This window comes from Gossypium hirsutum, chromosome A01 (genome assembly GCF_007990345.1).
Source record: "Gossypium hirsutum isolate 1008001.06 chromosome A01, Gossypium_hirsutum_v2.1, whole genome shotgun sequence".
Lineage (NCBI taxonomy): Eukaryota > Viridiplantae > Streptophyta > Magnoliopsida > Malvales > Malvaceae > Gossypium > Gossypium hirsutum.
In genome coordinates this window covers 43,770,958-43,843,046 of record NC_053424.1, presented here as the reverse complement: position 1 = coordinate 43,843,046, position 72,089 = coordinate 43,770,958, and the positions used below count along the sequence as shown (strand labels likewise).

At 35.2% G+C, this 72,089-nt stretch overlaps 2 protein-coding genes across 3 annotated transcripts; one reads left to right on the top strand and one right to left on the bottom strand.

Annotated features, from left to right (window-relative positions):
* The first annotated feature begins 29,822 nt into the window (after positions 1-29,822).
* LOC121213054 (uncharacterized) lies at positions 29,823-31,864 on the top strand. Its single transcript, XM_041086222.1, has 4 exons — positions 29,823-30,130; positions 30,188-31,319; positions 31,416-31,572; positions 31,665-31,864. The coding sequence occupies exons 1-4, from the start codon at positions 29,823-29,825 to the stop codon at positions 31,862-31,864; spliced, it is 1,797 nt and encodes a 598-aa protein (XP_040942156.1).
* A 10,516-nt stretch (positions 31,865-42,380) lies between these two features.
* Positions 42,381-44,295, bottom strand: LOC107961535 (uncharacterized). 2 transcript variants are annotated; one of them, XM_041111217.1, is made up of 2 exons: positions 43,878-44,295; positions 42,381-43,216 (listed from the first exon to the last, which is right to left on the bottom strand). In XM_041111217.1, the coding sequence occupies exons 1-2, from the start codon at positions 43,983-43,985 to the stop codon at positions 42,401-42,403; spliced, it is 924 nt and encodes a 307-aa protein (XP_040967151.1). In that variant the 5' UTR covers positions 43,986-44,295; the 3' UTR covers positions 42,381-42,400. The 2 variants fall into 2 exon arrangements, with proteins under 2 accessions (XP_040967151.1, XP_016753135.1); XM_016897646.2 differs by having other exon boundaries at positions 42,384-43,200; positions 43,878-44,288.
* Positions 44,296-72,089: the final 27,794 nt, after the last annotated feature.

Here is a 72,089-nt window from a genome sequence, read left to right as displayed (position 1 = left end):
AAAGGGCCAAAACATGGTCGGTGTCACAAGACGGCACCTTCGTGTAGCAACACTGAGGCCAAACTCGAAAGATTTCAAAAATCCAGTCAATGTTCCGACACGAATACCCCTATGTCACAAAATTGAAGATAATATCCCTGAAATCCCAAGATTTCAAGGTGTGTTGCGACATCAGGACACTGCGAGGGATGTCACGACATTGTTGCAATTTTCTACAGGGTCAACCTGACCCATTACGCAACCCATCAGTCAAAGTCATAACTTTACCCAATTTTTTATTACATAAAATCACAGTCCTATTTAAAATAAACCACTAATTCTAACATTTGTTTAAATCTAAAACATCTCACCTCTCTTTTCACTTTTTCTTTTCTTTGTATTTTTGGCTACAAATTTTCATTCTCCTCTTTTTTTCTTATTTTGTGTAGGGACAAAACTCCACAGTGGCGAGGAATTTGTAATGAACTTACGTAATGAGCAAAAAACATTTGATATACTAAGGTTATGAGTTCCTTTCCAAGTTCTGCTATTACATTACATTATTTTGGGAAATATATTGCTTGATTTTTTTAGGTCACCTAGTCGAATATATTTGACAATGCCTCTTAAGAAAACTAGAAGAACCAATGAACAAGAGACACCAGTGCTCACAAACCCCTCAAAATTTTAATTCCAGAATGTTGAATACTACTTTTTAGAACTACAAGGGAAGACATTCATCCAAGAAAAGAGTTTCGAACCATCTATGATTCTTTGTAAAGAAATTTGGGCACTAGTTCGATATCATAGGTGGGAGCATTTTTGCGTTACCCCCAAATAACTCGCTTTTATCCCAGTAGTCCAAGATTCTATGAATTCTTTAGGGATCAAGAATCTAGGATATCATTTAGTGATGAAATTTGGGAGGATATAAAAGTGAGGGGAAAGAAACTGCACGTCAGCCCTTGAGAAATTTGCAAATTTTACAATGTTCCATACTATGAAACTAATTTTTTTGGTAACACTAATTTAATAAATTTTAATGACATAGAAATGGATAACCTTGTAAACTATCCAATTGAGAGGAAGGGTGAATGGAAACACCGACTGGATACGGAACTACCAACCAATTTTAGTCAAGCGATAATGTTTCCTATTGCAAAAATGTGGATACAATTTTTATGCACCCAAATTTCTCCTGCTTTAAATGATTCTAATGTAAAAACTTTCTGAGCGATTTTGTTATATGTTGTTTTGCAGAAAAAAAGAGGTATGTATCGGGATGCAGATCTAGCACTACATGAAGAGGTGCATCAGTGGCTAGAAAGTTGAGGTTTTCTTCCCCCATTTAGTGACAGTCTTGTACAAAAAGGTCGAAGTTCCAATGACCACCACAAAATAGTTCATAAAGCTGTCCAAGAGTCTCATCCGAGATTCATTATACAAGCAATATATGGAGCTTCAAAGAAAGCAAATATGGGATTGGTACAAACGACAAAAGGAGAAGATGGATGTCTTAGCTTCACTAAAACAAAAAACAAAAAAAATCAACATCTTGGAGAGAGTAGAGGGAAGCAGCATTACGTACATAGAATAAATTATATGGTGGATTCAGGAGATGGGCCCGACAGAAAAAGGTTTGCATAACAAAATGGTATTTAAATACCAAATTTTCCACTGAACGAATATGGCCCCATACACTCCCACCATAGATCTGAGGAGCAAGAAAGTGAAGAAGAGGAAGGAAGTGATAACGAGGAAGTTGAGAAGGAGGAGGATATGGATCGAGACTCTCAAGAGTAGAAGTATGAATATGAGGTGGTGTTTTAGCCATAATAATTTACATAGAAAGGGCCAGACATTCGTAAACCAACTTGGCATGCACATTTGTTAGGTGGAGGCTCCTCTCGAGGCCATACCTCAGGGAGAGGGAAAACTCTGATGGAGAGGAGGCAATCACCCCATTTTGATGATTAAAATATGATTTCTAATTTTTGGATTTGTAAAACCTATTAAATAGGATGATTTTTTTTCTTGTTTTAGATTATGAGCAAGAGTAATGGTAGTTTATATATATGTTTTGTTCTAAAATTTCTATGTAGGAACCCTGTACGATGAAAGAACTATAATTACGAGTGTAAACAAATAAGGAAGGAGGCACTCACTACAAGACTACAACAATGTCATAATCAATCGAGTAATTTTATTTCTTGTCTACTTAGAGGTTGCACATTAGAGAAAATGTGTTATCTAAAGTGTGGGGGATAGCAGAGGAATTTTAATTTTTATATTTTTATGTTGTTTCTTTTATTTTTCTTGTCCAAAGTGTGCTTGAGCTTGTAGAAATACAAGTGATTGATTAGGAATATTTATATAGGTTGATTGTATTTACTGTAAATTTATCATGATAGTGATTGATTTTAAATTTTCAATTATTAGACTACTAAACTCTATATATTACACTGTAAATAGGCATTAAGTAATTAAATATACTAGATGATAGAGAGAACATAGAGAAAAGAGCATGCTAGTATGAATGATAAATTATTAGAATTGTAATTGTTTGATCAATTAAATATGTGAATATTGAGATAAACAGGGATAACCTAAGGCATTGTTTGGTATGACCTAAAGCCAAAAAGCCAACCATATTCATCAATCTCTAGTACACATATTTGAGCTAGAAAACTCTTCTTGATGGACCTTCATACAAAACCTGAAACTGAAATGCAAATTTGTACTTACCCTTTTTATTTGGTCTCTGGATTGCATGAACTTAGACATCGAGCCATACGTATTGAGGGATAGGTATAGACATAACAGTGGTTTTGTAAAATCAGAGTGAAATAGGAAAAATCAGTGTGATATAATGATCATAGGACTAGCTAAAATGTGCAAAACAAATGGAAAATTCAAAAAAAGAAAGTCAAAACTAGTAGAAAAAGTACTTGAATAACTAAAAAAGAATTGTGAGTGAGACATGTTGAAAAATTCAAAAGTGACTCAAAAACAAAGTTACAAAAATTAGAAAACTCAATTATTAGTGCACAAAAACTTGTAAGCTGATCGTTTATCATGTTGTCACTTCCTACATGGAGAAATAAAGAAGCTGAGAGAAGGAGAAATAAGGCGGTGAGTGGGAAAGGGTCACTAAGGGGAGAATATGAGATAATACGATATGTCAAACTAATTTTGTCCTTGAAACTATTTTGATGCTCTTTGTTCTTGAATGTCATACCAACCTTAAGCCTTAGAACATTACAATCTGAAAAGTCCTATGTAACCTAGGTAAATCTATTTGTGAATGGACATTGTACTGAGTGATTGCAATAATAATTGTTTGAATTTTGCTAGGATAATCAAATTAAATGTATAATTTATCGATGGATCAATATATTTGAGGACCTTGTTGTTTATATACTCTGTAATATACTGAACTTAGATGTTTGAAATTGAGAATGGTAAGTCATGCACATATCATGTAACACACTAAACCCAACCTAGACGTTATGGTCAAATTTGGAAAGTTATATAAATAAAATGATGTTTTGACAGTTATTTTTCAAAATGGATCTAATTTTGAAATAAAAAATTGAAGACTTTATAAAAACTCATTACTACTTACTGGTAGGAGAAATCTAACATTCATAAAAGTTTTTTGTGAAATCTTAAATTGTTTTCTTATGAAACTTGATTTTTACAAAATGGTCTCAAACTTAATTTTAACCACTTGCCTTGTAAAACACATGATCTTATTTAAATCCTTACAGTGGAAAACTTTTATATTTGTTTAATTTTGTAAAAATGCTCGCTTAATTCAAATTATCATAAAACCATGTCAATTTTAAATATCTAATTAAAAATATTTAGCAAAACCCAAATACCAATGTTAAATTTCAAAAACAGTCCAACAGTCCATAAAATCCATAACAAAGTTTCCGTAAAATTTAATTTAGTGATCGAACCGAGCTACCAAGTGCCATCAAATCCTAAGTCTGAGGATCACCTGAAACTTATAAAAACAAAGGAATGAGCTAGAAGCCCAGTGTGTGACTTGGCCCACATACAGAATTTTTTTATCATGCACAAACGCAAATATCAAAACTGAGTTTTACTTATAATGTACATATATGAGAATATCATATTAGAATGTCATATATCAAGAAACATATATCAGATCAGAAAAACTCAACACTAGTTCGCGTATAAAATCTACTAATCCGAAACTTTTTCTTTTCCTCGATCTAACCTCGAATTTGTGGTCCGGATCTATATAAATAATTTTAATCATCAATTTCACACATTTCATATTCATTTGAACCCAATTTACGTCCTAGGCAAAATTATCATTTTTCCCCTAACTTTTCTATAAATTCCAATTTCGTCTCTAGGCTTGGAAAATGAAATTTATGCAATTCACTCCCTATTCCAAGCCTAACCGAAATTTCAACATAAAATTTATAGCACATACTTTCTATAAATTTCATAATTTTTCATCAATTTTCACAACTTTACATTTTAGTCCCTAAATCATGTTTTCATCAAAAATCACTTTGTAAAAGTTGTTTATCTATCAACAACCTTTCATTTTCTACCGTAAATTTTAAATTTTTAGCATATGCATCCATGACCTAATTTTCATACCTTGACAACTTTTCAATTTGATCCTCCAAATAGATAGATTAAGCTATCCCAGTTTTAAAAATATCAAAATTACTAAAAACGGGACAAGGAAACTTACCCAATTAAGTCATGAAAGTTTCTTCTCTCTCTCCTAGGGTTTCCATGTATTTTTTTTGGGGGGGGGAAGAAGATGAGTAAATAAGATGATATTTTATTTTTCATCTTTTAATTAATTAAATTATTTCAAATTTCAATTTAGTCATTGCCCTTTTTCTAAATTTCCATGGATGAGTCACCAAAATATCTACATATTTTTCTTTAATGGTCTAATTACCGTATAAGGACCTCAAGTTTTTAATTTCATAACTATTTAATCATTCTAGCTAATAGAATTCAACTTTTGCATTTTATGTGATATAGTCATTTCCCTAATTAAGCAAATAATTGATAAAATTTTATTATCAGAATTTTCACATGACATTTCTAGCAGATTACGAACCATGTAATAAAATTAAAATAAATTTTATTTTTGAATCGGATTTGTGGTCCCAAAACCACTATTCTGATTTCACTAAAAAAATGGGCTATTACAATTAGATCGTTGTAGGACCATCGAATGACTCTCTATCTTCCCCTAACAGCACATTAAACAATTAAACTAAACACCAGAAACCACTTGTAAAGATCACCCCCTAAGCATATATAAAAATTAATAACTAAAGATCACCGCAATAACCACTGAAACAAAAATCATTCACTTACCTGACAGAAAAAGAATTCGAATGATGGAAATACACCACACAATTTAATAATAAAGTAGCATTTTACCCCTGCTTATGCAAGGCCTTTCAAATATATTTTTGTAATTTATTCTATATTAAATTTTATGAAATAATAATTTTTTTTGTTAATAAAAAATTTTAAATTTATGATATTTAGGATTAGGTATATAGATTTCAAGTTGGCTTGTAAGTCAACACGAATCATTTTAAAATTAAAAGAAAATAACTTTTTTCATTATCAAATCTTTTATGTACATTTAAAATTAGGCAAAACAAAATTTTGCAAAGGATTAAGACGAATTGTAAATCAAGTTGCGAATAAATGTACAATTATTTAAAAACAAATCTTATTGGTTTAGGGTTTTAATTTCTTTAAAAAAAAATCTCATTGGTTTGTTAAAGATTATTTAAATTATTTTACTTTATTTTTTCCAATTTAGAGAAAAGTTAAGAAATCCCAAAATTTTGCTCATGTTCCTCTATTTGCTCTTCCTCTCTTTCTTGTCAATCACCCTCTCTCTTTTCCAATTCTAAATTTGTGTTTCTTTTTTGCCATTAATTTTTCTTCCTGATTCTTAATTTTGTTGTTTTTTCTTTGGTTGCTACTGTTCACTTGCTGCAAGGGTTTTATTATTTTTTTAGTTGTTCCTTTTGTTACAAGAATTTTTGTCGATTTCTGCTTCTTAATACTTTGTTTGTGTTCTTGTTTCGTTCAATCAGGATCTTTACAGGTAAGTAATGTTGTTTAGGTTTCTATCAATTGTGTTTGGAATATTCTATTATGTTGCAAATGAAAACTTCCTTGGTTTTTGCGTACTTGTGTAAATTGTGTTTTTAGTTCAGTTTGGTGGTGACAAATAAGTTGATTCTTGGTGTTAGGAATAGCACATTTTAGGTGTGTTTCTCAAACATTAGTTATTAGGGATGAGTTTTGTGGTCCTGTTCAATTTTTGCAGTTTTCACCCTTTGTTCAGAAATTGACTCGTTTGGGTCCCCAAGAAATTCGTTGCTCGTCTAAACCTATTTGAAAATATTGCTGCAAATGAAATAAAATCTGAAAATTTAGGAGAATCATCTACTCAACCAGTTCGACACAGAATAGATGATCTAAACAAAAGAAATGTTGCTCAAAGAGGAATATATTTAGATCTAACTAATATTCCTATAGCAGACAAAACCATAGATGATTGGGTACAATCTATGACAATAGTTGTAAATAATAACATATGGTCAAAAGAAAAAATTGTAAACTTTTTTGTTGGAACATTTCAAGGAGATGTTCTACAATTCCTAAAAAGATGGGGAGAATCAGAAAAAGGAAGAGAGCAAAAAGGGTAGTTAATCAACCAGATTGGAACTCCCAAATATTTATTAAAAGGGAACTCCCAAATATTTATTAAAAGGGTTAATTTTTATTCTAAAAATAGAATTTTGTGGATATACTGATAAAAAAGATCAGGATTGTTTGTCTAGTTATGTATTGTCAAAAATAAAATTATGTGATATAAGATACCTAGAAGAATTTTCTAAAAAATTTCTTCATAAATATCAAAAACTAAAAAATGAAAATATAAATTTTTGGAAAAACCAATATTTTCATAAATTACCACCACCATAGGATGAGATTTATATAAAAAAAATACAATTCTTATTTAGAAAAGCATAATAAAATAGCTGGTGTAGAACTAGAAAATATAGATTCTATAGGAAATAGAATTAATTTTGAAGTAATATCTATTAAACTATTAAAACTATTAAAATTGTAAACTATTTTGTTGGAACATTTCAAGGAGATGTTCTACAATTCCTAAGAAGATAGGAAGAATCAGAAAAAGGAAGAGAACAAAAATGGCAGTTAATCAACCAGATTGGAACTCCCAAATATTTATTAAAAGGGAACTCCCAAATATTTATTAAAAGGGTTAATTTTTATTCTAAAAACAGAATTTTGTGGATATATTGATAAAAAAGATCAGGATTGTTTGTCTAGTTATGTATTGTCAAAAATAAAATTATGTGATATAAGATACCTAGAAGAATTTTCTAAAACATTTCTTCATAAATATCAAAAACTAAAAAATGAAAATATAAATTTTTGGAAAAACTAATATTTTCATAAATTACCACCATCATTGGATGAGATTTGTATAAAAAAATACAATTCTTATTTAGAAAAGCATAATAAAATAGCTAGTGTAGAACTAGAAAATATAGATTCTATAGGAAATAGAATTTAATTTTGAAGTAATATCTATTAAACTATTAAAACTCCTACTGAGAGCTGATAAGATTTTGTCTTTTCAGCTATCCCAATAAGACTGCTAATTTCAAGGTAAAAATAATAATAATAATCATCTTCATATATCATTCGTAATAGTATAGTTTTAATAAATGCAGAAAAATCTTTTAGTAAATGAAAAGAAAATTTTTGAATTGTTATTTATTTAACAAAACCCCAGTCAATACTGCTTATATCAAATGGTTCATGATCAAGTCTAAACTTTATAGTAGGAAAATTTTTATTTAAATCAATTGTAAAAACATAAGCTTGTAGAAAGTATCCTGAAAAAAATTTTTGAAATTAAACTTGCTGGTTGCAAACAGCTCCATTTATTTTTGTAAATATTTCTACGAGTAAAATATTCCTAGCCTTATTATATAAACATAATCTAAACATTTTATTTATAATCAGGCTATTTGTTCCCTTATTAATAAAATACTGAAATATATCAAGAAGATTGTTTATCTCCTTAATACCTAAGTAACTAATTTCTAATTCTTCCTAATCTCGATATAAAATGGATTTTAATAAATCATGAGCTTCTTGTTCTTTAGTTGTTTTTTCAACTAAGAATTGTGAAAGCTTAGTAAGAGCTCTCCTGAATTTGGCTCTTTGTTTAGAAATAAGGGGACTTCGTTAAGTTATATCGTATATGTGTGTGTGTTGCACTTAAGTCATATCATGCTACCATTCCTGTAATAACCCTACCTGTATTCATTGCCAGAATAGGGTACGAGGCATTACCGGAGTTTACGAATTAAATTTTTTTTTATATTCAATATAGCCCCTTTATAAATATCTAACCTTCCCTGCAATATTAAATCGAGACCAGTCCACATCAACCAAATCAATTCAACATATTTTCAAGATAAATTCGTGCATATTTATAAGATAACGTCATCACATATCTAAAACCAGGTTTGTTAACCATACTAATGGCTAACTTTACATTCATTTCACGTTAACATTTACTTTGTTAGCTTATACATGCCATTGATTTCCAAAATAAAGTTTTTTTATATACCGAAATCCTGAGGTTGACAGTGTGATGTGTCTCCGACCAAATCCGACCTCCGAGCTCTTAACACTACAAAACAGGGAAAAAGGAAACGGGGTAAGCACTTTGTGCTTAGTAAGCTCATGTAACAAGAATTATACTTACCTAATATTTTCAATACAATATAATAAACATTCATATATCCATTCAATGCATTATTACCCTAACATGCACAAACTCAACATTCAAGTTAGTACAATAATTTCCATTTATCAATAATATATATATACCATGATTGATGAGCTCGTCAATACCATGATTTCCATTTCCTTGTTATTTTTCCATATTTATCCCGTTGAATTTATCGGAATTTCGATGGATTTTTAGAGGTACACATTTATTGTAAAATTCTGGGTCTGTCAATTCATATTCATGTGCGCACATATCCATTTTAGAGAGCACACTCCCGCGAACCTCAACCTTGCAGCGGGATTACCAGTCCAGGCTAAATCCCCTGCAATATAAACTCATAGAGTATTGTCGGGATTACCAGTCCAGGCTAAATCCCCTGCAACGACAATTACTCTAATGAGCTTGGATCTGAATTACCAGTCCAGGCTAAATTCAGACCCTAATTCGGATTACCCGTCTGGGCTAAATCCATTTTACACATATTCTTCGGGAGGGCTATATCAGGATAGGATCACCCGTTCGGGCTAGATCCTTTTTACCGTCAATTCCTTTTCAGAGATCTATCGACTTTTCCTTTCATTCAAACGGGATTTCTTCCCATTTTATCAAATATATCAATGTTTCATAAATTTCCATATAATGAACATTCAAATCACATTCATATAAAAACATGCATTTCAAGCATTTAAGAATATAATTCAAGTTACACGAACTTACCTTGATACTTGTTTGTAAACAATAAAGATCTACTAATCCCGAACTTTTTCCTTTCCTCGATCTAGCTTCGTATTTGAATCTTCCGGATCTAAATAAATAAATTTAATTATCAATTTAATACATTTCATGTTCATATGCAACATTTTCTATAATTCAACTATTATTTATAGTTCATTCAAAGCTGTCTACTTGAGTCATAGTCACTAAATTATTTATAACTTGAGCTACGGAACTCCAAATTAATATCCGTTAATTTTCCCTGAAACTAGACTCATATATCTTTTTACCATAAAATTTTAAGAATTTTTGGTTTAGCCAATAAGTACATTTTATTCTTTAAAGTCACCCCTGTTCTGCTATCGACAGTTCTGACCCTTCTTCACTAAAAATTAATTATCTCTTCATACAGAATTCAAATAATGTTCTCGTTTGTTTCTATTAAAAATAGACTCATTAAGAATTCTAGAAATATAAATTTAAGCCCATAATTTTTTTTCTTAAATTTTTTATGATTTTTCAAAGTCAGAACAGGGGAACCCGAATTCATTCTGACCTTGTCCCACAAAATTCATTATATCTCACAATTTACAAATCCATTGCTTACACTATTTCTTCTATGAGAAACTAGACTCAATAATATTTAATTCCATATTGTTTTTCATCTTCTAATTCGATTTCTACAATTTATGGTGATTTTTCAAAGTTAGTCTACTGCTGCTGTCCAAACTGTTTCTGTGTAAGCTGTTTATTACCATTTTTCCCCTAAGCTTTTAATAAATGATAATTTCGTCCCTACTCAATTAGCCTCTCAATTGAGTTGATTTTTCTCAATTAACATTTTATTCTATCACCTTAAACTAGTTTACAACCTTTAGGAATCATAATTTCAGCAATAGACTTTAATTCCAAGCATTTTCACAATTAGGTCCTAAAAATCAATTTCTATTGAAATTACCTAATAAAATCATCTCATAAATAAATTAAAGCTTTAATTTAATTCTATTTCATAATAAACTTACAGCACTCAACCATGGTGACTTTAAATTTCATCCATGAAATCAAAAACTAATGAATTTAATAGTAGGACCTAGTTGTAAAAGTCTTAAAAACACAAAAATTGCAAGAAAAAGGAAAGGATTAACTCATTTGGTGCAAAAATTATGAAATGTAAGCTTAGAGAACCCTCCTATGGCGTTTTTAGCTGTTGGAATTGAAGAGAAATGAAGAGAAATCTAGATATTTCCTATTTAGTCCTAGCTTTATTTATTTAATTTTGCAATATTCTAATTTTACCCTTAATTTATCAATTTTTCTGCTGATTTCATACTCTTGCCGTCCAGACCAAATAACTTTTGGGTCTAATTGCCTTTTAAATCCTTTCTCATTAGACTCTTAAGCTGTTTAATCACTCTAGCAACTTTTACACCTATTACAATTTAGTCCTTTTCATTTAATTGACTACCCAAACATTAAAATTTCCTAACGAAATTTTAATACCACATTAATAACATTTCATAAATATTTATAAAATTATTGTTGACTCAGTTTTACGAGATAGAGGTCTCGATACCTTGTTTTTACCCAATTTCTTCAATAATTTCTTTTTCTATCTAAGCACTAAATTGATAAAATTTTTCTATCAATATTTTCATACGATTTTCCTATCATATCAATTTTCAAGCAAAAATATTAAAATAAATTTCTCTTTAAATCGGATCTATGGTTACGAAACTATTGTTCCAATAACCTTGAATTTAGGCCATTACAACTCTCCCCCTCTTTAAGGATTTTCATCCTCGAAAATCTTACCAGTAAAGAGGTTTGGGTATTGTTTCCTCATTGCCTCCTCTGGTTCCCATGTCGCTTCCTCAATCCCATGCTTTTGCCACAATACTTTCACCAAATTTATCTGTAACACCCCAAACCCGGCCCAGAAGTTATGGCCGGATCCGGCATGCCACATCAAAAACGTTAAAAAAAATTTCATTCTAAGTCCAGAAAATCGTACTTGATGTTCAAAAGATTAATTCATTAAGGGTTAAAGTGAATGGAAGCTGTGCACCAGGTAGGAAACCAGAAAAGAGGTGGTGAGTCCATCGGACTGCTTAAGTACCAAGCTCCCTTCAGATCCAATCCTAGACATGCATACCGACATTGCCACACCTTAACGTCATGGATATTTCTAGGAAACCGGTTCGATTAAGTCATTTTTAGGAAAAGTGATTAATTTTGGAAAATACTTTTATTACGGAAGCTTTGCTTGTTGTCGTGTTATTTTGAAAATCAACTGTTGTTTTTGAAAACGCGTCCTAAAACTATCCAATTTCAACAGTTAAAATAAGTATTACCTATCTTAGTAATACATATTAAAAACCATCAAAAATAAATAAGTGGCCTTATTACATTTAAAAGCCTAAAACCTCAAACGTAATTAAAAGGATGTCCAGTTTACCAGAAGAAAATCAAACTTTCAAAACGGGTGGCCACTCCGAATTCCCTCATAGCTCCAAGCCCACTATGGTTGGGAATTTCCTGCGTGGATGAAAATAAAAGGGGTGAGTTTGGGGAAACTCAGTGTGTAAATTAACCCAACCATAGCCTATATCAGCTTAAACCACAGAAATAGAATAAGTTGGCCTTAGCCCAGAACAGAATTCAAAATAAAGCCCATAGGCCCATAACAGAACAAAACAGATATTACATGTTTATGCAGAAACCCAACCATATCCAACCGTATACACCCCCGTACCAACCTTACACCGTGTGGGGAGACAACTCGACCCACCCAACCGCTACACACCACAAAATTTGCAGCATGGCTGCCAGAACAGATAATGTGACAGAGTCACCAGATACAGATAATCGTGGCAGAGCCACCAGAACAGATATATGTGGCAGAGCCACCAGATCAGATATTTGTGGCATAGCCACCAGAACGCTTCCTCCATAATATAACCCATGTCCCCATGCAACAAATATATAATCATGGCATCCATCATACAGAATCAGATCGCTATGCTTTTCAGTCAAAATTAACCCACGGGTATAACGGTAATTTTGCACCTAGGGGTATAACAGTAATTTTCCATACATAGGGGTATTATAGTAATTTAGCTACTTTCAGGGTTTTCATGCATATCCTAACTATTTACGTACTATCAGAACACTTACCGCACATACTTACCGAATTGGGCCCGTTGGCCCATAAACCCGATCTTTGGCCCATTAAGCCCAAATTATCAAAATGTACGAAATCGCGCGTACTGCAGTTTATTACTTTATATTACCAAATATACAAACCAAACTATTTACGAGCATTCGCACACTCGAAAATTCCCAAAATACCGACTTTTCGGCATTTTGGCTTTTCGGCTTTTGCCAATCTAGTCTATGAGAGGGTGTCAGTTACACACCTGTTTGCGACGATATGCTGACGAGATCCACACACGAACCGCCTACAATTGGATTACTAACACGTTAATCTAACTATTCAAATACAAACTACGTATTAACCCCTTACAATATTCGGCCAACCACACCTACAGATCATAGTAAGCTTATAAGAAATCAATAAGCAACTCATTAACAAATTTTTGTCAATGTTTACCACATAATCATAATTTCACTGCAAGCTGTCTTCCTGAGCAATAGTCACTAAGTTATTTATAACTGGAGCTAGGAAACTCCAAATCAAGTGCCACTAATTTTCCTTGAAAATAGACTCATATATCTTCTATCCATAAAATTTTCAGAATTTTTGGTTTAGCCAATCAATACTAGATTTTTCTCAAAGTTTCCCATGTTTCACTGTTTGACTAATCTGACCACTCTTCATTACGAATCAAATTTCTCATTCTACAAAATTCAAAATATGTTCTAGTTTATTCCATTTGAAATTAGACTCATTAAGATTTAATTACATAATTTATTCAGCTTCTAACTCATCTTCCACAATTTATGGTGATTTTCCAAAGTCACGTTACTACTGCTGTCCCAAGCAGATTTATTACCAAATCACTCTTTCACACCTAACTTGCATGCTTGTTATTTAAACATGTATATCACCAATCAATCATCACATATCTATGATTTTACTTAAGTATAATCTCCATTTCATCATTTTAAAGCACAACATGTTAGCTGATTTTTCCCTTTAACATCTAAGGCATATGCATGCTCATTTGTTTGGCTCAACTTCACCTATCTTCCATTTTTTCATCAAAAGAACATGAAACAACAACCATTTCCTTCATTTTAATTCATGACTAAATGCTCACAACACAACTAAAAATCAAAATATACTTCAAGAGTTAAGGTAGAATCAAGAAGAACTCATGAACCTCAAAATAGAAGCAAGGTACCAAGAACTTACCTTCAATTTTCCTCCTCTTAATGACCAAATACTCAAGAGCTTTCTCCTCTCCTTTCTCTTCTCTAACTTTCAGCTATGATGAACAAAAATGGACAAAACTTTGTTCTTTTCACCCCTTTTTCTTTTAATAAAACCTCATATTTCATCCATTTAATTCTTTAATACAAAAGACATGAAATTCTTATCATGAAACATTTACCTAACCCATTATCATGAAATATTTACCTAACCCATTATCATGGAACATTTACCTAACCTATTATCATTGAACATTACCTAACCTATTATCAATTTGTATCAATTTGTACCATAAATTATGGATATCAAGTGTACATTTTGTCTACAACAACATGATGGCTGGCCACTTCATGTAAAATGGGAGGTTTGTCATGCAAATCCTCCTATTTTGCACTCCTATTTATTTGGCCACTTCAATTTATCCTATAGCATTTTCAAACATTTTCACATAGGTCCTATTTCATAATTTCACCCTTTTTTTCTTATGGAACAAAAATTAACTAAAATTGCCGGGTTCTATCTTCAGCTTGGGCTTTCTAGAGGCCCACTAACATAATTAAACCTATGCCAACATTCACAGGATTCCCGAAAATTGGGGCGTTACGTTATCTTTTTATTTCTAAGCTTTTTTGTCACCCGTGCCAATATCTTGACCGGTTCTTCACTGTAAGTCATATCCGATTGAATCTCTACTTCTATAGGAGAAATAACATGTGAAGGATCTGATCGATATCGTCGTAACATAGATACATGAAAAACATTATGGATTCTATCAAGTTCTGGTGGTAATGCCAATCGATAAGCGACCGGTCCAATTCTTTCTATGATTTCATAAGGCCCGATAAATCTTAGACTCAGTTCACCCTTTCGACCGAATCGAAGGACTTTCTTCCAAGGAGACACTTTTCAGAAATACCTTGTCACCGACTTGAAATTCAATCTCTTTTCGTTTAAGGTCGGCATATGATTTTTGACGATCGGAAGCTGCTTTTAGACTATCCCGAATAACCTTTACTTTTTCTTTTGTTTCCAGGATCAAATCAACCTCATGTATCTTCCTTTCACTAAGCTCTGTCCAATATAACGGTGTTCTACATTTTCTACCATACAAAGCTTCATACGGAGCCATTTTATTACTAGACTGATAACTGTTATTGTAAGCAAATTCAATCAAAGGTAGATACCTCTCCCAATTACCTTCAAACTCTAGTATACAACATCGGAGCATATCTTCCAATACTTGAATTACACGCTCAGATTGACCATCTGTCTGAGGATGAAATGCAGTGCTGAAATACAACTGAGTACCCAAGGCTTCTTGCAATTTTTCCCAGAAACGAGACGTAAATCGGGGATCTCTATCTGATATAATGGAGACAGGCACTCCATGTAGCCTGGCAATCTCAGATATGTACAGTTCAGCTAGTTTATCTAAAGAATAATCCATACGTACCGGAACAAAGTGAGCTGACTTTGTTAATCGGTCAACAATCACCCAAATAGCATTTTTTTTCCTCAGAGACAAAGGTAGCCCTGATACAAAATCCATAGTGATTCTTTCCCATTTTCATTCTGGTATAGTAATTGGCTGAAGTAACCCCAAAGGTACCTGATGTTCAGCTTTAACTTGTTGACATATTAAACACCTTGATACAAACTCAGAGATATCACGTTTCATTCCCGACCACAAGTACATCTTTTCAGATCATTATACATTTTATTACTCCCTGGATGTACAGACATAATACCGCTGTGAGCCTCGCGTAGAATCTTCTGTATGAGCTTTGAGTTCTGAGGTACACATACCCTACCTCTGAATAATAAACAACCATCAGAACCAATCTGAAATTCAGAATCATTACGTGACTCACACTGTGACCGTTTAACTTATAACTTCTCATCATTCTTCTGAGCTTCACATATTTGCTGTAAAAATGTCGGTTTAGCTCTTAATTCTGCTAGGATTGAACCATCATCAGTCAATGATAACCGGGTATTCATAGCTCATAAAGCAAACAGAGATTTCCGGCTCAAAGCATCAGCTACAACATTAGCCTTACCCGGATGGTAATCAATAATCAAATCATAGTCCTTTATCAGTTCAAGCCACCTGCGCTGTCTCAAATTCAAATCTTTCTGTGTCATCAAATATTTCAAGCTTTTATGATCAGTATAAATATGACATTTCTCACCGTACAACTAATGCCACCATATCTTCAGCGCAAATACAATAGCAGATAATTCAAGATCATGTACTGGGAAATTTATTTCATGTGGTTTAAGTTGTCTTGAAGCATAGGCTATTACTTTACCTTCTTGCATCAAAACACAACCTAAACCATTTAATGAGGCATCACTGTAAATAACAAATTCCTTACCCGGTTCAGGCTGCACTAATACAGGTGCTTTCGTTAATAGGTCTTTCAATCGGTTGAAACTTTGTTGACATTCATCAGTCCACTCGAACTTTACATCTTTCTGAAATAATCGAGTCATTGGAGAAGCTATCATAGAGAATCCTTGTACAAATCTCCGATAATAACCAGCTAAACCCAAGAAACTTCTAACTTCAGATACATTCTTCGGTGGATTCCAATTGACAATAGCTGATATTTTACTTGGATCTACCCTGATGCCCTCGGCAGATACAATGTGTCCAAGAAAACCCACTTCTCGAAGCCAAAATTCACATTTACTGAATTTAGCATATAACTGCTTCTCTCGTAGAATTTACAACACAATTCTCAAATGTTCTGCATGTTCTTCTTCATCCCGAGAATAAACCAAAATATCATCAATGAATACTACTACAAATCTGTCTAAGTATGGTCTAAATATCCGGTTCATCAAATCCATGAATACTGCAGTGCATTAGTTAGCCCAAACGGCATAACTAGAAACTCATAATGCCTGTACCTGGTTCTAAAGGCTATTTTTGGCACATCTGACTCCTTTACCCGTAACTGATAATAACCTGATCGAAGATCAATCTTTGAAAACACAGTAGCACCTTTCAGCTGATCAAATAAATCATCAATCCGGGGTAACGGGTACTTATTCTTTATGGTTACTTTATTAAGCTGCCGGTAGTCGATACACAATCTCAAAGACACATCTTTCTTTTTCACAAGCAGAACCGGAGCACCCCAAGGTGAATGACTCGGTCGGACAAAACCCCTGTCAACAAGTTCTTGCAACTGTGTCTTTAACTCCTTTAATTCTGTAGGAGCCATACGATATAGAGCTATGGAGATCGGAGTAGTTCCCGAAATCAAATCTATAGAAAATTCCACTTCTCTTTCTGGTGGCAATCCTGGTAATTCCTCTAGAAACACATCGGAAAATTCACATACCACTGGAACTGCCTGTATTTTTGACTCAGATACTTTGGTGTCAAGTACATAAGCCAAGTAAGCATCATACCTTTTTTTAACATACCTTTGTACTTCCATTACCGAAATCATATCAGATAACCCCTCTGTCTGATCAGATTTAACCTGGAACAACTCACCAATATCACGTCAAATTCATCAAATGGCAGTAACATCAAATCAGCCGAGAAACAATAACCTCTTACCATTATTGGACAATTTTTACAAATTTTATCCACCAACACAGACTGGCCCAGGGGGTTCGAGACTTTAACCATAAATTCAGTAGGTTCAACAGATAAATTTTTAATAATTGCAAGTTTAACACATATATATGAATGCGTAGAACCAGGATCAATCAATGCAGTAATATCAGTATCAAGTAAAGAAAATATACCAGTAATAACATCGGGTGCTGAGGCATCTTCTCTGGCACGAATGGCATATGTCCTAGCAGGTGCTCGTGCCTCAGGCCTACCTGTAGTATCTTTTGTAGCTCCTCGACTACCACTGACATTACCGGATGGTCGAGGTGGTCTACCTCTCTAAACTGGATTACTCAGCTTCGATATCTGTTCAGCTTCTTTTTCACCCCTTTCTGGAGAATCTCTGAGGAAATGGTCAAAAGAAACACATCGGTAACAAGCCCCGCTCTTTAATCGACATTCACCAAAATGAGCTTTATTACAGTACTGGCATCTCGGTTTAGGAGTGCCAACACTGCCAACACTGGTCACTGATGGAGTAGAAGGCCTTGGATTAGTGCGTTGAGAACCTCGCTCTTTGCCCGAATACCCAATGGCTGAAGTAGAACGATCCTGATACTTCTTCAATTTCTTTGAAGCAGAAAACTGGGATTTTCCCATCGGTCTTTTACTAAAAATTCGAGCTTCCCTCTCAGCCTGTTTCTTTTCTTTGCTCAATTCTTCTGCTTTATAAGCTCTATCTGCCAATGTAGCAAACTCTCGAATTTCAAGAATTCCGATCAGTAGTTTAATGTCTTCATTTAACCCTTCTTCGAATCGTTTGCACATTTCAGCTTCTGACTGTACCCATTCTCGAGCATATTTACTCAATCGAACAAATTCTCTTTCATATTCAGATACTGATCTGTTATCCTATTTCAACTCAAGAAATTCTTTTCTTTTCTGATCGAGAAACCTCTGGCTGATATATTTTTTTCTGAACTCGGTCTGAAAGAATTCCCATTTAATTTCTTCTTTTGGAACAACTGAAGCTTTAGTATTCCACCAATAGTAAGCTGTGTCTTTTAGCAGTGAGACGGCACATTTCAGACATTCTTCTGGTGTACAAGATAATTCCTCCAGAACCCGAGTAGTGTTTTCTAACCAGAATTTAGCCTGTTCGGAATCATCATCAACTGCTGCTCAAAATTCTTCGGCCCCATATTTTCGAATTTTATCTACTGGAGCTTTCCCTTTTCTGACAGATTCAGTACCTGTACCTTGTGGGATCTCCGGAACCGGTGGAGGAGCAGGAGGGGGAGCTTGAACTTGCTGCACTACAGGGTTAGTTCTTAAGTATTGATTAAACCATTCATTCATCATTTGAAAGAAGGCTGTTTTTGCCTCCTCCCTCGACCTTCTGTCTCGGGCCTTCTACTGCTAGTTTCTTCTCTTTGTACTGAAGCCGGAGCATGACTCCCAGCTTCTTCAGATTGAGCTCGATCGGATGACATCACTATAAGAAAAACACATTTTAAATGGTCAGGAGATATCATACTATCAATAATAATTTAAATGGCATGTATAGCTAATCCCGTATTTGCTACATCGGTCCTAGAACCGGCTAAACCGTAGCTCTGATACCAATAAATTTAATACCCCTACCCGTATTCATTGCCGGAATAGGGTACGAGGCATTACCGGAGTTTACGAATTATTTTTTTTATATTCAATATAGCCCCTTTATAAATATCTAACCTTCCCTACAATATTAAATTGAGACCAATCCACATCAACCAAATCAATTTAACATATTTTCAAGATAAATTCATGCATATTTATAAGATAACGTCATCACATATCTAAAACCAGGTTTGTTAACCATACTAATGGCTAACTTTACATTCATTTCACTTTAACATTTACTTTGTTAGCTTATACATGCCATTGATTTCCAAAATAAAGTTTTTTTATATACCGAAATCCTGAGGTTGACAGTGTGATGTGTCTTCGACCAAATCCGACCTCCGAGCTCTTAACACTACAAAACAGGGAAAAAGGAAACGGGGTAAGCACTTTGTGCTTAGTAAGCTCATGTAACAAGAATTATACTTACCTAATATTTTCAATACAATATAATAAACATTCATATATCCATTCAATGCATTATTACCCTAACATGCACAAACTCAACATTCAAGTTAGTACAATAATTTCCATGTATCAATAATATATATACCATGATTGATGAGCTCGTCAATACCATGATTTCCATTTCCTTGTTATTTTTCCATATTTGTCCCGTTGAATTTATCGGAATTTCGATGGATTTTTAGAGGTACACATTTTTTGTACAATTCTGGGTCCGTCAATTCATATTCATGTGCGCACATATCCATTTTAGAAAGCACACTCCCGCGAACCTCAACCTTGCAGCGGGATTACCAGTCCAGGCTAAATCCCCTGCAATATAAACTCATAGATTATTGTCGGGATTACCAGTCTAGGCTAAATCCCCTGCAACGACAATTACTCTAATGAGCTTGGATCTGAATTACCAGTCCAGGCTAAATTCAGACCCTAATTCGAATTACCCGTTCGGGCAAAATCCATTTTACACATATTCTTCAGGAGGGCTATATCAGGATAGGATCACCCGTTCGGGCTAGATCCTTTTTACCGTCAATTCCTTTTCAGAGATCCATCGAATTTTCCTTTCATTCAAACAGGATTTCTTCCCATTTTATCAAATATATCAATGTTTCATAAATTTCCATATAATGAACATTCAAATCATATTCATATCAAAAACATGCATTTCAAGCATTTAAGAATATAATTCAAGTTACACGAACTTACCTTGATACTTGTTTGTAAACAATAAAAATCTACTAATCACGAAATTTTTCCTTTCCTCGATCTAGCTTCGTATTTGAATCTTCCAGATCTAAATAAATAAATTTAATTATCAATTTAATACATTTCATATTCATATGCAACATTCTCTATAATTCAACTATTATTTATAGCTCATTCAAAGCTGTCTACTTGAGTCATAGTCACTAAATTATTTATAACTTGAGATACGGAACTCCAAATTAAGATACGTTAATTTTCCCTGAAACTAGACTCATATATCTTTTTACCATAAAATTTTCATAATTTTTGTTTATCCAATAAGTACATTTTATTCTTTAAAGTCACCCCTATTCTGCTGTTGACAGTTCTGACCCTTCTTCAGTAAAAATTAATTATCTCTTCATACAGAATTCAAATAATGTTCTTGTTTGTTTCTCTTAAAAATAGACTCATTAAGGATTCTATAAATATAAATTTAAGCCCATAATTTTTTTTCTTAAATTTTTTATGATTTTTAAAATTCATAACAGGGGAACCCAAATTCATTCTGACCTTGTCTCACAAAATTCATTATATCTCAAAATTTACAAATCCATTTCTTACACTATTTCTTCTATGAGAAACTAGACTTAATAGTATTTAATTCCATATTTTTTTCATCTTCTAATTCGATTTCTACAATTTATGGTGATTTTTCAAAGTTAGTCTACTGCTGCTGTCCAAACTGTTTTTGTGCAAGCTATTTATTACCATTTTTCCCCTAAGCTTTTAATAAATGATAATTTCGTCCCTACTCAATTATCCTCTCAATTGAGATTATTTTTCTCAATTAACATTTTATTCTATCACCTTAAACTAGTTTAAAACCTTTAGGAATCAGAATTTCAGCAATAGACTTTAATTCCAAGCATTTTCACAATTAGGTCCTAAAAATCAATTTCTATTGAAATTACCTAATAAAATCATCTCATAAACAAGTTAAAGCTTTAATTTAATTCTATTTCATCATAAACTTATAGCACTCAACCATGGTGACTTTCAATTTCATCCATGAAATCAAAAACTAATGAATTTAATAGTAGGACCTAGTTGTAAAAGTCTTAGAAACACAAAAATTACAAGAAAAAGGCAAGGATTAACTCACTTGGTGCAAAAATTATGAAATATCAGCTTAGAGAACCCTCCTATGGCGTTTTTAGCTGCTGGAATTGAAGAGAAATGAAGAGAAATCTAGATATTTCCTATTTAGTCCTAGCTTTATTTATTTAATTTTGTAATATTCCAATTTTACCCTTAATTTATCAATTTTTCTGCTGATTTTATACCCTTGCCGTCCAGCCCAAATAACTTTTGGGTCTAATTTCCTTTTAAATCCTTTCTCATTAGACTCTTAAGCTATTTAATCACTCTAGCAACTTTTACACCTATTACAATTTAGTCCTTTTCATTTAATTGACTACCCAAACATTAAAATTTCCTAACGAAATTTTAGTACCACATTAATAACATTTCATAAATATTTATAAAATTATTTTTGACTCGGTTTTATGAGATAGAGGTCTCGATACCTTGTTTTTACCCAATTTCTTCAATAATTTCTTTTTCTATCTAATCACTAAATTGGTAAAACTTTTCTATCAATATTTTCATACGATTTTCCTATCATATCAATTTTCAAGCAAAAATATTGAAATAAATTTCTCTTTAAATCGGATCTATGGTTACGAAACCATTGTTCCGATAACCTTGAATTTAGGCCATTACAATTCCATGTTTGTATACTAATTTTACACTAAATATGTCGATGTTTTTTTATCATTTTGTGCTGGAATGGGCTGTTTTTCGCATGTTGATTTTTCGTGAAAATACCCTACCATTGTAATAAACATTTTGTTGCTATTTTTGTTGAGTAAATGTCGCATTTGTGTACACATTTTGTTGTTGTTTTTGTTGAGTAAAATCCTGCATATGTGTGCACATCTGCTACTGCTTTTTGATGAGTTTAATTATGCATATATAAGCCTAGTTGTTGTTGTTTTTAGTACGTAAAATGCCACATATGTGGTTGGTTTTTGTTGTTGTTTTAGTGCATATACATTGTGCATATATGTGAAGTGGGCTACTGATTTCTTATTTAGGAACTTGTGTGATATAAGTATGTTGTTTTTGTGATAAGTTTGTTCACTGAATTATAACTATAGCATGAAATGTTACGATGTATGTATGACATTTCGTATCTACATTTGGGTTTGGGTTTTGTTTGAAGAAAAGGAAGTTTGATTTGGCAGTATTATTATTAAAATATGGCAGGGATATCGCAATCATATTAGCAGCTTGATTGCATAATAACTCGACTGGAAAATGACCACAATAAGGTGTGTTCGGTTGGATGGGTCCACCATAACCCATATATTAGTGTGTAGAGTTGGAAAGGGTTAGTATACCCTATTTGATGTGTGACGGATGGTTGAAAATGGTGTGTAGAGGCTAAATAGGTTGATATTGGGACTGGTACATGTGTGTATGAATTACATTTGTTCTGCTTTTGAGTAAGTACTTTACTTATAATTGTTTGATTATGAAATGAGCTAAGCAATTGCAAGTCTGAGAGCAACTTCACGTGATTACATTTTTCATATTCATTATGTGATATGATAATGTGATACGTCAAACTTTTATGATTTATGTTAATGTTATGATTAAGTTAATTTTAATTCCAAACATCTATTCGACTCTGTTTTATTATTTGTGTTCGTTGTCTTGTTGTGTCACTGCCTTATTGCAATTGTTTTAGACTCACACTGAGCTTTGGTAGCCCATTCTCTTAGTTTACTCATTTTCAGGTAATTCACCAGATCTAGTCCCGGACTCAGCGATCCGGTGGCCTCGGAGTTACTCAAACTGGTTTGGTTTAATAAAGATTTTCCTAAGCAATGATAATTCATTTAGAATTGGGTTTGTAAATAATTTTATATGAACCGTGGTATGAAATTTGGACTAGACTTTTGAAAAGCTACAAATTTTTTAAGTGAAACTTGCATAGGTTTTAAACAATTGGTTATATTTTTTTTTTCAGTTTAAGTTACCTTAGTGTTTAAAGCATGAGCATAAATTTTAAATTTGTTTTGCTTAAATAAACATTCAAATTTTTAAATGTTAAACTTACGAATTATAGAAAAATAACGGTTTTCCGCTGCAATAATGTTTTTAAATTTCGTGTAACAATTTGTTAAATCTGAAATGTTTGCATATCAAATAAGGATTTGGTAATTCGACTTTAAACTTATTTGAGTTACGATAAAATTAATGATTGGAAATGCAAGCTAGGTTAATCACAAGAATTTTTGTGATACATGACAAGAAAGTGATTTTCGAAAAGAAATTCAAAATTTTCATAATCATTTTGTTTTGGGTCATTTTGGTGGCCTATGTGACCTCTGGAATCCGATCAAAACTTTTGGGTCGGGTTTTGGGGTGTTACAATGACATAACATTGTAATTGAAATAGTTAACAATATTAATTATTTAGATTAACTAATGATATAAAAAAAGTAGAGGGACCAAGTTATGTTAAAAATTAAAGTATATGGATTAAATTTAAGTTTCAACATAGTGCAAGGGTCAAAAATAAATTTTAACCATTGCCTGATAATGTAATTTTAAAGAAATAAAAAAGATATGTCAGTACCATTAATTACAAATTAAATATAATCACATAACATTTTAATAAAAAAGTTATCAATATTAACTATTTAGACTAATTGTAAGACCCAAATTTTGCCCGGGGCCCAATAAAATCACAGCCCAAATTCTAAAACTCAACTAAAACTTAAAATACCCCAAGCCCAAATACAACCTAAAATAAAAAATAAAAAAATAAAAAAATGAAGAAAAAGAAAAAACCTAATCTCTTCACTCTATGTGCCGCTCTAAGCGCCGTCCTAGTCCTCTTTTGTCTACCACTTGTAAAAAGAAAAGATAGTAAATAATAAAAAAAATGTTGTAACAAGGCTATAAAAGCCATCATAAAACCAAATGTAAAAGAAAATGAGGGATAAAAAAAACATTGTATTTTCACATAGAGATCAAAAATCCAAAGCAAAAAAAAGGTTGATTTTAATTTCTTGTATTCCCTTTGTTCATTTTTTATTTTTCATTTTTGTTATTTTATTTTATTTTATTTTCTTTATTTTATATATATACATAATTTAATTGAATTACTGATTTGAATTCCCTTGCAAACATGTTTATATTTTTCCTTTTAAATCTATTTATGTATACCATTTATTCCTCAATTTTAAATTATACTTTGTTTATTTCGAACACTTGCCTATGTTACTATTTTTTTATACACAATGTTTATATTAAGTTTTATGCTTTATGTATCTTGTTAATTGTTGGTAAGTAAATCTTGTTTCAAATTATTTTGTATAATTATTGATTAATATTATATAGTATGTCATTCTTATATTCTTTTGTATATTCTTACATGGTTGCATTTATATAATTCATCTATGTTACAACTTGTTAATATGTACATTATTCGTTTTAAAATTTTATATAGGTACACATTACTATTGCTATGCACATAATATATATTATATACATATATACATTTTTTGAATCTTGGTTTTAAAATTATTTTGCATAACACTAACTTTAAATTTCCTCTTATAATACTTATTTTGAAGCTCATTTATATGTTAAACTTTATATACTTTATGTATTATTTATTTTTATTTTTTATTTATTTTATGATCTATTGTAAATTTTTTGCATGTATTATCTGTTTATGTATATATATAATTTAGCTACTTTTAAATTGTTCATTCCAAGTTTATTTGTTTTAACATTTTTTATTACCTTTTAAAATATTTTTCTTAAAATAGATTTTTATTTAACCATTAGTTAGAAACGTTAAATAGTGTATGTGGTAAGATTATTATCATTGGGCATGTTTCAATTTTCGTGTTTGTACTTTTCAAAAAATTGTATAATATATTATTGATATATGTTTTCCATATTTGTTACTTTGTTTTGCATCCCAATGTATTATATTATGATTGAGATTGCCAACCTATTTGCTTGAAATCAACCTATTTGCCTGAAATTATTCATTTCATTTTCTTTGCTTCAAATGAATCGGATAAATACGTTGCAAGTTTGTTTCCATAATCACTCCCTTTTTAAAAAAATAAAAATATAAAATTTCAAAGCGAGGTAATATTTCGTGTTTGGTAATTCGAGAAACTGTGCCCTAACGTGTTGGGTTTCGATTTTCTGTTTGACCAAATAAATATTCTCTCGAGATTTCGTCCATGTTTTTTTTTCAAATTAAAAATAAGGCAATATTTCGAATTTAGGAAATTCAAGAAAATAGTACCCTAACTTACTAGGTGTCAATTTTTCTTGTTTAACCTAAATAACTAAATATCCTTTTGAAATTTCAAAAGCATGAGTTTTGGAAATTATAAAATGATCTTGTATCGAGGATTTGAAATGTTGTGTCCTATCGTGTTGGGTTGCGCTTTTTCATTTGTTCAAAACAATCGAAGATCCCTTTCGAATTTCACTCACGTTTTCTAAAAACTCTTTAAAATGAAAGAAATGTTCGATGTTTGGCAATTCGGGGAATAGTGCCCTATCGTGTTGGGTTGCAATCTCCCGTTTGTTCAAAATAATCGAATGTCTCTTCGGAATTTCACTCATATCATCCAAGGTGAGGCAATGGTCAATATTTGGAAATTTGAGGAATCGTGCCCTACTGAGCTGGGTATCGATTTTTGGTTGGACCAAATAGTTGGGCATCCTTTTGTTATGTTCGAATTATAAATTTTCGAACATCGAAACAAGAAGATTTTTGGCAAAGGACTCGGGTTATTCAAATGTTATTAACAAGAACCACATTTCAAAAACATTTTTAATTTTAGACAAAAGGAAAATATTTAATCGATTTGGTACCAATTTTGGGCGTAATGAGGGTGCTAATCCTTCCTCATACGTAACCGACTCCCGAGCCTATTTTCTCATATTTTCGTACACCAAAATCATTGTTTTAGTAAACCAAAATATTTTATTAAAACAACCCAAATTTCTAAGTGATCCGATCACACCTAAACAAGAAAAGATTGGTGGCGACTCCATTTTCGCTTTCCAAAAATTCGATCCATCATTTTTAAATCGAAAAAAAATGAAAAAAAATAGTTTCGACAGCTTGGCGACTCCACTGGGGACAATAAGAGAGTCAAGCCGCAAAATAGATTATTTTCTGTCCTTTTGTTGAAAATTTAAAATTCGGTTTTTAATAGACGATCCTTTTACTTCATTCGTCGGTTCAAGTCCCATAGAATAATATTGCATGGCATTGCATGACCACTGTGGTCACACCTTCTAAGTTGGGAGTAAGAAACTATGCTTTCGTGAGGTTTTCACCTCCGCATGGGCTAGTGGATTGCTTCCGGGGTATATCCGTACCTATGATTTCGTGAGATTTTCATCTCCGCATGGTCATAGGGAAATGTATCCCCCCGAGCCGAACTCGATCTATATGAGCCTATAATGGGTGAGGATTGAGGAATCTGCTGGTTCGGGTACCTTATCTCTAGAACTAAACTGCATATAGTGAACCTTAGGAACCATCCTTGGGTAAAGCCTCGCCGAGCCTTAGTACTTACCCGTATATGCGTCATAATAGCTATTATTGACACTAACCGGTGTTTTGTTTTTTTTTGTCTTTTTTCATAACATTGCATACTAAAGGAGGCGTTAATTCGTATTCAATTACTAAGTTAGAAAATTTGACATGGAGAATGAATTTCTTAGTAAAGTCGAGGATAATGCGACCGTTCGTGCATGGTCGGAGAGGCTGTAATCGGAGAGAGGGGATAGCTTGGCAGAAGGGTATGTTTCGGAGCTGCAAGATTTCACTCGCGTCAATGTAGTACAGAACGAGCTGCAAGAGTTGAGAGACATTTGGGCTAGTTGGAATGAAGGAATCAAGCAATTGTTTTACCAAAATTATGGTGACGTATCCTACCTGCTAGACATTAGAGTGGATAAGAATTTGTTCCGAGCCTTGGTATAGTTTTGGAATTCTGCGAACAAGTGTTTCACTTTTGGAGAAACGGATTTGGTACCTACCATGGAGGAATACACTACTTTGCTCAAGTGTCCCAAAATTCAAGTCCGGAAGACTTATACTCGGGTTTTTAGTAGTCAGACTTTTGTGAAGAAACTGATGAACATTTCTAGGATAAGCGAGCCTTGGGTCACTACTCGGATTCAGCAAAAAGGATATAACAAATGTATCCCTTGGGAGAATTGGCGATATTTGATCTTGACACATCCAGATGAAAGAAAGAGGGTTGATATATTTTCCTTAAGCATCTACGGATTAGTGATCTTTCCTAAGGCTTTGAGACACGTGGACGAGGCAGTCATTGACTTGTTTGATCTCCTTGAAAAGGGAATCACACCGGTACCGGCAATATTGGCAGAAACGTTCAGATTTTTGAGCTCATGTCGGAAGATAGGCAAGGGGCGATTCATTGGATGTGCACAATTATTATGGCATGGTTCCACGGGCACTTTTGGAAGGTAGACAAAGTTTCCTATCGAGTCTTCTCCGAGGGTTATTTCCCGTTAAAAGAAGAAGTAGCTATACAGAGGAGAGAGGATATCTCAAAGGAGAAGTGGATAGACATTCTTCAGAACCTCAAGGAGGGGGATATCGAGTGAAGAGCTTATTGGATGGTTCCTGACGAGATCATGTACCGATGTGGTAACTTCGATTGGGTGCTATTGTTAGGAATTTGGGGAGCTACCGGGTATACTCCACTGTTAGCCTTGAGGCAATATAAGTCGAGGCAGTTTGTACCCACGACCTATGGGCTTGCTCAGAGTGAATTCTCATTTAAAGGTGCACATTATAAGAAGAGAGTTCGGGAGTTATCGGATGCTTGGAAGCAAACTTGTTGGATGAAGAGGTTAGCCGTCGGTTCCATGGTAACGCCCGAGTATAGCGAGTGGTTTAAGAAGAGGATTAATGATAATATTCCTAGGCCCAGCTTGGAGAATGCTCGACCTATCAGGGAACAATTACATGTCGCCCCATCAGAATTGGAAATTATAAGGCAAGATTTCGAGAAGAAGAATTCGGAGCTCGGGAAGAAGATCGAACAGTTAGAAGAAGAGAAGATGCATCTAAGGTTAGATGCTGATGCTCAGAGGTCAGAGGTTGAGAAATGGAGAAAAGGAAAAACTAAGGCCGAAGAAGACCTAAACAGCTTGAAGACAGACTACAAGAAGCTGCGCTTATCTATGAGGACTGCGGGTTTAGGTAAGACTTCCGAACAATGGTGCCACGAAATTCGAGAAGAAAAAGCCAATACCGATCGGTGGGAAAAAAAATTTCAAGAAGCTCAATCACGAAACGAAGATTTGGAGAAAAGTCTATCGGTAAGCAGAAATGAGCGAGGGGAATTAAGTGCTAGAGTGGCAGAACTCGAGAAGTCTCTGCATCAGTATCGAAACCGCAACACCGCAATAGAGTTGAGGACAAGCTAGAGCAAGATAGAAGAAATGAAAGGAAGGATAGAAGAGTTAGAAGCGTCACTGCAGAACTGCGAGATGCGGATCTAGTTTTTCGAGGCAAACGAGGATCGTTGGAAATAGCAGCTTCACCATGCGCAAGACCAAGTCAGAAACAGAGATTACCTTATGGGGGAAGCCATAACCCAGATTCGAGAAGTAGCAGACTACTTGCAAACTTTAGCGATTTAGACGGACACACTGAGCGTAAAGTATGAGTTAGAGTCAGGCCGCGGACAAGAGCTGGCCTGGTTGCTTAGAAAAATTAGGAGTTTGAGTGTTAGAGCGAGATGTTATCTGTAACTTGACCTTATGTAAAAGATTTTATTTTCAAAGTGAAATTTTCTAAGGGCAATTGAATCAAAATTGATGCCTCCTTTGCATTCATACATTTGCATTACATCATATCATCATGCATTAAAGGCTATAAGAGTTTTCTAATTAATTAAAAATTATTTCAGTAACCTGGAAACCAACGAAAAGCAACTAACCACGCACCCCTATGGTACAAGAAAAAAAATCAATAGATAAGAAACTCGAGAAATTAGAGCAAATGCAAAAGGACATGCAAGAACAAATGTAGTCCCAGATGGAAGAGCAGCTAGCCAAAATTCAACAAGAGATGAAGGAGCAAATGATGGAGTCTCAGAGAGAGATGATGTCCCAGTTATCCAAATTACTGTTGAGAGGAATAGATAAGGGAAAGGGCCCCATGGACCAAGTTGAGGAAATCAATGAAGATCTCTAATACCCCCTGGCTTTACTCCAATGCATATGCCAATAAAGCCCGAGATTAACCTACAAAAACCATCGGTCACAATCATGCCCCAGCAAGTTCAGGCGGAGCTTCAATTCTGATGAACTTCCAAACCAGCTCAGGCTCTAACTTTGTCAACAACCCGAACTATCCGCCTGCTCCCGACTTGGATGAAGTGGCTGAAAAGGAAAAAGCAAGGATGGATTCGCAAAAACAATTAGAAGAACGGTGTAGATGGCTTGAAGAGAAATTCAAAGTAATGGAGAGCGCGGATCATCATCAAGAGATTGATGCCAAGGATCTGAGCTTGGTCCCAGATTTAGTCCTCCCCCCTAAATTCAAAATGCCTGAATTCGAGAAATATAATGGAACAAGCTGCCCTGAAGCCTACATCACCATGTTTTGCAGGCGAATGACGGGATATGTTAACAATGACCAGCTACTAATCCACTGCTTTCAAGATAGTCTGGCTGGAGCGACGTCTAAGTGGTACAACCAACTGAGTCGAGCCAAGATTAACTCATGGAAGGACCTGGCTCAGGCCTTTATGAAGCAATACAATCATGTGACGGACATGACCCCCGACAGGATCACTCTCCAGAATATAGAAAAAAAGTCAAATGAAAGTTTCAGACAGTATGCACAAAGGTGGAGAGAGGTGGCCATACAAGTTCAGCTGCCACTTCTAGAAAAAGAGACAACAATGCTCTTTATTAACACCTTGAAAGCCCCTTTTATCACTCATATGTTGGGAAGCGCCACCAAGAGCTTCTCTGACATAGTGATGATGGGAGAAATGATCGAAATTACTGTAAGGAGCGGCAAGATAGGATTGGGAGAGAGTGCTAAGAAGTTAGTCCCGAGGAAAAGGGATAATGAAGTGAACAACACGAGCACATTCAACAAGGGGCAGTCTAAATCATTTACTGTAAATCAACCCAAAATGGTGACCACCAATCAACAAAGCCCTGAATCCAATGCAAGGAAGAACACAGAAAGGCCACAATTCACCCCTATACCTATGACGTATAGGGAGTTGTACCAGAACCTATTCAATGCTCATGTGGTATCCCCTTTCTACCTGGAGCCACTGCAGCCCCCGTATCTCAAATGGTATGACACAAATGCCCAATGTGAATACCACGTGGGAATTACCAGGCATTCAATCAAAAATTGCACTGCATTCAAGAAAGTGGTCGAAAGACTCATTAAGGTGGGAATCGTGAGATTTGATGACTCAGCCATGCCCAATGTAGCAGGAAACCCACTCTCCAATCACACCGACCAAGGAGTGAACGGGATAAGCGAAGGCAAAAACAAGAAGATTAAGTGTGAGGTTGCGAAAGTCAGGACTCCGTTGAGACAAGTGTGGAGGGAGATGGTCATGAGAGGTTTGATCGCGTTGGATTTGGGAAGAGAATCCAAAGAAGAGAGGAACTACTGCGAGTTCCACAATGAGGTGGGGCATGAAATCCAAGAGTGTGTGGAGTTCAGGGCCCTAGTGCAGAACATGATGAACAATAAGGAAATGGAATTCTATGAAGAGACTAAAAACCCCGTAGAGGGAGACATATGTGTGTCGGAGGGAGAGTCAACGGTACAAAATCAAACAGTTAACTACCCCGTGGTTATCATATCGAGACCCAAAAATAATGAAGCTAGAGTTCAACTACCACCAAGGGTCATAATCTAGAGACCTGCAGTCTTCCCTTACAAAGACAGCAAAAGGGTCCCATGGAATTATGATTGTAATGTGACAATTCCGGGGAAGGAAAGCCTGGTCAACACTTTAAAAGAGGACCAAGATAGGGGCTCTTATACACGCAGTGGGAGACGTTACGATACAGCAAGTGAGAAGGCACAACCCGTAAAAGGAAAAGCCTAGTGGTCGAAGGGGTGAAGAAAAAAGCGACCAAATCTGAACTTCCTGTCAATGAGCTAGTTAACGAAGAAGAGGCTAAGGAGTTTTTAAAATTCCTAAAGCATAGTGAATACAGCGTGGTGGAACAGCTACGTAAACAACCAGCTCGTATCTCGGTGCTGGCCTTACTTCTAAGCTCGGAAGTTCATCGCAGCGCGCTAATGAAGGTCTTGAATGAAACATATGTTGCCAATGATATCTCCGTTAACAAACTGGATTGATTGGTTAGTAACATAAGTGCCGACAACTATATCTTCTTCAATGATGATGAGATACCACCCGGTGGCATGGGGTCGACTAAAGCATTGCACATTACCACACGCTGTAAAGGGTATACGCTGCCAGGCATACTGATTGACAACGGATCGGTTTTGAACGTCTTGCCATTGACCACACTAAACAGGTTACTTGTAGACAGCTCTCACATGAAGGAGTGCCAGGACATAGTGAAGGCATTTGACGGCACGGAGAGAAAGGTGATGGGCAGAATCAAGGTACCTCTTCAGATTGGGCCAAACATATATGAGGTGGATTTCCTAGTAATGGATATCAAGCCCTCATATAATTGCTTATTGGGGAGGCCCTGGATACATTCAGCTGGGGCAGTGCCTTCTTCGTTGCATCAAAAGTTGAAGCTGGTATCAGAGGGGAGGTTGATAACGATCAATGCTGAAGAGGATATCATTGCAACTGTGAGCAATAATGCGCCCTATTTGGAGACAGATGACGAAGCAATCGAATGTTCATTTCGATCTTTAGAATTTGTTAATGCAACGTTCATCGCTGAGGGAAGCAAAATTCTGGTGCCAAAATTGTCCAAAACCACGAGGATGAGCCTCTAGTTAACAATTGGAAAAGGAGCCCTACCTGGAAGAGGACTTGGGAGACATTTGCAAGGAAGGGTTGAAACGCCAATGCCGAAAGACAAGAGAGACCGCTTCGGTTTAGGATTTAAGCCTGATGTGAAACAAAGGAGAAGGGAGCTGGAAAAGAAGCAAGAAAGAAGAAGAGCTCAATTAACGGGGGAGGAAATCAAGTGGGAACCAATGACATTCCCCCATATATCGAAAACATTTGTGTTTGGGGGAATCATTCATCCCGAGAGAGACACACCAATGACGGGAGCTATAGAAGAAATGCTGAAAAGCTTGGACATCAACGTCATATGCGAAGAGGAGACCGGAGGAGAGAATTTGTCGGGCATTTGCCTCTGCACGCCTGGAAGTGTTCTGGATAACTGGACTACGGAAGAGATTCCTGTAGCTTTTAGAACGGATTCAGAGTAATGTCCAAAACACACTTATTGCTCTAGGCCTAGGAGTAATAAGAATCTTTTGTGAAATAGGTCGATGTTTAAAAACGACATTTCAATAAAATGCACGGTTATTATCATTTTTGAGCAAATGTTATCTCATTCGTAACCGTACAAATGATTACATTCGAATTCTTTTACTCTTGAAACATTCTTCTAAATATTATTTCATTCGTCATTCATAATCATATCACGCAAATAAATGTTTCGAATTCTTTTGATTCTTTGTATCTGCCTTCGTCCTCATAACAGGTCCCCAGATATTAATAATACGAGTGACACTGCTAGCGACTCAGAATTTCCTTTCGAGCAAGATATGTGTATGGATGATTCTCAGGATTTTAAAGATGACCAAGGCTGTAACCTATCTCCAAATTTGTTGAGGATGGTAGAACAAGATGAGAAACAAATCCTACCTCACAAAGAATCAGTCAAAATTGTGAGCATAGGAGAAGGACAAGAGGTGAAGATCGGAACATGTATTACTGCGGAGATGAAGCGAGACCTTATTGAATTACTTCAAGAATTCAAAGATGTCTTCGCATGGTCATACCAAGATATGCCCGGGTTGGACACTGACATCGTGGTGCACCGACTCCCCATAAAAGAAAAGTGTAAGCCTGTTCAACAAAAACTCCGAAGAATGAGGCCCGACGTCTTGCTAAAAATAAAGGAAGAAGTTCGAAAGCAGTTTGACGCTGGATTCCTGAAGGTAGTAAAATACTCAGATTGGGTAGCCAACATCGTCCCTGTCCCTAAGAAAGATGGAAAAGTGCGAATGTGTGTGGACTACAGAGATTTGAATAAAGCCAGCCCAAAAGACAATTTCTCACTACCTCATATTGACACCCTAGTGGACAACACGGTGGGACACTCATTATTTTCATTCATGGACGGTATTTCGGGATATAACCAGACCAAGATGCTTCCTGAAGATATGGAGAAAACCACATTTGTAACCATGTGGGGCACGTTATGTTACAAGGTGATGCCGTTTGGACTGAAGACTGCGGGGGTAACTTATCAAAGAGCTATGGTAACCCTTTTTCATGACATGATGCATAAAGAAATCGAGGTCTATGTGGATGACATGATAGCTAAGTCTCGAACAGAGAAGGAGCACATACAAGTCCTGCAAAAATTGTTCTTGAGGTTGAGGAAGTTTCAGCTAAAACTCAACCCCGCCAAATGTACCTTTGAAGCCAAGTTTGGAAAGTTGCTCGGATTCGTGGTTAGTGAAAAAGGGATCGAGATTGATCAAGACAAAGTTAAAGCCATACAAGAGCTATCCCCGCCGCGCACTCAGAAAGAAGTTCGAGGCTTTCTAGGAAGATTAAATTATATTGCTCGGTTCATTTCACAACTGACCGAGAAATGTGACCATGTCTTTCGCCTCCTCAAGAAACATAACCCGGGTGAATGGGATGAAGAATGCCAAAGGGCTTTCGACAAGGTCAAACAGTATTTATTCAACGCCTCGGTGTTGATGCCACCTAACCTTGATAAGCCGTTCATACTGTATTTGGCAGTATTCGAGAACTCCATGGGATACGTATTGGGTCAGCATGACGAGTCGGGGAGGAAAGAAAAAGCTATTTACTATCTCAGTAAAAAGTTCACGGAATGTGAGAAAGGTACCCGCCGATAGAGAAGTTGTGTTGTGCCCTAATTTGGACAACCCGAAGACTGAGGCAGTATATGTTATATCACACCTCTTGGCTTATCTCAAAATTGGACCCCTTGAAGTATATGATGGAGTCAACAGCTTTGAATGGAAGGATGGCCCGATGGCAGATTCTACTTTGTGAATTCGACATAGTCTATGTGAACCAGAAAGCAGTAAAAGGAAGTGCAATAGTAGATTTTCTGGCCAGTAGAGCCTTGGAAGACTACGAGCCTTTAAACTTTGACTTCCCGAATGAAGACCTAATGTGTGTTGCTACCACTAAAGAAGATGACCCGAAAGAGCTTCCTTGGAAACTAAACTTTGATGGGGCATCAAATGCTGTGGGTAATGGAATCGAGGCAGTCTTGGTATCCCTAAGAGGAAATCATTACCCATTCACTAGTAAATTGGATTTTGATTGTACGAATAACATGGCGGAATAGGAAGCGTGCATCATGGGTATCCGTACAGCCATAGAACGCAAGATTAAAGTGCTAGAGGTGTATGGGGATTCTGCGCTAGTGATTTATCAACTCAATGGAGAATGGGAGACCAGAGACCCCAAGTTGATCGACTATCGGAAACTGGTCCTTGAATTGGTCAAAGAGTTTGATGACATTACCTTCTGTTACCTGCCACGAGATGAAAATCAGATGGCCGATGCTTTGGCCACTTTAGCTTCCATGATCAAGGTGAACAAACAAGAAGATGTCAAACCCATCCGGATGAGCATTTATGAAACTCCGGCCCACTGTTACAGTATTGAGGAGGATGAGGAAAAAGATGATCACCCTTGGTATCACAATATATTACAATATGTGAAGAATCGTGAGTACCCGGACCAGGCAGACGAGAATGACAAAAGGACACTGAGAAGATTGGCCATCGACTACGTCTTAGATGGAGAGATCCTATACAAAAAAAGAAAGGATCAAGTGCTATTAAGATGCGTAGATGCTGTAGAGGCTAAGAGAATCTTGGAAGAAGTCCATGAAGGCATCTACGGGACACACGCTAATGGCTTTACAATGGCCAGGCAAATTATGAGATTTGGGTATTATTGGTCTACTATGGAAGGAGACTGTATCAATTACGCCAAGAGGTGTCATAAATGCCAAATCTACGGAGACAAAATTCATGTGCCTCCTTCACTGCTGCATGTCATGGTCTCCCCATTGCCTTTCTCTATGTGGGGTACGGACGTGATTGGACCAATATCACCTAAGGCTTCCAATGAGCATCGATTCATCTTTGTGGTTATTGACTACTTCACCAAATGGGTAGAAGCCGCTTCATATGCCAACGTGACAAAGTCAGCAGTGAGTAAATTTCTGAAAAAGGAGATCATATGTCGATATGGAATGCCGGAGAGGATTATATCTGACAATGCCTTAAACTTGAACAATAGTATGATAGTGGAAGTCTGCAGTCAATTCAAGATCAAACACCACAATTCGTCACCGTATCGCCCGAAAATGAATGGGGCAGTGGAAGCGACCAATAAAAATATTAAGAAGATCATGGGGAAGATGACTGAAACCTACAAAGATTGGCATGAAAAGTTACAATTTTCCCTCTTTGCTTATCGAACATCAGTCAGAACCTCAACTGGGCAACGGCTTTCTCTTTAGTTTACGGAATGGAAGTAGTTTTGCCAATCGAAGTCGAGATCCCATCCCTTCGAGTGCTGTCGGAGTTAAAGTTGGACGAAGCAGAATGGATCCAGTCTCGATATGATCAATTCAACTTGATTGAGGAAAAGAGGCTAAGAGTTATCCGTCATGGTCAGATGTACCAAAAACGAATGATGCGGTCTTATGACAAAAAGGTTCGCCCTAGAGAATTCCATGAGGGAGACCTGGTTTTGAAAAAGATTCTTCCCACACAGAAAGATTTTTGAGGAAAATGGATGCCTAATTGGGAGGGGCCTTACATGGTGAAGAAAGCTTTCTCCGGAGGAGCATTAATTCTAACCGAGATGGATGGTAAAAAACTGCCCCATCCCGTAAATTCGGATGCCGTCAAGAAGTATTTTACCTAAAAAAGGAAAGGCCGAGGTGAAAACCCGCAAAGGGTACTTTGAGACCAAAAAAAATGGAAAGGCCAAGGTAAAAACCCGTAAAATGGCACTTTGAGACCAAAGGGGGTTTTGAGTTGAAAACCCAAAATCGGGCAGCTAAATTTTTAAATGTGAGGCATGTGGTAGTCTTGTCCTCAAAGAGGAAGAACAGTACATCTTGGGGCATCAACAAAATACGGGGGATCTCTTGAACACACATTTAGCTCAAAAGAGTCTTCGAAAAATTAGAATAGTGAAGCTCGTGCTGCGATATCTGGGGCACATTTTTTTGCACCTTATCAGATTTGTTATCTTATATATTCACATCAAATTTTACTTAATAAAATTCCATTTGTCCATTATGATAATCTCTTTCGAGCATTTTTGTTGAAATCATGATTTTTGGACTTATCATATTCACACAAAAGAAGTTACGCATATTACTCTGGAAAGTCTCTAAATAGTACAAGAACCTGAAACAGGGCCACTAGTCAAAACTAACCAGACTCAAAAGTGGAAAACACTGGGAAAAAAGTAGTCCAAATTATGACTATTTCTTCAAATTTTCTGTCAGAGATAACAGCTAAGCAAGAAGACGCGATAGTACATCAATGAGGGAACCCACATGAACTATGAGCAATGATACTTTAAGCGTTTAAAGGAATCACTCTCATAACATTTCTACATTCATAACCATTCATTTAGTTAGGAACATTTGATTCATTTCATAACATCCTAATTATTTGACATAAAGCATCACATTTAGTTAGGAGCATTTGATTCATTTCAATCATAGCATCCTAATTATTTGGCATAAACATGGATACATGAAACTGATTTTACAGATCATGTTCCTCAGAGGACAGTGCAGTAGAATCAGTGATTTCACAAGTCTTAACCCCCTAAGCAGTGGGGCAACAAGCTGAAGATATCCAAGATGATTTGGCATTTCTGTATCAGGCGGTGATTTGTCTTTCACGTGTTTACGTTGAAGCAAATCCAAGATTATTTGGCGTCTCTGTAGCGGCAGAGAGCAGATCGAAGATAACAGATTCGTCTCTGTAGCGGCGGAGAGCAGATCGAAGATAACAGATTTGGCGTCTCTATAGCGGCGGAGAGCAGATCGAAGATAACAGGCTTGACGTCTCTGAGTGGTGGAGACCAGATCGAAGATAACAGATTTGGCGTCTCTGTAGCGGCAGAGAGCAGATCGAAGATAACAGATTTGGCGTCTCTGTAGCGGCGGAGAGTAGATCGAAGATAACAGATTTGGCGTCTCTGTAGCGACGAAGAGCAGATTGAAGATGATTTGGCATCTCTGTAGCGGCGGAGAGCAGATCGAAGATAACAGATTTAGCGTCTCTGTAGCGGCAGAGAGCAGATCAAAGATAACAGATTTGGCGTCTCTGTAGCGGCGGAGAGCAGATCGAAGATAACAGATTTGGCGTCTCTGTAGCGGCGAAGAGCAGATCGAATATAATAGATTTGGCGTCTCTGTAGCGGCGAAGAGCAGATCGAAGATGATTTGGCATCTCTGTAGCAGCGGAGAGTAGATCGAAGATAACAGATTTGGCGTCTCTGTAAGGTGGAGAGCAGATCAAAGATAACAGATTTGGCGTCTCTGTAGCGACGGAGAGCATATCGAAGATAACGAATTTGGCGTCTCTGTATTAGACGGGGAGTAGATCAAAGATAGCAGATATCGCCTTCCTGAGTTGCAGTGAAGCAGATTGAAGCCGTCAAGAGGCCATTTAAAGAAGATCAAGGATCAAGAACTCAAGACTCGGTGAGCCCGGACAAAATTGGTCTTTTTATAGTATTTGCTCTATTCCTGTTAACACAGCAATGAGCAAAGAGGGGCAGCTGTAAGACCCAAATTTTACTCGGGGCCCAATAAAATCACAGCCCAAATACCAAAACTCAACTAAAACCCAAAATACCCCAAGCCCAAATACAACCCAAAATAAAAAATAAAAAATGAAGAAAAAGAAAAAAACCTAACCTCTTCACCCTATGTGCTGCCCTAAGCGTCGTCCTAGTCCTCTTTTGTCTACCACTTGTAAAAAGAAAAGATAGTAAATAATAATAAAAAATGTTGTAACAAGGCTATAAAAGCCATCATAAAACCAAATGTAAAAGAAAAGGAGGGATAAAAAAAAACATTGTATTTTCACATAGAGATCAAAAATCCAAAGCAAAAAAAAAGGTTGATTTTAATTTCTTGTATTCCCTTTGTTCATTTTTCATTTTTGTTATTTTATTTTATTTTCTTTATTTTATATATATACATAATTTAATTGAATTACTTATTTGAATTCCCTTACAAACATGTTTATATTTTTCCCTTTAAATCTATTTATGTATACCATTTATTCCCCAATTTTAAATTATACTTTGTTTATTTCGAACACTTGCCTATATTAATATTTTTTTATATACAATGTTTATATTAAGTTTTATGCTTTATGTATCTTGTTAATTGTTGGTAAGTAAATCTTGTTTCAAATTATTTTGTATAATTATTGATTAATATTATATAGTATGTCATTCTTATATTCTTTTGTATATTCTTACATGGTTGCATTTATATAATTCATCTATGTTACAACTTGTTAATATGTACATTATTCGTTTTAAAATTTTATATAGGTACACATTACTATTGCTATGCTCATAATATATATTATATACATTTTATGAATCTTGGTTTTTAAATTATTTTGCATAACACTAACTTTAAATTTCCTCTTATAATACTTATTTTGAAGCTCATTTATATGTTAAACTTTATATACTTTATGTATTATTTATTTTTATTTTTTATTTATTTTATGATCTATTGCAAATTTTTTGCATGTATTATCTGTTTATGTGTGTATATATATATGTATATATATATATATAATTTAGCTATTTTTAAATTGTTCATTCCAAGTTTATTTGTTTTAACATTTTTTATTACCTTTTAAAATATTTTTCTTAAAATAGATTTTTATTTAACTATTAGTTAGAAACGTTAAATAGTGTATGTGGTAAGATTATTATCATTGGGCATGTTTCAATTTTCGTGTTTGTACTTTTCAAAATTGTATAATATATTATTGATATATGTTTTCCATATTTGTTACTTTGTTTTGCATCCCTATGTATTATATTATGATTGAGATTGCCAACCTATTTGCTTGAAATCAACCTTTTTGCCTGAAATTATTCATTTCATTTTCTTTGCTTCCAATGAATCGGATAAATACGTTGCAAGTTTGTTTCCATAATCACTCCCTTTTAAAAAAAATAAAAAAATAAAATTTTAAAGCGAGGTAATATTTCGTGTTTGGTAATTCGAGAAATTGTGCCCTAACGTGTTGGGTTTCGATTTTCTGTTTGACCAAATAAATATTCTCTCGAGATTTCGTCCATGTTTTTTTTCAAATTAAAAATAAGGCAATATTTCGAATTTAGGAAATTCAAGAAAATAGTACCCTAACTTACTAGGTTTCAATTTTTCTTGTTTAACCTAAATAACTAAATATCCTTTTGAAATTTCAAAAGCATGAGTTTTGGAAATTATAAAATGATCTTGTATCGAGGATTTGAAATGTTGTGTCCTATCGTGCTGGGTTGCGCTTTTTCATTTGTTTAGAACAATCGAAGATCCCTTGGGAATTTCACTCACGTTTTCTAAAAACTCTTTAAAATGAAAGAAATGTTCGATGTTTGGCAATTCGGGGAATAGTGCCCTATCGTGTTGGGTTGCAATCTCCCGTTTGTTCAAAATAATCGAATGTCTCTTCGGAATTTCACTCATATCTTCCAAGGTGAGGCAATGGTCAATATTTGGAAATTCGAGGAATCGTGCCCTACTGAGCTGGGTATCGATTTTTCGTTGGACCAAATAGTTGGGCATCCTTTTGTTATTTTCGAATTATAAATTTTCGAATGTCAAAACAAGAAGATTTTTGGCAAAGGACTCGGGTTATTCAAATGTTATTAACAAGAACCACATTTCAAAAACATTTTTAATTTTAGACAAAAGGACAGTATTTAATCGATTTGGTACCAATTTTGGGCGTAATAAGGGTGCTAATCCTTCCTCATACGTAACCAACTCCCGAGCCTATTTTCTCATATTTTCGTAGACCAAAATCATTGTTTTAGTAAACCAAAATGTTTTATTAAAACAATCCAAATTTCTAGGTGATCCGATCACACCTAAACAAGAAAAGATTGGTGGCGACTCCATTTTCGCTTTCCAAAAAGTCGATCCATCATTTTTAAATCGAAAAAAAACGAAAAAAATGGTTTCGACACTAATTAATAACATTATAAAAATATATCGACCAAATTATGTTAAAAATTAAAGTATAGAGATTAGATCTCAAATATAGGCACAGTAGAGGAACTAAAAATGAAATTTGACATTTTACTATGATGTAAAGAAAAAAGAGAATCATACATTTGTAAACAAAAGGAATGCCCTAAATCTCGAATGTTAATAGTTGAGGGATAAAAATTGATATATATTTTACCATTATCTTATCATAGAAAAACAATGCAAGTACACACGTGTTATTGAAGGCCCTAAGGACCTTTCTTTTATATATAAAACTAGTATAGTTCACCTACAATTTGTGTTGGGCTGATTATATGTTTATGTCAAATTATTGAGTGAAAGTTTAAAAATTAAAATATACTCTAAAATCTATATCATACATTTTGAATTTAGTCCCTCTTCTTTTCGAATCAAATATTTACTTTCAAATTATATATAATCACGAAACATACTGATCGAAAAGTTAACAATATTAACTATTTGGACTAATTATAAACATTATAATAATAGAGACCAATTTATGTTAGAAATTAAAGTATAAGGATTAAATTTCAAATTTAAACATAACAAAGGGACCAAAACAAAAATTTTGCCATTTTTCTATAATGTAAAGAAAAATGGAAAATAAGAAAAAAGATGAAGGTTAAAATGTTCCTATACAATTTGTTTGTTTGGAATTTAGACTGCCTACTTTTATTTTTCAGGAAATTATCCTTCTACTTTTCGGATTTGAAAATTTAGGTCTAATTGTTATTACCATTGAAATCCTTCTATTAAATCTATTATTGTGGCATTTTGAAAGTAAAAAATATATATTAAGTCATGTAACAATAAAAATAATATTGAAAATTCTTATGAGGACTTTTTTCTTAAAATACTTATTTGAGCTCGTCATGATAAAATTTTTTTTTTGGAGCATAGTTCTTAAGGAAAATTGACGTAAACATTTTGATTGAAATAATTTATAATATTAATTCTTTAGACTAACTAATGAAATTACAAAAGTAAATGAACCAAATTATCTCAAAAATTAATTAAATATCAAGTTTCAACATAGTATATGGACCAAAACTAAAATTTGACCATTGCCTTATAATATAAGACCCTTAGAACATTCAAATTATATATACTCAAATAACATTGTAATAAAAAAAACTAACGGTATTAACTATTTAAATTAATTAATAGCATAACAAATTATATAGTGATTAAATATCAAATTTAGGCATAATGGTTTGGATTTTTTTTATTATGTATAGTGTATAAATATAGATTAGAAAGTAACTTTTGAGCTTAGGGTGGCCTATTCTAATTTACAGCCACATCACTGAAGAAGCTTTGTAAATTCAAATTTAGGGAGAAAAAGAAGTGTTAATTGGGGGGTCCACAATTATAAATTAATAGCATCACACATGATAGATTGATGAATAAAATTAGGATAGTCATGCTTCCAATAAAAATCCTCTTCACTCATAATAACACTATGTCTAGCAATTAAATTAGCCACTTGGTTCCCTTCTCTTTCAATATGATGAAAATAACATTCTTCAAGTTCCCCCATCACCCTTTTACCCTCTTCAACTATACATCTTACGTATGACCCATCTTCAACATCCTCCATTAACAAAATGTTCAAAACCCAAAAACAATCGCTTTCTAAAATAATCCGGCGGTACCCCATTTCCTGCGCCACCTTCAAAGCCTTCACCGCCGCCCAAGCTTCATTAATGTTTCTTTCCATTACATCATCTATTTTAATGGCCGCACCTCCCCAAACGAAACCTTCATTGTCTCTAATTATAACGCCTATACCTCCTTTCTTTCCATCACCATCAAATGCCCCATCAAAGTTCACTTTATGTAAACCCATTGGTGGTGGAATCCACCGATTCTTTGTCGGGAACACGGTCGGTTTTGACATCATTGCTTGGTCTAAATCCGGATCTTCTTTCTCGTTTCGATCCTTTTCCGGTATCAAGTTGCCATTCTTAGCAGACCATAACGCCCATAGGATGGTAAGTAGCCGTTCATAATCTTCGTTGCTTATCCTTGGTGATACAAACTCCAACCAATGGGGGCCATTTGAGAAAAGGTGGTGTAGAATGAATTGGCATAATCTCCATGCAAAAGCTGCTAGTTTGGTTGGCATAGTGATTGCCCACATCGTTTTCCATATTCTTACTTGAAGTCCTATGAAGAAGCCCAACTTATCACATTTATAATTGTCAATATACTTGAATTCATGTCAAGTTTCAAACTATCTTCTCTAGGGTTTTTATAAGGTTAAAATTTATTATTATATTAAATTTCTAATTGAGTTGGTGTCATGAGTCAATTGGATACTAACTCGATTCAAAAATTACTAAAATACCCTTTTTTTTACAAAGTAACAAAGATTAATATAAGGGTATTTTTGTCTTTTCATGTTTTAGTAACAATTTGTGCTACAAATCAACCACACACCAACTTGATTTGAAAATTACTAATATATATTTACTTTTACAAAGGAACGAATATTTCTATAAAAGTACTTCGTCTTTTCATTTTTTTAAATAAAATAATATTATAATAAGATTTGACACAATACTTAGAACTACCAATAAATAGGAGGATAATGCGTTTCAACGCACTTAAACTCACGTCCTCATGCATTGACAACATTATCTATACTAATCGAATTAAAACTCAATCGTTTAGAAGTAGTATTAAGTAATTCCTTGAAAATGATTTTATTTTATTTTGTTTCATTTCATTTCATTTCTTTTTTCTATACACAAAAATAAAAGTGTAAAGCTCAAATAAATTGCATTTGAAAAAAGCATAAAAAAAAAAGATTAAAGATGGGGATTAATGAATAACAGACTTACCATCTTGAACAGCTTGAGAGCAATAAAGAGAGGAAAATCATACTTCAAAGCCCCCCATAATCCCATCACCACTGCTTCTTTCTTCTTATTGAAACCCATATCTCTCATCTCTCAAACATAGGGCTAAAATGGAGAGCTCTCCCTCTATATATTTTGTCATCCATGTGAAGAAAAAAATATAAGTTACATATTTTTTCACGTGAAAATGAAATAAATTATACATATTTTCTTTTGTCTTTTATGTCCAAATGAAATAAAATAAAGATTGTGCAAGAACTGTGGGAATCTTCAGAAATTAAATATTTGTATTGAACACCACTGCCAGCCAAATTCAATTTATAAATATATATGAAGTACAGCCAAGCATTTTATGTTTGTTGGTGATTATTTGGATATCTTAAGAGTCGTGCATTGACGATAGTGAATGAAGATTTTGTATTTATTTTCTCACATTTCCAAAAGATATTTTGAATATTTTAATGTAAGTAACATAGAGGTTTCTCTTAAGAATATTTTAATTTCTCTATTAAAAAATAATAAATTAGTCTATACACATTAGATCAAAAAGAAGATTTTATTAAAAATTTTATTTACTTGTATTGTTAAAATCTGACATGCTTGATGGAATAACTAAATTGTGATATCTGGAGTGTCACATTTACGTCACGTTGATATACATAAATCAATTTTTAACAATAGAAATGATGAAATTTTTAATAGAATAACTAGTTTACTCTTTGACTTACGTACAGAGACTAATTTACTCAGATTTTTAATAGAAGAGGCAAAATATATTCTGACTCCTATTACAAGAGTCACCATAATATTTTTACCTCTATAATATTTTATTATTATTATGGGATGTGTTAGAAACTTTATCAATTATTATCTTTTTAAAATATTGGATAAATGATTCAACGGAGATTTGTATTTCAATTTTCAATCATAATTTCATTAAAAAAAACAAAGTGCCTTATTTGATTAGGTTTTAATGTAGTAACTTTTTGGAAGATATTCACAGAGATTTTGTAGTTGGTTTGACTTGAAGATGAGGGATGCGGTTAAAGTCAAAATACATGTTTTTATTTGGAGGATATTTTATCAAGTCTTTCACAAATCAATTTTGATTGAGGAATATATTGAGTGTATATTTGTTATGTTTTTTCTAGGAGAATGACTAGATACTTGTGTATTGCATACTATTGTATAACTGTGTGGTTGAATTGAGTGCATAGAAATGTATAATAGTGAATTAAAATGGAATTTTTCCCTTTTTCAATCCTTTATAATGGATAAAATTGAATTTTGGTTTCTCAAAAATAAAACTCTTGCGTTGTACTGTGAAGTTGTATAGTGAATTTATTATCTGAAAAAAAAAATACAATTAATCCATCTCTATGTATTTTATAATTCAAGTCTGCTTTGCAACATTTGATATAAAATCCAACAGAATGATGGAAAAATATTTATTTCAACACTGACTAGTCATTGGATCAACCCAAACAGCTGCTTGACTGCACACTCTTAATGTATGTTTAAACATAATAGGACTACACGCAAAAAACAACAATTTGAAAAACTTCAATCTCCCATCAGGAGTGAAAGCAATGTTGTCGCAATTGGGAATTAAATTGGACCTTTCAAAGGCCAATCTACCATCGCAAGCAGCAATTGTTAGCAGATTGATATACTTGAAAAACGATATCGGTAGGTGAGTTTAGCATTTGGTATAGCGGATGTGATATGTTAAATAATATTGTATGTATGTTACCATATCACAGGTGTTTAGCTGTTTCAAATTTGTGATATTTATTACTTTTCTTTCCTTGTGTTTGGATAAGTGTTATTTGTGAATATATCATCTTATCCTTAAAACTTCTAATTTCATTTTTTTTTCATTGTTTTGACACTAAGATAATTTTAGATAAATTATTTTACCTATAAACTTAATACACTCACATCATCACACACAAGCAAATACAACCTACACACAAATAAAAACACTACAGAATCGTTCAATTCCTAAAAAAGATTGTGTTGGCAATTGATAAAATATCATGAACACTTTCTCATCACTCAAATATATTAGCAAACCATTAAAAATATAATAAAATTGAATTGAAAAATAAATAAAGAAAAAGGAAAAAAGAAAAGAGTTTCTTGAATCCATTGTCACGGGGCTAGAATTTTAGTCTAGCAAATCGTGCAGTCTTAAGCGGTTTCTTTGCTCCGAATTTTCTTAAGTTAGCCTAACTCTCGCAAAGTGAGAATTCTTGTAGAAATTCTTTAAGGCACCGAAAATATAGCAGAAGCACACTCAAAATGAAAGAGCAACGAAAAACAAAAAAGCCAAAGGAAAATAGCACACTAAGTGTTTGAGTAAATAATACAATGTATATTAATTGTAATCAATTAATTTGTTTTATTAACCAATATGTTAAAAAAAATTACAAGTTTACAAACGATATACTACACTCAGTGCATCAGATTCAACAATGGCATGGTCACTTGATTTGAACATCTTTTCCCTTGAAAGATAAGTGGCAAGCTACACCTGATCCATGATTAGAGACTTTTTTTGACTCATGAGTTGGTGAAAATGAATCATAGAGTGGATTTTTATTGAGCACTGAAGAAATTTGACCGAATAACTCAAAAAGAGCTTTCGTTTTTTGCCTAGTGCCATAGAGATGAGTAGGAACATTGGTGCTTGATAATGAAGACGAACAGGCTACAAGATTAACTTGAGCAAGCTTGTCAATGATGATCTTTTTTAAGGCCATCGTAACTTTAGATTTTGACTTTGAGAGAAGAGATGAAAGGCAAATATTGTCTCAATAAGCATGCCATAAATTTGTATACACAAAGTTCGAGTCAAAAGTTGACTTGAAAATTCGAAGTCAAATTTATTAATGACTTTGTAAGAAAGTTGCAATCTTTTGAAATTTCTCGAATACAAAGGAAAATGTCATTTTGTTCTTTTCTCTGGTTTGGCTTCAATTCAAGGGTCATCTAACTTAATCTTGGATGGATGTGGATTGTTTCAAGTGTCGACTTAACTTACTCTTGAAACGGATTTGGACATCTTTTCTTCAGTTGAAACAAATCAAAGGCGGCTTTCTTCAAAAATGATTTTTGTCTTCTTCTCTGCAGTTGAACTACACCGTAAGGCGGCTTTTCTTCAAAACATGTATGGTGTTCTTCATAATTTCTAAGTTCTTGGGCTTCTTCAGAGAATTCTAAAGAGATTTTTACAGTGCTAATTACATGAATAAAAGGAAGTTATTGTAGAATTTAACTACTTTATTTGATAGTTTTACAAGAATTTAAATTTTTTTATTTATCTCTTATTAATTTAATTAATTAAAGATAAAATAATTATTTGATATTTTCACTTAATTATTTTATTTTTTATTAGTGATAATATACCATTTTAATATTAATTCCTCAATTAATTTAAATTAATCAGAAAAAAATTATGATAGAGATATAATGTCATATTTTTACTATAATAATTTTGACATTAACCTATAATAATTTCCACTTAACATATGAGACTTTAGTCCAAAAAAACTTTTTACCTACATAAAACAATCACCAACTTCAAAAATATCAATGTGTATACAAAATGTCAAAACCATTTTTTTTTCTAAAAACGGGGATCGACTTTTTGAAAACAAAATATGGAGTCGCCACCAATCTTTTTGTTTAGGCGTGATTGGCTCACCTGATAAAACATTTTATTTCATTTAAATCAATTTTGGCCTACGTAAATTTGAGAAAACGGGTTTGGGAGCCGGTTACATATGAGGAAGGATTAGCACCCTCACCACGCCCAAAATTGGTACCAAATTGATTAAGTACTTTCATTATGTCTAAGATTTGAAGTTATTTTTAAAATATGGTTCCTTAAAAAATTTGAATAATTCAAGTTGGTCGTCAAAATTCTCTTGTTTCAAAGGAATACAGCATCATATCCAACACGATAGGACACGATATTTTATTCCCTTGAGAACACGATAAATTTTTTACTTTCAAAAATCTATATGTTGAAAATTACAAAAGGATGTCCAACTATTTAGTTCAACGAGAAACCGAAACCCAGCACGGTAGGGCACGATTCCTCGAATTTCCAAACATTGGACATTGCCTTATTTTAGAATTTAGAGAATACGAATGAAATTCTAAAGGAATATCTGATTATCTTAGACAAACGAGAAATCAAAACCCAACACGATAGGACACGATTCCCCGAATTTTCGAGCATCAAACATTGCCTTGTTTTAGCAAGCCTTATCTCGGGATGAAAAAGAGTCACATCCAATACATTAGGACACGACATTTCGAATTCTTGAGAATAAGTTTTTTTTATCTAAAATTTTTGTATTTGTTTTTTTTTAAAAGGGATATTCGGTTATTTATGTTAAACGAGAAAAAACGAAACTCAATACGTTAGGGCACTGTTTCTCGGATTCCTAAATACCGAATATTGCCTTTGCAAAAGAATCATTTTTGTGTCGAATAAAGGTTAATATAACATGAATTTGTAATAAAATGTAAAAACAGGCTACGATGATGATATATACAAATAAAATAAATGCATTAATAGAAAATTATATAAGAGACAAGCATAAAGAAATTAGCAAGAACACAAACTAATTACAGATCAAAGATAACAAAATAAAATAAAATAAATAAATACATAAATAAATGACATATATAAGAATAAATAATGAAAATAATGATACAAATAATGAAAAATATTATAATATAATATTAGAATAATAATATTTACAATAAAAATAATAATAAAATAATGTACTAATAATGTAATAGTAATAATAAAATATAATAGTTAATATAATATTAAAGTAATACTAAATATAATATGATAATAATAATTATAATGCAGTACAAAAAGTAAATAGAATATATTAATAATATTAAAAAAGTAGCAAATAATAAGTATAATAATAATATTAGAAAACAATAACAATACCTACGGGAATAAACCTAATAATAATAAAAAATAATATTAAATATGATATAATAATTATATTAATATTAAAAATAATTAATTTAATGATAAAGGCATGAAAATGAACAAAAAAGGACTAAAATCGAAACAAAAACATAGTTCTGGGGCCAAATCAAAAATAAAAGTAAGAGGAGGGACCCATTTGAAGTGCGCGAATGACATGGGGGACTAAAAAGGAAATTTTCCCTTCCCTCCAAAATGTTGCGCTTTACACGGGACCAAAATGAAACAATAATGAAATTTCAGTGGTGAAATTAAAAAGAAAAGAAAAGGGAATGGGACCACATTGAAATTGGCCTCAAAAGCGGAGGGACTGAGGGCGCAAATAGACCCTCGGTCCAAAAACACGCGGATCCTAGGCAGGTTAAGGTCGGGTCTCGGGTCTAGGTTGCTAAACGACGCCGTTTTGGGTGTTGAATGTTTGCCCCAAAACGACGTTGTACTAGGGGGTTATAAAAGTCAAATTTTTTTTAGAAAATTTCATTTCTTCCGAGTTTTTAAAAAAAAAGAGGGGAGGGAGGAGTTTTTCTCTCTGGGGAAAACCCAAAACTGGCCAAGGGATCCAGTTACCCCCCACCGTAGCTCTGCCGTGCCGGCTGTTACAGGCTAATTTGGCCCACTTACAAACAGAAGCCCAAACTAAACCCAAATTACCCCCAACCCATTCCTAAATACTAACCCCTACCCAACATTAACCCACTAACCTAAATTACCAGACCCAATCAGCCCAAATAACACCTAATCAGCTAACCCAAATTACCCCCAACCCATTCCTAAATACTTAACCCTCAACCCAATACAAGACCCATTAAACCCACTACCCGGTTGGCCCAACACAACAACCCAACTGACCCTAGCCCAAATCCTTGACCCAAATCCTAACCTAGGGTTTCAGAAATTGAAACCCTAATCTACCCTAACCGCCTCTGCCTTTGACCAACCCTCTGACTCCCCTGTCACCACCCACACCTCCACCGGCCACGCCTGCAGCACGCCACCGACGTCAGCCCTCTACTACTTCCAACCACTACCAACTTGCACCTGCAGAGAGAAGAAATAATCATCAACTAACACTTGTAAATGGTTATAAAAACCAAATGGAAACTCTTTGTAAGGGGTTCGGCATTTTCTAAAAAATATACAAAGAGAAGCATTCGATTTTAAAGCAAAAAAGATAACGATTCCATCAATATTGAAGAGAATAATCACCAAATCAAACACAAAAGAATCAGAAAAATAGAGAACAAAATCGAAATCAGAGAACGAAGGTGATTTCTTTTTTTTTTCTATTTTATTTTCGTTTTTTAAGCTTATCTACTCACCTATATATATTAAAACATATAATAACATAATAACAAAAAAATATAAAAAAATTTTAATTAATTTTTTAAGCTTATCTACGCCGGCGAGACTCCGGTAACGGACCGGTGCCCCCTCCCCCCACCGAATTCTCCTTCCCTCTCCCTCTTTTTCTTTTTTTTTTCCTTTCCCCGGCTCAAAATGATTTTTTTTAAAAATTTTTTTACTTATATAGGGGACCAAAACGCACCGTTTTGGTCCCCCCGGGTTAATAATAAAACGACGTCGTTTTGGGCCCCGGGTCGGGTCGACCCGACCCGCTCTGACAGGATCCGCGTGTTTTCTAAACTGAAGGGCTATTTGCGCAATCGGCCCTTCCGCTTTTTAAACGTTTTACAATCAAGTTTTTATATTTTAATTTGGCCTCAGAATTTTTCCTGTTTTTCATTTTAGTCCCCCCGTGCTACGCTGCGTTTTGTATAAATGGGAATATTGCGCTCTTGGTCCCTCTGAGTCACATGCGCGTTGCAGTTCAGCCCCATGGCTTATTTTATTTCAATTTTCTCCCCAAAGTTTTATTTTGTGCTCGATGTAGTCCTTTTGTTAGTTTATTGTTTATTTTCAAACTATTTTGTTATTATTTTTTATTATATATTATTATAAATTATAATCTATATAGTCATTTTATTTATTTATTACACATATAGTATAGTATCTTTTATATATGTATATGAACTTAGTATACTTAGGTATTATATTATATATATTTTTATATGTTATATATACTTTTAATATTGTATTTTATATATATCATATATTTTTAATGTTGTATTATTATATTTTAATATTATACTACATATATATTTTCATACTACATTATATACATATATTTTTATATATATTATCATGTATATATTTTGATATTACTAGTTATATATTACTTATATATTTCCATGTATATATTTTATACTGTCCCATAAACACATTTATGTAGTGTTGTTAATATTTTTATGTTATTAGCATTTCTAATATGTATGGTATATGTTCATTGTCATATATTATATATATCTATATACTTTCAATATTATTAGTTATTTCTTATATACTATTCCATGTACATATTTCCATATTATCTTATGTATATATATTCTTAAATACTCTTACATGTATATGTATATTTTTAATACCATACTATATATATATTATTGCATAATTAGTTCACATGTTTTATTATACATATATATACACTTTTTTATTTGTATTATTTCCGTATATCATATTATTCATTTTTATACTTATTATTTTCATTATTGTCACTTATATATTATTATTATTTGGTGTACATACATCTTTTATTATTATTATTAGTATATAAATATATTTTCTATGTTTATAGTATCCCTAATATATATTGCATGTGCTCATTTATATTATGTATACATGTATCTAGTATGTATATATTTTTATCTTTATTACTATTGTTGTTAATTTTTAGCATATGTTTTATGTGTGCATGTATATATATCTCTAGTATATGTATATAGGTATATATCTATGTAGTATCGTAATAGGTTTCTATTATTATTCCCAATGTGTATATAATATGTAAATATTTTAGTACTATAATATATATATGTTTTCATGGTGTATTTGCATTACGTATACGTATCTTTTTAATATTATATCTTCATATACGTCATATATATATTTTTCAAGCTATATTACATGTTACATTTTATCTTATAAATACATGTATATATATTATTTTTAACTATCTTATGCACATTATTTTTAACTTTATATTATGTATTTATCTCTCATATCATTAGTTGTATATATTTTCATGTTACCTTATGTATATATTATCTTATGTTATTATTACTAAGTGTATTTTGTATTTGTTCATGATTTGTCTTTATTATTATTTCTTTTGTAAATATCATTATTATTGTTTTTCGAATGTTCTAGTATCCCATGTTAACATTTTTAATTAATAATGTTATTGTTTGCATCTTTGATTTATTTTCAATTCTTACTTCATAAATATTTTTTATGTTTTAATTAATAATCGAGGCAACATATCGATTTAACATTAAGTCATAAATTTCATCGCTATGTTGGATGGAATTTGTCGGCTCGTGTTAAAACGGTATATCCTTCTCAAAAAACCGACAAAAAATTAAAATTTCTCGTCTTTTCAATCGGATCACGATTAGAATTTAAATTGAACTCGTATTTTTGAAAATCAAGACAACACATGTTTAAAAGATACCAATTTTAGGCGTCGCGAGGGTGCTAATACCTTCCTCGCGCGTAACCGACTCCCGAACCCTAATTTGTCTCTGGAATTCGACGTGGACCTAAACTTAGCCTTCATTTTGTTTTAAAAATAAAGGAATCTAATAGGTGTCCGATCACACCCTAAAACAGATCGGTGGCAACTCCCGGTTTATTTTAAAATCAAATTTCAATTTCTAAGTTTCTTAATAAATCGCCACAATTAGCGACCCTAAACAAAAATTTTCACGTCGCTACAGCTGGCGACTCCGCTGGGGAAAAGTTTTTGAGAGTCGTGTCTGGAATTAAACGCGTGTTGTCAAAATTTTCAAAATTCCTTGTTCAAATTAATATTTAGTCGTGATCCTAAAATTGTGTTTTTGAAAAATCATGCATTTGCATCGTGTTGTATATATTCTTCTAACTTGTTTTGTCTGGTTGTTTTAAAGCTTTAAATTCTTATGGTTTTAGTTTTGGTTTAGTTTTTAAATAAAACGTAAAGGTTTGCGAGTTTCTCCCCACACATCGTGCACTTGCATTTTGCATAACATGAGCTCTCTACCCAGGCTCCGTCCGTTTAAGTGAAAGTAAACGCTATGCCTTCGTGAGTTAACTCGTCCCTCCGCACAGGCTAGTGAATACTTTCGGGTTACATATGACTTATGCTTTCATGAGTTAACTTGTCCCTCCGCATAGGTATAAGTAAATGTAATCCCTTGAATTGAACTCGTGAGCCTGTGATGGGCTACGACCGAGGCTTCGTACTAATCTTAGTAGATGACAGTACGGACAATTCGAGTACCTGAATAGAACCGAAACCGCATATAGTGAACCGTACGAGCCACCTAATTAGAGCCATGCCGAACCTCCATCCATTAATAGTTACCAAAATAAGTACATGGGAGAAATGCCTCTTCCCGTTTATTCCTTTGACATTTACACTTTCTATTTTGATTTTCCGTAATTCATATTTGTTGTACTAACCAAGATATTTGTCTGTGTTCTTATTTTGCATCATGCATTATAGGCATCATATTAGGAAGGTGTTGACTAGAGATTTGGTTGCCAAAAAACGGGTTTCTAATGGAAGAGTTAATTATACAAACAACTGAGAAGAATGCCGTGGTTCGGGACTGGTCTCTAAAAACTCAGAAAGAAAAAGGGGATAGTCTAGTGGAGGGATGTATTACTAATCTGCCCGAGCACGTAACTGTGAATGTTCGCTAGAATAACCTTGAAGATTTGGTCCGGGTTTGGAATCAGTGGGACTCGGACACTAGGGGTATCTTCACCGAGAGATATGGAGACATAGCCAATTTGATTGTTGTCAACGTAGACGAACGATTGATCCAAGCCGTGGTCAGATTTTGGGATCCGGCTTACCAATGTTTTACCTTCAATCTAGAAGATATGACTCTGACTATTGAGGAGTACGTTGCTTTGCTTCATGTTGAAAATGCGCAATTCTATAAAGTATACGTGAAAGAGCCTAAGCCGATGACCTTCAAGAAAAAGTTAGTGAGATTGACAGACATGACTGACGCATGGGCCGAAAAACAGATAAAGAAGAAGAATGAAACCATTTGTATTCCATGGTCTTCCCTACGAGAATTGGTTCTGAACCACCCCGACATGTTGAAAAGAGTGAATCTATTTGCTTTGGCCATTTACGGTTTGATCATCTTCCCGAAAGTCCTTGGACACATAGAAGTTGTGGTGGTGGATTTTTTCGAAAAATTAAAACAAGGAATCAACCCTGTCCCGACTATCTTAGCCGAGACCTTCAGATCCTTAAACAGTTGTAGGAAAACGGGGAAATGACGCTTTATCAGATGCACACAGTTACTAAATGTCTAGATTTTGAGCCATTTTTGGAAAGTAGAGCGTATGCCGTACCATATGTTTTCAAAAACTTTCGCCCCGTTTGAAGCCTATATTGAGAGAGAATGGCCAAAGGATGTCACTGAAGAACATTGGGTTTCAGTTTTTCAGAACCTTCGAGCTGAAGATGTAACGTGGAGTGCACCGTGGATCTGCCCTTCGGTTCTATTATACAAGGTTGGAAATCAAGATTGGGTACCACTACTTGGGTTATGGGGAGGAGCTGGATATGCCCCACTATTAGTCCAAAGACAATTTTCTTCGCGACAATTCATACCCGCCACTAGAGGATTAGCACAGTCCGAGTTCGCTTTTGCGGGAGAAAGGTATATGAAGAGGGTCCAAGACACTGCAAAGTCTTGGCAGAAAATTCATCTGATGGGATTGGCTCTATATGCTGATACCCTCACCCAAGCTTACGACATCTGGAGGAAACAACGGGTGAATAGTCAGCAAATCTCGTCAATGAACTACACCGTCCAGAATCCTTTCTCGGAAGAAATGCCGTCTGAGCTAGAAATGGCAAGACAAGAATTTGAATAAGAAAAGGCCAATATGTCTCGGGACCTTAGTGCTCTTCAAGAGGAAAACTACCAATTGAAGATCGACGTTCAGATTGAAAGATCCAGAACCGAGAAAGTACAAAAAGAGGCTGAAGTCGTAAGAAATGACTTAAGAGATCTCCATCTGGAAAATAAAAAGTTAAGAGGAACAATAAAAAATGGTGGGCTGGGCAAGTCGTCGGCAGAATGGAAAGAAGAGATAAGCAACATTAAAGGCGGGATGGAATTTTGGAAAGGAAAAGCGAAGAAAGAGGAAGAAAAGGCTGCGCGGGCTATGATAGAATTGAGGAAGAAGAACGCCGAATATGAAGCTGTGTCTGCTGAGGTAATGACTAGTCGATCTAAATGTCAAGAACTAAAAGAAAGGATAAGAGAGTTAGAAGATATGCTGCAAGATCATCAACAATAGCTAGATACTCTCTTGAAGGCTTTGGAAGAAAAAGATAGTCAGTATGATAGAGACATTCGTGGTTACAAAGAGGGCCTCCTAGAAAAAGAAATGCAACTTAGCTATTTGATCAATAAAGTTCGTGGGGTAGCCATGCACGTGGTACAATTATCGGAAGAAGCTGAAATTCTCATTTGCCAATTCCCTCCAAGTCAAAGATCAAACATACCAGAGTTCTTAGCGCGAGTAAAGAAATGCAGCGATGTAGCTAGGAAGTTTGTGTAATAGCTGAATCGAAAATGGCAAAATATTTTGTAATGAACTCTTTTGATGAATGAAATGCCTAAAATAGGGGCTATCTTGAAATCAACACCAACTTCTTGCATTTCTTTCATGATTAACATTCATTTGAAATTTATGCATTCATTCATTCATTACATATCCCATAATCGTTCGCTGAGGTTAAAACATACAATTCGCAGTTGTAACACTACGAGACTGGAACCACGTCATTCGTATAGAACGCGTCGACAAGCTAGGGCAATGGAGGCTGAATTTAATGAAAGAATTGAAAGGATGGAAAGAGTTCAGAGGGAATTACAAGAGTAGTTGGCCAAGTAGCAGCAAGAGACAAGAGATTTAATGGTGAGATCTCGAGAAGAATCACTCGAACAGAAGGATCAAATGGCCGAGATGATTGAAATGATGTCAGCTTTAGTTAAAGAAAAGGGACCCATGCAGAGCCCTGACGTCGAGGAACCTCGATTAAGAGTTAATCACAGTCAAGATCCACTCTATCCCCTAGGATTCACTCCGCCGCATGCCCACGCAACACCAAGAGGGTACACCCAAGGGGAACCCACAGACCTGGAGCAACGGGCGGTGCCACCTGCTCACATAGGGCAGGGAGTATTCGTATCAAACCCGGGGGCTAGTCCTGCTGATCCACTCGTTCCAGATTTGGACGATCCAGCAGAAATAGCCAAGTTGAAAACCGTTGACCACGAGGCTCAAGAGAAGTATAGGAGCTTAGAGGAAAGACTCAAAGCAATAGAGGGTACTGAAGCCTTCTCTGCACTAAGTACCAAAGAGCTCAGTTTGGTGCCCGATCTGGTTCTGCCTCCGAAGTTCAAGGTGTCTGATTTCGAAAAATACGATGGCACGAGATGTCCAAAGGCGCATCTTGTCATGTTTTGCTGGAAAATGACTGGTTACGTGAATGAAGACAAGCTACTCATACATTGTTTTCAGGATAGGCTAGTAGGATCAGCTCTTCAGTGGTACAACCAGCTTAGTAGGGAAAAGATCCGATCTTGGAAGGACTTGGCGTCAGCCTTCTGTGAGTAGTACAAGCATGTATCGGATATGGTGCCTGATCGAATGACCCTACAAATGATGGAGAAAAAGCCGTCAAAAACTTTTAGACAGTATCCGCAGAGAGGGAGGGACGTCTCGGCCTAAGTGGAACCCCCACTAACAAAAACGGAGATAACCGTCCTCTTCATCAACACTTTGAAAGCGCCGTTTTATGACAAATTAGTCAGAAATGCCACGAAGGACTTTGCGGATATTGTAATATCCGGCGAGCTTATAGAGAATGCCATCAAAAGTGGGAGGATGGAAGGTTCAGAAAGTTCAAAAAGGGCAGCGCCCATGAAGAAGAAAGAACTAGAAGCCCATATGGTGGGATTGGGAAGCCGTTATACCCCTAATCCATATCCAAATCAATCCTGACCTCAAAATTATCCTCCTTCGAATTTTTATTATCCTCCTCAGACCCCTTACTACCAAGCACCACCTCCTTCCTACCCTGTATACGCCATAAATAACCAAAGGCCCGTCACTACATTCCCACAAAACACTCTACCCGCTCAAAGCCAACCCAGAAATAAACCAAGACCAACAAGGCCCAATCCCGAGAAACAGCAATTCACCCCTATTCCTGTGTCGTATGGAGAACTGTACCCAAAACCCCTAGAGAAGCAATTAATATCTCCTCATTACATGGCACCCCTAAAACCTCCATACCCAAAATGGTACGATCCAAATGCTAGTTGTGCATACCATGCCGGGAACCAGGGGCACTCTACGAAAAATTGTCTGGCCTTCAAAAGGAGAGTTCAAGGACTCTTCGACGCAGGTATTCTGCGATTTGATGGCACCAGCGGTACATCCGGTAACCTATTCCCAAACCACGCCAAAGGGAATGTGAGGGCAGTGGGAGAGGAGGACAAACGACAAAGTAGAATATGGGTTTCTGAAATAAGAACACCTCTGCAGAAAATCTGGGAGGTGCTACTTGAAAAGGGGTTGCTCTGTCATCTTAACGAAGTATTCGAGGGAAGGAATACAAAAGATCAAAGTTTTTGCGAATTCCATGGTATTGAGGGGTACGACATTCAATCCTGCGAAGAGTTCAGGAGATTACTGTAAAATATGATGGACAATAAGGAGATTGAGATTTTTTATAAAGGCGAAGAGGCCGATAGAGGAGAAATATGCGCCTCTGACCATCAATCGTCAGGTTTCCCGTACAGCACCGACTGACCGTTAATAATTTATTATAACGCGAAGAAGGAGCCGGTGAAACCAAAAGTGATAATCGAGGTATCATCTCCTTTCCCCTACAAGGACGATAAAGCAGTACCATGGAAATATGACGTCAATATCGTCACACTTGAAGATGAAAAAACCAAAGCCATGACTGGAAGCGTTGGGGAAGTAGGTCATTTCACTCGTAGTGGAAGATGTTATTCGAAAGAGGTCGAACCAGTGAAGAAGAACAGTGACTTGAAACAGAAAGGAAAAGCACCAATACGTGTGACCGAAGATGAGCATGAAACTGTGCCTGAGCAAGAAGCTAAAAAGCCTGTGGACGAGGAGGAAGCACAGGAATTCTTAAAATTTATTAAACACAGTGAGTACAACGTGGTGGAACAATTGAGTAAGCAACCAACACGAATTTCGGTATTATCCCTGCTGTTAAATTCAGAACCACACCGGAACGCCTTGTTAAAGGTGTTGAATCAAGCTTACATGGCAAACAATATATCTGTTGAGAAGCTTGACAGATGGGTGAATAACCTAAACGCGGATAATTTCATTTCTTTTACTGATGATGAAATACCGCCTAATGGTAGAGGTTCAGTGAAAGCATTGCATATCACAACCCGCTGAAAGGGTTATATAATACCGAACGTGCTTATCGATAATGGATCGGCACTCAATGTCATACCTTTGGCCATACTTTCCAAGATTCCGATGGATTGTCCTATCTAAGGCCCTGCCATTCTACAGTAAGGGCATTGATGGAACAAGACGAGAAGTCATGGGAAAAATCGAGATCCCTCTAGAAGTGGGTCCCTATATATATGATGTTGAGTTTCAAGTCATGGACATTACACAATCATAAAATTGTCTCTTGCGAAGACCTTGGATCCATTCTGCTAGAGCAGTCCCGTCATCCCTCCATCAAAAGGTGAAATTCATCATGGATGGTTGTTTGGTCACCGTCGAGGGAGAAGAAGATATTGTAGCATCTATTGCTACCGACGCACCATACATTGAAGTGAGTAAAGATGCTTTAGAATGTTCCTTCTAATCCCTTAAATCTATCAATGCCACATTCGTCGCTGAAGGAAATAGAATTCCCACGCCAAAACTGTCAAGAAATACCAGGATGGGAGTCAAACTGACTGTAGGAAGGGGGGCTCGAGCGAGAAAAGGTTTAGGGAGATATCTGCAAGGAATAGTCAGGGCTCTAAAGCCAATACACAACAAGGCCCGATATGGTTTGGGGTTCCAGCCAGACATACATCAAAGAAGAAAACAGTGGAAGAAGGATCAGGAGAGAAGGATTGCGAGAACTTTGGGCCGAGAAATAGAATGGGAGCCCATAACGTACCTGTAATATCCTGATTTTGGGCCTAGTCGGAATAGTGGTTTCGTGACCACAAAATATAAGATAGAAATAATTATTTTATGATTATTTTGAGGTCTATGATATGATTGCATGATTGTGTGAAAATTTCGTGAAGAAATTTTATGCATAAAGTGCTTAAATTGAAATTAGGGACTAAATCGAATAATTTGCAAAACTTGCATTCTAGAAGTTTCTAGTATGAAATTGTTTTGCAATATTACTTAGGAGGTCTTAAATAGAAATTTTACCAATTTCTAAGTCTATGGACAAAAATTGGACATGGATGGAATTTTTGGAAAGTTTAGTAGTAAGGGCATTTTGGTCATTTAGGGGCAAAATGAATTAAAATACAAAATTAAAAGCCAATTTTGCTCATCTTCAACCCCATGGCCGAATATAGCAAGGAGAAACCATGGCTAGGGTTTTTCAAGCTTCCAAGCTCGATTGTAAGTCCGTTTTAGCCTCGTTTTTAATGATTTTTACATTTTTGGAGTCCCGGTAGCTCGATTAAGCTTATGCTAGCAATAATTTAACCTAGGGTTTATATTTGGAAAAATACCCATCGGTGAAATTTGTGTATTTTGGTGTTTTATGGTAGAATATGAGGTTTTAAATTATGTTAGACAACTTGTGCTACTCGGTTTTAAGCGAAAACGACCAAAAGGGCTTAATCGGTAAAAATACCTAATAGTCATAAGTACATGTTAGAGTGAGAATTTGATGTTGCCATAGAAGGGAAAAATGATCAGCATGTCATAAAACATAAGAAAATAGGCTAAAGTTTAATTTACGAGCTTTGGGGCAAAAGTGTAAATATGCAAAAGTTTAGGGGCAAAATTGTAATTTTTCCAAAATATGATTTTGGGTCAATTTGAATAATTTGAGTCTTAATTAGACTATATTTTATATGATAGAGCAAGGAAAACTGAAATTCGGACTAAAATGGGGAAAATACCAAGTTGTGGACGAAATGGTAAAAGTAGCCATTTTCGCATACGAGGTAAGTTCATATGTAAATGTTGGTAACATAGTTATTATTTTAAATGTTTTTATGTTATTTAAATGATATGATAATTATTATGAAATATTATACTTGTGATAATTGTTTGATAATATGTCAAATTATGTGATATACTTGGAAAATGTGAAATACTACCGAGTATCGGTATCGGCATTCCGTAGAAGATGGTTGAGACACATGATTGGGAAAAAGGTCTCATTGAACCTTAGGAATGGATTAGGATACAAGTGACATGTCACTAGGATGGTTGAGCATCTGAACTCGTTGAGTTGAGTCCGAGTTCACTTATGGATGCAAATGTCCGAACTCGTTGAGTTGAGTCCGAGTTCGTGAGATGTAACTAGGCATCCGAACTCGATGAGTTGAGTCCGAGTTCACTCATGGATGCGAACGCCCGAGCTCGTTGAGTTGAGTCTGAGTTCGCTTATGGGCGGGTTACATAGTAGCTTGGCTACATATGTGGCACTTATGTGCAAACTTTCCATGTATCCGAATTATATTCTGATGTGTTCAACGGGTAAAGTTCTACTCAAATGGAGGAATACTCAAGATGAAAGGGACGTATTGGTAAGTGTTGTGAAATGGATACTTTGAACAGGTATGTACTTAACCCTCGAGTTGAAAACTCGATATAACAACAATATGGTAAGATGATAAATGAAAATGTGATATGAATGTCTTGGTGATGATTATGCAAATGATGTTTTATGTTTGCTTATATGGTTATGTTACTTGCTATTTGCATGTGAACTTATTAAGCATTTATGCTTACTCCCTTCTTTTCATTCCTTGTAGTTTTGACAAGCCAGCTCGGAAATCGGGAACGGTCGGAGGCTCGCTCACACTATCCGTATACCATCTTGGCATAATGGCTTGTATATTTTGAGTATGGCATGTATAGCATTAGAATCATTTTGTATATATGGTCTTATGATATGGTTATTGAGTGGTATGGAAATGCTTGGTAATGATTAGCCATTGTAATGGCTAATCATGATCATATTTGGTGTTATGTATGTCAAATTGCTAGCTAATCCATGGAAACCATGAAATAGGTAAAATTTACCATAAAATAGATTCAGACAGCAGTAGTGACGTGAATTTGAAAAATCACTGAAAATAGTAGAAATGGAATTAAATAATGAATAAGTTATGGAATAGAATCTTGATGAGTCTATTTTCATATGGAAGAAGCGAAACAGGTATATGAGCTATACTTTATGAGATGTTTAAATTTTTGTGAAACAGGGCTAGAGCGATTTCTGGATCCCCTGTTCTGACTTTGGAAATTCACCATAAATTTTACAAAGATAATTAGAAGTCATTATTTATATGTACAGATTCCTTATTGAGTCTAGTTTTATTAGAGACAAATATTATAGTCATTGAAGCTCTGTACAGGGACATATCTGATTCGTAATACACAGAGGTCAGAGTAGTCAAACCCTGAAACAGGGGTGACTTTAACTAATAAACTGTACTAATTTGCCCAGCCAAAAATTCTAGGAAAAAATTATTAAATAGATATATGAGTCTAGTTTCAGGGAAAATTTACGGAATTAGATTTTGAGTTTCGTAACTCGAGATATGAATTTTTAAGCAACTGTGATGCAGATTGTTAGCTTGACTAAAAATTTTAAAAATAAATTGTTTGAGCTGTTTAAGTAATGAATTAAGTCTGTTAACACCTCGTGTTCGACTCCGGCGACGGTCTCGGGTACGGGGTGTTACAGTACCCTCCTTTGTTAAAAACATTTACATCTGCAGAGATGATATACCCCAGACAGGATAATATACAAAGCACGCTGTTATTAATTGAAAGGGGTCTTCAGAATGTCAGCATAAATGTCATTGACAAAGGAAGTGAGGCTATTAAAGATGTTTCAACGATACGCCCTTGTCCTCCTGGTTTCATGTTGAACAATTGGACTGCCGAGGACCTTCTTGTACTTTATAAGTCTTCAGAGTAATGCTCAAACATTAACCCTCTATTGTGTCCTTAGATATAATAGAATTATTTTGTAAGAGCTTGCATTCGCTCTTTATCATTTAAATAAATATCAATGAAGATGCATTTTGTCACGATCTTTCGCATTATCACTAACTTCATAATCATCTTCTCATTTCATAGCCTATCTGTACATTTGCCTCATACCATGCCATAACATTTCGTTTGTTGGTTCCAATACTTGGATGCCCCTCTATAGTTTCCTTTTCCATTCAACTTTCAGGTGCTCGGATATCAACAGCATGAACAAACCTGTTACGAGTCCTGAAATCAATTTTGTGAAGGCTGTTTGTTTAGGAGAATTTGAAGTCAAAGAAAATGCTGAAGACTATGTCTCGTCTTCTGACTTGCTAAGAATGGTGGAACAAGAGGATAAACAGATTTTTCCTCATCAAGAATCGGTTGAAACTAAATTTGGGAGCTAAAGAAAGAAAGCAAGAAGTGAAGATTGGCACCTCCATTTCAGGGGGTACCAAGCATAATTTGATTGCTTTGCTCCTCGAGTACAAAGATGTATTCGCATGGTCATATCAGGACATGCCAGGATTGGATGAAGATGTAGTGGTCCATAAGCTCCCATTAAAGCCAGAATGCAAACCCGTTCAACAAAAGTTAAGACGGATGAGACCTGAGATGTTGTTGAAAATAAAAGAGGAAGTCAAGAAACAATTTGATGCGGGCTTCCTACAAGCCTCTAAATATCCAGAATGGGTGGCTAACATAGTCCCGGTACCAAAGAAAGACGTCAAAGTACGAATGTGCGTAGATTATCGTGACCTGAACCGAGCAAGTCCTAAAGATAATGTTCCCTTGCCACACATTGACACGTTGGTGGATAACACAGCAAAACATTCATTGTTTTCTTCCATGGATGGATTCTCGGGGTATAATCAGATCAAGATGGCCCCTGAGGATATGGAGAAAACTACTTTCATAACAATGTAGGGAACATTCTGCTACAAGGTAATGCCATTCGGATTAAAGAATGCTGGGGCAACGTATCAGAGGGCTATGGTAACATTATTCCATGACATGATGCATAAAGAAATAGAGGTTTACGTTGACGATATGATTGCTAAGTCCCGAGGGGAAGAAGAGCATGTAGCGAACCTGAAGAAGTTGTTTGACAGACTGAGAAAGTTCCAGCTAAAGATCAATCCGACCAAATGTACGTTTGGGGTTACCTCGAGAAAGTTGCTAGGCTTCATTGTCAGCGAAAGAGGTATTGAGGTTGATCTAGATAAAATAAAAGCCATTCAACAGTTACCACCCCCGCGCACGCAAAAGGAAGTCAGAGGATTTTTAGGGAGATTAAACTACATCGCCCGATTTATCGCTCAACTTACCAACCAATGCGACCCAATCTTTCGACTCCTTCGAAAACATAATCCCGGAGAATGGAACGAGGAGTGTCAAGTGGCTTTTGACAAGATAAAACAGTATTTGTCTAGTCCTCCAGTGCTAGTACCGCCAATGCCGGCAAGACCATTGATATTGTATTTGACTGTGTTTGAGAATTCAATGGGTTGCGTACTGGGGCAACATGATGAGTCAGGAAAGAAAGGAAAGGCGATTTACTACCTCAGCAAAAAGTTTACTGAATATGAAGTAAAGTATTCGTCCATAGAAAAATACTGTTACGCTTTGGTTTGGGTAGCTCGGAGACTCAGGCAATATATGTTGTATCATACAACATGGCTGATTTCAAAGCTAGATCCAATAAAGTACATGATGGAATCACCTGCACTCTCAGGAAGAATGGCACGATGGCAGATCTTACTATCGGAGTACGGCATCATCTATGTGAGTCAAAAGTCGATAAAAGGAAGTGCAATAGCAGATTTTTTAACGGCTCGAACAACAGAGGAATACGAGCTATTGAGATTTGATTTCCCAGATGAAGACTTGATGTGCATCATGGAAAAAGAATGCTAGTCACCAAAAGAGAAGTCATGGAAGATGAGCTTTGATGGTGCATCGAATGCATTGAGGCATGGGATTGGAGCAGTCTTAGTATCACCAGAAGGGAACCATTATCCGTTCACTGCTAGGCTGAACTTTTTCTGCACCAATAACATAGCAGAATATGAGGCCTGCATCATGGGACTTCATGCAGCAATTGAATGAAACATCCAAAGTTTAGAGGTATACGGAGACTCAGCATTGGTGATTTATCAAATCCGTGGAGATTAGGAAGTGAGGGATTCAAAATTAGTCAAATACAGTGATCTCGTGGCAGGGTTGATTAAAGAATTCAAAGAAATAACTTTTAATTACTTCCCACAAGAAGAAAACCAGTTAGCTGATGCCCTGGCCACTTTGGCTTCAATGTTCAAAGCAAATAGAGAAACAAAAATAATGCCTCTTCAAATGAGCATATATGAAGTCCCTGCACATTGTTTCAGCATTGAAGAAGAGCCAGATGGACGGCCATGGTTTCATGATATCTTTGAATACATTAAGAATCAAAGGTATCCCGAGCAAGTGCTTATATACATTCAGTATATAAATATATTTTCTATGTTTATAGTATCCCTAATATATATTGCATGTGTTCATTTATATTATGTATACATGTATCTAGTATGTATATATTTTTATCTTTATTACTATGGTTGTTAATTTTTAGCATATGTTTTATGTGTGCATGTATATATATCTCTAGTATATGTATATAGGTATATATCTATGTAGTATCGTAATAGGTTTCTATTATTATTCCCAATGTGTATATACTATGTAAATATTTTAGTACTATAATATATATATATGTTTTCATGGTGTATTTGCATTACATATACGTATCTTTTTAATATTATATCTTCATATACGTCATATATATATTTTTCAAGCTATATTACATATTACATTTTATCTTATAAATACATGTATGTATATTATTTTTAACTATCTTATGCACATTATTTTTAACTTTACATTACGTATGTATCTCTCATATCATTAGTTGTATATATTTTCATGTTACCTTATGTATATATTATCTTATGTTATTATTACTAAGTGTATTTTGTATTTGTTCATGATTTGTCTTTATTATTTCTTTTGTAAATATCATTATTATAGTTTTTCGAATGTTCTAGTATCCCATGTTAACATTTTTCATTAATAATGTTATTGTTTGCATCTTTGATTTATTTTCAATTCTTACTTCATAAATATTTTTTATGTTTTAATTAATAATCGAGGCAACATATCGATTTAACATTAAGTCATAAATTTCATCGCTATGTTGGATGGAATTTGTCGGCTCGTGTTAAAACGGTATATCCTTCTCAAAAAACTGACAAAAAATTAAAATTTCTCGTCTTTTCAATCGGATCACGATTAGAATTTAAATTGAACTCATATTTTTGAAAATCAAGACAACACATGTTTAAAAGATACCAATTTTGGGCGTCACGAGGGTGCTAATACCTTCCTCGCGTGTAACCGACTCCCGAACCCTAATTTGTCTCTAGAATCTGACGTGGACCTAAACTTAGCCTTCATTTTGTTTTAAAAATAAAGGAATCTAATGGGTGTCCGATCACACCCTAAAAAAGATCGGTGGCGACTCCCGGTTTATTTTAAAATCAAATTTCAATTTCCAAGTTTCTTAATAAATCGCCACAATTAGCGACCCCAAACAAAAATTTTCACATCGCTACATCGGCCACCGTACACGGTGGCTGTAAATCGCCAAAAGGTAAAAATTTTTGTTTTTTTTTTGCTATATTTATATCTAATATATATATTGTTTTTAATAGAATAGGGTTTGGTGTATACAAACAAGTTCGAAAAAGAAAAAAAAGAAAAAGAAAATAAATAGACCTTTGATTCTGTCTTTGATATTTCTTGCTGCGACTTGAGTTAGTATTTGAAGCCTTTTGATGATGTTTTTCTTTTGTATTTCAACAAAGAAAAATCCAACCTCTACAATCTGATCTCTTAGGGTTTTAAATAGCCACTACATATATTTTCTATTATTTTCCCTGTTGTTTGTGTGTTCCTCTTGTAGGAACAGTTGGGGCAATGCTGAGTAGATGGTGGCAGACGGTGGCGGTGGATGGGACAAGGGTAGACCTAGGTGCGGCACCTAGGGTTTCCTTTTGGTTTTTCTGAATTGAAAAGTTGTGGGCTTGGTGGGCTAGGTTTAGTTTTTAGGTGGATTGGGTTCACAAAATTTGGGCTTTATATTTTTTCTATTATTGTAATGGGCCCGGGAAAAATTTAGGTTTCACAGCTGCCCCTCTTTGCTCATTGTCGTGTAATGAGAACAGAGCAAAGACTTTTAAGAAAGACCAATTTTGCCCGGTCTCGCCGAGTCTTGACTTCTTTGGTGCTCCTCTTCTTTCATGTATCTTCAATGTGCTCCACTGCAACTTCAGAGAGATAAGGTTCGTAACTTCAGTCTGCCCCACTGCAACTTCAAGGGGATAAGATTTCTGATTTCAACCTACTCCATTGTAACTTCAAGGAGATAAGGTTTGTTTCTTCAACCTGCTCCACTGTAACTTCAGAGAGATAAGGTTTGTTTTGATCTGCTCTACTGCAACTTCAGAGAGATAAGATCTGTGATTTATAGCTTCAATCTGTTCCACTGCAAGTTCAGGGAAATAAGATTCGCTATCTTCAGTCTGCTCCACTGCATCTTTTTGCTTTGATCCACTCCACTTCGTCTTGTTACTTTGATCCACTTCATGCAACTTCAAAGGGATAAGATCTGTTTATTTATAGCTTTAATCTGTTCCACTGCAACTTCAGAGAAATAAGATTTGCTATCTTCAGTCTGCTCCACTGCAATTTCAGTGAGATAAGACTTGTGACTCCTATCTACTACAACTTCAAGGAGATGCTGTGGCTTCTAGCCGCTCCAACGCCATTTCAAGGAGATGAGATTTGTAATTTCCAGCCTGTTACCCTACTGCTTAGGGAGTTAGGTCCCGTCATCTTCGATCTGCTCCCCTCCTGCTTAAGATGATAAGATCTATAATTTTCAGTCTGTTACCCTACTGCTTAAGGGGTTAAGGCCCATCGTCTTCGGTTTGTTCCACTACTGCTTAGGGAGACAAGATCTATAATCTTCCGCCTGTTACCCTACTGCTTAGGGGGTTAAGGCCCATCATCTTCTATCTGTTCCCCTACTGCTTAGGGTGATAAGATCTTGTAAATTTAATCTGTTACCCTACTACTTAGGGGGTTAAGGCTCATCATCTTCGATCTGTTCCCCCACTGCTTAGGGTGATAAGATCTTGTAAATTTAGCCTTTTACCCTACTACTTAGGGGGTTAAGGCTCATCGTCTTCAATCTGCTCCAATACTGCTTAGGGAGATAAGATCTGTAATTTCCAACATGTTACTCTACTGCTTATGGGGTTAAGGCCCGTCATTTTCGATCTGTTCCCTTACTGCTTAAGGTGATAAGATCTTGTAAATTCAGCCTGCTACCCTACTGCTTAGGGGATTAAGGCTCGCCGTCTTCGATCTGCTCCACTACTGCTTAGGGAGATAAGATCTATAATTTCCAACCTGTTACCCTACTGCTTAGGGGGTTAAGGCCCGTCATCTTCGATCTGTTCCCCTACTGCTTAGGGTGATAAGATCTTGTAAATTCAGCCTGTTACCCTACTGCTTAGGGGGTTAAGGCTCGCCGTCTTCGATCTGCTCTTAGGAAGACAAGATCTGTAATTTCCAACCTGTTACCCTACTGCTTAGGGGGTTAAGGCCCGTGAATTCACCAATCTAGGGACATGACCTGTAGAATCGGTTCCATGTATCTATGCTTATACCAAATAATTAATATGTTAAGATCGAAATGAATCAGAGTGCTCCTAACTAGGTGTGTCATGAATGATCTATAAATGCATGAGTGCAGCATGTTATGAGAATGATCCCTTTTTAATGTTTGGGTTGCCATCGCTCTTTGTTCATCAAGGTTCTGTCACTGAAACAGTATCCTATCTTCTTGTTCAGCTCAGATTTTGGACCAAAAACCCAAAGAAGTAGTCCCAAATTAGACTCTTCTTTCTCAAATATCTCCAATCCTTAGGTTTGATTGGTTCTAATTAATAGTCCTGTTTCAAGTTCCTGTACTATTTAGAAACTTTCAGAGTGATATACAGAACTCCTTTTGCAAAAGTGTCATTAGTCCATTAATCGTTATTTCAATGCAGAATGCTTGAGAAAGATCATAACAATGGACAAAATTGAAATTTATCAGAAACAAAATTTGAAAGGAATGGATTAATCACAGAAAGTAAATATTGCTGGAATACAAAATAAAAAAAAGGAAAAATAGGTGCCCCATATATCGCAGCATGAGCTTCTCTGTACGAACTTCTTGAGGACCCCCTTTTTGAGCCCAATATGTGTTTAATGAACTTAAAGTACTCTTATTGATGCCCCAAGATGTAACATCTCTCCTCCTTGCTAATTCAGATATTGCAAGAGTACCGCATGCCCCACCTTTGATCAAAGCTTGAATCGCCCTTTATGGGTTTTCAATTCAAAATCATTTTGGTCTCAATGTTCTCTTTGTGAGTTTTTCACCTTGGCCTCTCTCCCTTTTTTTTAGGCAAAGTATTTCTTAACCGAATCTAAATTTACAGGGTTGGGTAAAGTCTTACCATCCATTTCGGTCAATATCAACGCTCCTCCAGAAAAGGCCTTATTCACCACATAAGGTCCTTCCCAATTCGGCATCCATTTTCCTCTAAAGTCTTTTTGTATAGGCAGGATCTTTTTTAATACTAGGTCTCCTTCGTGGAAGTCTCTGGGATGAACCTTTTTGTTGTAAGCTCGCATCATTCGTTTTTGGTACATTTGACCATGACAGATAGCCCTTAGCCTCTTTTCTTCAATCAAATTCAACTGATCGTATCGAGACTGGATCCATTCTGCCTCATCCAGCTTTACCTCTGACAAAACTCTGAGGGAAGGAATCTCAACCTCGATGGGTAAAATCACCTTCATTCCATAGACCAATGAGAAAGGAGTTGCCCTAGTAGAGGTCCTGATGGACGTTTGATAAGCATAAAGGGCGAACGATAACTTCTCATGCTAATCTTTATAAGTTTCAGTCATCTTTCCCACAATCTTCTTGATGTTCTTATTGGCTGCTTCAACTGCACCGTTCATATTCGGGCGATACGGTGATGAGTTGTGGTGTCTGATCTTGAACTGCCTGCAGACCTCTGCTATTGTACTGTTGTTCAAATTCAATGCATTATCAGATATGATCTTTTCTGGCATTCCATATCGACAGATAATCTCTTTTTTCAGGAACTTGCTAACTGCTGATTTTGTAACATTGGCATATGAAGCGGCCTCCACCCACTTGGTGAAATAATCGATAACCACAAAGATGAATCGATGCCCATTTGAAGCTTTCGGTGAAATTGGCCCAATCACATCCATGCCCCACATCGAGAAAGGCTATGGAGAAGTCATAACATGTAGAGGTGAATGAGGCACATTAATCTTGTCTCCATAGATTTGGCACTTATGACATCTTTTGGCGTAGTTAATACAATTTCCTTCCATGGTGGACCAATAATAACCAAACCTCATAATTTACCTGGTCATTGTAAAGCCATTAGCGTATGTCCTACAGACGCTCTCATAGACTTCTTCCAAGATTTTCTTAGCCTCAATAGCGTCTACACATCTTAACAGTACCTGATCCTTCCTTCTTCTATATAAGATCTCCCTATCCAAGACATAGTCACTGGCTAGTCTTCTTAACGTTCTTTTGTCATTCTCAGTAGCTTAGTCGGGGTACTCACGATTCTTCACATATCACAGGATATCGTGATACCAAGGGTGATCATCATTTTCTACTTCTTCTTCGAGGTTATAACAATAAGCTAGAACCTCGTAAATACTCATTTGGATCGGTTTCACATCTTATTGTCTATTCACCTTAATCATGGAAGCTAAAGTTGCTAGGACGTCGGCCATCTAATTTTCTTCTCAAGGGAGATAACAGAAGACGATATCATCAAATTCTTTAATTAATTCAAGGACCAGACTTCAGTAATTGATCAACTTGGGATCTCTCGTCTCCCATTCACCTTTGAGTTGATAAATCATTAGCACAGAATCTCCATATACTTCTAGTGCTTTAATCTTGCGTTCTATGGCTGCACGAATGCCCATGATGCATGCTTCATATCCTGCCATATTGTTCGTGCAGTCAAAATCTAATTTACTAGTGAAGGGATAATGATCTCCGTCTGGGAATACCAAGACTGCCCCAATTCCGTTACCCACAGTAGTTGATGCTCTGTCGAAGTTTAGCTTCCAAGGATGACCTTCTTGAGGGTCTTCTTTAGTGGTTGCCACGTACATCAGATCTTCATTTGGGAAATCAAAGTTCAGAGTCGTAGTCTTCTACAGCTCTACTGGCTAGAAAATCTGATATTGCACTCCCTTTTACAGCTTTTTGGTTTACATAGACGATATCAAATTCAGAAAGTAGAATTTTCCATCGGGCCATTCTTCCATTTAAAGCAGTTGACTCCATCATATACTTCAGAGGATCCAGTTTAGAAATCAGCCAAGTTGTGTGGTACAACATGTATTGTCTCAATCTTCGAGTTGTCCAGATTAAGGCACAACACAACTTTTCAATTGGTGAGTATCTCGTCTCGCACTCAGTGAACTGCTTACTAAGGTAATATATCGCTCTTTCTTTCCTTCCTGACTCATCGTGTTGGCCAAGTACACATCCCATAGAATTTTCAAATACTGTCAAATACAGTATCAGTGGCTTATTTAGACTAGATGGTGTCAACACTGGAGCATTGGACAAGTATCGCTTAACCTTGTCAAAGGTCTTCTGGCACTCCGCATCCCAAACACCAAGGTTATGCTTCTTAAGGAGACGGAATATGGGGTCATATTTCTCGGTTAATTGTGAAATGAACCGAACGATGTAATTTAGTCTCCCTAAGAATCCCCGAACTTCCTTTTGAATACGCGGCGGAGGTAACTCTTGTATGGCTTTGACTTTATCTGGGTCAATCTCAATCCCTTTTTTACTGACTACAAATCCTAGCAGTTTCTCTGACCTAGCCCCAAAGGTACATTTTGCTGGATTGAGTTTCAGTTGAAACTTCCTCAACCTCAAAAATAATTTCCTCAAGACTTGTACATGCTCTTCTTCTATTCGGGATTTGGCGATCATGTCGTCGACATAGACTTCAATTTCTTTGTGCATCATATCATGGAACAGGGTTACCATGACTCTCTAATATGTTACTCCCACATTTTTCAATCCGAACGGCATCACCTTATAGCAAAAGGTTTCCCACATGGTTACAAATGTGGTTTTATTCATGTCTTCAGGATGCATCTTGATCTGATTGTACCCTGAGAAACCATCCATGAAGGAAAACAGTGAGTAACCTACCGCGTTGTCCACTAAGGTGTCAATATCAGGCAACGGGAAATTATCCTTTAGGCTGGCTTTGTTTAAATCTCTGTAGTCTACACATATCCGTACTTTTCCATCTTTTTTAAGGACGGGGACGATATTAGCTACCCATTCCGAGTACTTAACTACTTGTAAGAAACCAGCATCGAATTGCTTCTTGGCCTTTTCTTTTATTTTCAACAAAACATCCAGCCTCATCTTTTGGAACTTCTGTTGAACTGGCTTTCATTCTTCTTTAATTGGGAGTCTGTGTACCATAATGTTAGTACTTAGCCCAGGCATATCTTGATACGACCATACAAAGACATCCTTGAACTCTTGGAGTAACTCAATAAGGTCTCGTTTTGTCTCTATGGTAATGTAAGCACCGATCTTTACC

Bases quoted from the DNA above. Each gene is read 5' to 3' on its own strand.
- LOC121213054 (XM_041086222.1), top strand. From the start codon at position 29,823: ATGAACTTCCAAACCAGCTCAGGCTCTAACTTTGTCAACAACCCGAAC. The intron at 30,131-30,187 runs GCGAATGACGGG...CTTTCAAGATAG, and splicing joins TACATCACCATGTTTTGCAG to TCTGGCTGGAGCGACGTCTA. The intron at 31,573-31,664 runs GTGAGAAGGCAC...TCAATGAGCTAG, and splicing joins GAGACGTTACGATACAGCAA to TTAACGAAGAAGAGGCTAAG.
- LOC107961535 (XM_041111217.1), bottom strand. From the start codon at position 43,985: ATGAGAGATATGGGTTTCAATAAGAAGAAAGAAGCAGTGGTGATGGGA. The intron at 43,217-43,877 runs GTAAGTCTGTTA...AAATGTGATAAG, and splicing joins CTCTCAAGCTGTTCAAGATG to TTGGGCTTCTTCATAGGACT.